Source organism: Pollicipes pollicipes, unplaced genomic scaffold (genome assembly GCF_011947565.3).
Source record: "Pollicipes pollicipes isolate AB1234 unplaced genomic scaffold, Ppol_2.1 Scaffold_4740;HRSCAF=5597_pilon_pilon_pilon, whole genome shotgun sequence".
Taxonomy (NCBI): Eukaryota; Metazoa; Arthropoda; class Thecostraca; order Pollicipedomorpha; family Pollicipedidae; genus Pollicipes; species Pollicipes pollicipes.
In genome coordinates this window covers 13,708,537-13,778,460 of record NW_023596545.1, presented here as the reverse complement: position 1 = coordinate 13,778,460, position 69,924 = coordinate 13,708,537, and the positions used below count along the sequence as shown (strand labels likewise).

The 69,924-nt window shown below is 54.2% G+C and overlaps 3 protein-coding genes and 3 long non-coding RNA genes across 6 annotated transcripts; all 6 read left to right on the top strand.

Annotated features, from left to right (window-relative positions):
- The first annotated feature begins 11,873 nt into the window (after positions 1-11,873).
- LOC119098501 (uncharacterized) lies at positions 11,874-14,661 on the top strand. Its single transcript, XR_005094247.1, has 4 exons — positions 11,874-11,979; positions 13,590-13,656; positions 14,218-14,286; positions 14,638-14,661. It is a non-coding gene; the product is annotated as an uncharacterized LOC119098501 (long non-coding RNA).
- A 5,718-nt stretch (positions 14,662-20,379) lies between these two features.
- On the top strand, positions 20,380-23,594 carry LOC119098546 (uncharacterized). The gene is made up of 3 exons (XR_005094258.1): positions 20,380-20,462; positions 22,849-22,971; positions 23,537-23,594. It is a non-coding gene; the product is annotated as an uncharacterized LOC119098546 (long non-coding RNA).
- A 3,755-nt stretch (positions 23,595-27,349) lies between these two features.
- LOC119097951 (uncharacterized) lies at positions 27,350-41,950 on the top strand. The gene is made up of 8 exons (XM_037220891.1): positions 27,350-27,355; positions 28,376-28,531; positions 31,674-31,893; positions 33,582-33,760; positions 35,220-35,431; positions 37,623-37,715; positions 38,546-38,652; positions 41,826-41,950. Exons 1-8 carry the CDS (start codon positions 27,350-27,352, stop codon positions 41,948-41,950), a joined length of 1,098 nt encoding a protein of 365 aa, XP_037076786.1.
- Positions 41,951-44,746: 2,796 nt separating this feature from the next.
- On the top strand, positions 44,747-45,612 carry LOC119098599 (uncharacterized). Its single transcript, XR_005094269.1, has 3 exons — positions 44,747-44,809; positions 45,049-45,163; positions 45,535-45,612. It is a non-coding gene; the product is annotated as an uncharacterized LOC119098599 (long non-coding RNA).
- Positions 45,613-45,699: 87 nt separating this feature from the next.
- Positions 45,700-53,907, top strand: LOC119097950 (cilia- and flagella-associated protein 43-like). The gene is made up of 6 exons (XM_037220890.1): positions 45,700-45,734; positions 49,883-50,105; positions 50,426-50,632; positions 50,950-51,144; positions 51,845-51,991; positions 53,749-53,907. Exons 2-6 carry the CDS (start codon positions 50,097-50,099, stop codon positions 53,905-53,907), a joined length of 717 nt encoding a protein of 238 aa, XP_037076785.1. The 5' UTR covers positions 45,700-45,734; positions 49,883-50,096.
- Positions 53,908-56,729: 2,822 nt separating this feature from the next.
- Positions 56,730-61,882, top strand: LOC119097949 (cilia- and flagella-associated protein 43). The gene is made up of 7 exons (XM_037220889.1): positions 56,730-56,779; positions 57,084-57,147; positions 57,775-57,894; positions 58,241-58,384; positions 60,249-60,344; positions 60,870-60,973; positions 61,361-61,882. The coding sequence occupies exons 1-7, from the start codon at positions 56,730-56,732 to the stop codon at positions 61,491-61,493; spliced, it is 711 nt and encodes a 236-aa protein (XP_037076784.1). The 3' UTR covers positions 61,494-61,882.
- The last annotated feature ends 8,042 nt before the right edge of the window (positions 61,883-69,924 follow it).

Genomic DNA, 69,924 nt, shown 5'->3' with positions numbered 1-69,924 from the left:
CATAATCAGGAATTCCAGCAGTATGTATACACAAGGGACATTCTTAGTGGAACGCTCGTATAATAACATTCAAAGTGTCATCTACCAGCCGGCAGCATACATTTCTATGAGGCGATCCTTTCTTCGCCATGGTAGTCCGCTTCACGGTCTCGATTACACGGACCTATTCTTGTCCCATCGAGACATTTGCAGAGGAACCATTAGCGCGGACCATTAGCTCCTAACATGAGCGCATTTATGAGGGAAGAATCGATACGACTGCATTGGCTCCTTCCACAGCTCGAGATCGTTACAAAACATTACAGGATTTGAACAATTAACGGACACCACCACATTTGGAATGTGCAAAGAGAACATCCCATCACTGGCAAAAAGTACACTTCCAACAGTACAATGCCATCGATTTCGGTTTTTGCTTTTCCAAGGGTCATTGTTTAGACAATGATATTTGAATGGCTGACCTAGCGACTAAATATAACCTATGGAGCAGGTAGAGTGAAAGTGGACTAAGCCCCCATCTGCATCGCCACCCTTGTTTTGCTAGAAAGTGGGATATTTTATGTTCATAGTAGTTACAATGATGATCGGACAAAGGCTGAACATCATTTTTACCTCCGAATCTAAATTTCCTAGTAAGTCGTGAGCAATTACTGTGAGCATAATGGAGACTAGGTAAGCTTATTGCAGGTTACGCCTGTTGCACTGAAACGAACCTTATGCAGGTGTTCCATTTGCTAAGAAACTGACTTATTTGGGGCATCCATGGATGTAGCCGCTGGCGAGAGTCATTTCTCTCCTCCAATTTTCCTGGAATGGGATTATTCTCCCTAAGGTAAGTCCCTGATTTTTTGGAGAACATGTTTTTCACCTCACATATGGTTTTCCTGCTTCAAATATAATTTTCAGTTCAGGACTAGAAGGCCGTCGTTGTGTGACGCGCAAGCTGAAATTATCCTTTGGTATTAATGTATTTTATGGCCAGAGCCTTCAGTCGTCTCATCGTTCGATTATTGCAGGAACTTTCATGTTAACGTTATGCAACCAGCATGTACTCCTTTCTCTGGAATGTGCCCCAGCGATATTTTTTTCAGCCGCCATGATCGGAATCGTAAAAGTACCTTACGGTACGCTCTACAACGCCTAAGGCGGTTACCGGCTTATTGGGCTGTCTTTTGCACGCACCGACGTCCGCTCGGCGGATCTGGTGCCATATTTAATACAGCTCTACGCGACGGCGGTCTTGGGCAAAAAATAATCCAGGCGATGCGGGCCAAATACTGTTTTAGGCTACACATCCGATTCCGATTCACGTCTACAGCAGTGTTGGTCAAAGGCGTTTTCAAGGATCCCGTGGGCTCGCCTCCTTAATCCTGTGGGTCTGTGGACTACGTTCCGTCCAGAACTGGCAACACTGAAAAAAGCTAATCTCTTCTCTGCTTGCTCAAATCGTATTAGACGCTGGCGAGAGACATGACGTCTTTTTCTGACGCTTTCTTTTATCGTTCACATATCCATTTTAAAATTTTTGATCAAGCAAGTACAAAACTGGTGTTGAAATGTGCAGGTGCACTTAACACTGGGGCTGGGCTGTTTGTGCGTGGTGACAATGGCTTCATTAGGTACAGGGAACATGTCGTCTATACAGACGGAAAATCGTTACGTTGATTTGGATGCGCCAGAGAACAAGGTTGGCCAATAATCTTAAACCCCTTTAACTTTACCGTGATGTCACTTAGAGCTATCAGCTTGACATTCAAACACAAAGGGAAATCACGTACGGAGGCTGTACTAATGGTACCTTTTTCAAAAATGAGATAAAGCGACACTTACTGAAACAATTGAGACAAACCTACCATTATTTCATGCTTTAAAATGGAAATGGGGCTCACCTGAAAAGTGAAGTAGACCAAATCCAGATAGTAACTTGAATGTGAGACAAATAGTTGATACACTATCCACTACAACCCCATCCGAAAGTCCTGACTGACTATCCCAAAACCGACGGGCAACTCTAAAATTGGCCATGATAGTATCTACCGAAGAGTTTCTAGAGACTTGACAGCCGCTCATCAAAGGCCAAATCTGCAGATTCTGATTAATAAATTTGAGAAATAACACAAGATATGACGAAATTAGCAGCTTTGTGTGCAGTGCCTGACAGCGCACGGTCATGCACCGATACACGAAAGTATACCATGAAAGGAGAACTTCAAAATGGTGGACCTTTCCAAAGACGACAGCTAATAAAACGACGAGAGGGTCCCGCCATCATTTGAAGCTTTTGAATGGAAGTGGGACTCGGCTGAAATATGAAGTGACCAATGCTAGTGAGAAATATTGCGTTGGGGGGGGAGGGGGGGGGAGCACTGGCACAGAGTGTCTTGAAAACGCGCACCCTCTAAGCCTCCCCCGCCCCTACAAAAGTCCTAGCTGTCTCCACTGAGTTTGGCAAGTCTAAATATGTTATAACGTTATTTGCTGAGGAATTTCCGGGGGCTTCCGATATCAGCTACCGCATGCTTAACCTGAGGGTTCAGCCCCAGACTGCCTTTCACAAATAGCCCATGTGATTCAACTAGCCGGTTCATGCACTGCGATCAACAGCACATGGCCAGCCGAACGCGCCGACCATGCGCCGTCAAGACTGCTGCAGAACAGCAATATGTGCACACGCGCCCTTGTATTTCATTTGCGCTGCTTTTGTTCCGCATCGCTATTGTCCGAGCCTTTGAATGACTCTCACAGTCTTAATATTCGCCACGCTCGTAGCATATACGATATGTGACTTAGATTATACAACTATGCCATTCGAAGACGTAAATCAAGCTGCACACAGAGACGGATGCTACCGCTTGTTGTCATCTCAGTGATGCGCCTTTGCCTTATCTGGCTACGATAGCGGCTACCGCATGCCCATGCATGGACCAGCCTATCTCCTACGTAGCGGACCTGCCAGCAGAAACTCGCTCTTCAATGCCAGTGCAGTCATTGACATACCGACAAATGAACACGGCAGTTTACATCGACAAGACGGCGGCTGGTGCTGGAGAAGATGTTTTGGATGACTGCGATTAGACTGTGTAAACTACGCAGCTTTTTTGGCTGGACGTTGGCCATTGTGAAGCGGGCTTTATGCCTGCATCACTTCTTTGGCCCAGGCTCGCTCGGTTTAGACGGCAGCATGTTGAAGTGCTGCATTCGGCACTATTTGCAAAGACACGCGACACGGTTCGCTTCCCGGGCACTATGGGTCTGGTGTGTTGGGCTACCTTGGTAATTTGCAGGCGATACACGGGCCTTCACGTTCCAGTCGGTTTCACGTCGCCTGGTCGGGTTGCCGATATCCGTTATCAATCGTAATAAACGCCGGAAAACTGTCGAATCTGCAGTTTACGTACGAGCGCCTCAACGCACGTCGATTCGCACTTTTGCCTGTGCCATTGCGCGTTCTTTCCTGAGTCTAAATGTGATCTCGCTTTGCAGGCTCCCCCTCCCCCCCCTCCCGCCCCCTTGCCGAGCCGCGAGACGGGTTCCCACACAAATTTTGACGTTTTTTCCGACTTGCCAAGTTCGCACTCCCGTGTAGAACCGATGGGGCAGGCCCGGTTTGTACTTTTCTGTTCAGTTGGGGGTGTAGGGGGCGGGGATGGGAAGCTAAAGCCCAGCTTTGGGAAGGAAATAGGCAAAATCTGGGGAGAAACCCTGTTTGTTGGCATATGTGGGGGCAGCTTCGATCATTTTTACTGTTCAGCCCCCCCCCCAATTATTTTGAGAAACTTCGCACTAGGCAGGTCTGCATGCACTGACAACGCTCCGCCACGGCAGGTCGCCATTCGACCGGTGTGCCGGTCGGATCTCCTCCAAAATTTGATGCAATGATGCTACCCTTTTGGGCGTCAAATTTAATTTACAGCCCTAAAACATACCCCCTGCCCTTCTCAAGATCTAAACTCCTCTAGTTTTTAAGCCACACGCCCGCGAATACGTGCAGACTATTTCGGGAAAATGTTTCAAGGTCACCCAGACACTCGAGACGCAATAGTAGCATCATTCAAATTCTGCCAGTGCATAAGCTATGTGACAAGCAAGACCAAAAGGAATTGTCAAGCCTTTCTTAACTGGCGTTCGTCAGCACGATATCTAGACATAACGGCCGTAAATTGGCTCTCAATTAGTGTTGTGTAAGGGACGATGACGTAAACAAACGAAGACGCAATCAGCAGCATATTAACTAAACATATATTTTGTGCTATCTAGAGCAGTCTTTTCCGCTGAAAAGTGTACCAATGGCTTAAGGGAGCTTTGTTCATCATATCTAATGCATGCTGCAGTATCTTTGAATGTGGAACATTCCTTAAATGCACTTAAGCATGACAGACGGTCAGCATCACATAACTTGTAATATAGGTAGAGATAGTGGAACCGACCGCCGCCAATGCTAATCTGCAGAGCGGTTTTACTCGCGCCGCATCGCGCACAGTGGCCCGGTCTGGTTCGAAGTGTTGCATACCTATTCGTCTCGCCACGCTGATTCACGCGGGCGCTATCGGGCCGATGTTGAGGTGTCGGGGAGAGGCAGGGAGCCTGCTCTACAGCGTTCTCCTCGGTAAAACTCCGCCGAGATATGGTCACATGCGGGCGGATGGAGCCTGTTCTCGGGCCAATGTTGGGGCGCCAGGGATAGGCAGGGAGCCCGCTCTCCAGCGGACTCGTCGGTAATGGAGCGGACCCATTACCGGCCGCGCGGCAGAGGACTGCCGCTGACGCCGCGCTCACTTGGCATGCCGTCCGCGAGGCCAATTGGCGCGCGGCCCCTGGTCAAGTGACTAGCAGTCGAGACGCACCTCATCAACACCAAATGGGTACGCGGTGCCGGGACAGCCACCAGCGCATCTAGTCCACTTCCACTTGAATCCGAAGTTCACATCCGTTAAAAACGCAAAGAAGCGGCCGTTTAGCTCGGATGGCGCTTTGGCTGCGGTGCTTCGGATAATCTGGGTCCGACGTGAGACCCGCGGTGGCGAGGCGAGCGGCGCAGCCTGGGTTCGGGCCAGGGCGGGCACCGACCCTGACAGCCGCGACCCGCTCCGGCTGACGTGAAGCCAGCACATCTGTCCACGCACGGTCGACGTCGGCGAGACGTCGACGCCCCACCGTCAATTAATTGTCACCGGCAGTGGCGACCCTGCTGGTACGCGGACGGGGAATGTTGGGCGGCTCCCCAGGGAACCAGGGCCAAATATCCCTTCATGCCGCAGATAGGCACTGGGAAACGACAGATGGCGGGGAGATATCCGGCGGCGAAATTGGTTGTTTACTTGACTGTAGCAATGTGGGCACACACGGGTCCAGTGGATTGTGGGGAAATGGTGAAACAAAACACCATATGTCTACTTCGAGGTTTGCATACCAAAGAACACATACGAGACTCCAAATGAGCACGTGTTTAACCGTTCACTACCACCTAAACTGAATTCATCACATCAGGGCTCAATCAGTTCGCCTCACACTACTTTCTCAGTTTTCCATTTATGTGCTCGTTGGATGACTGTATGCTATGCCCCTATCTGCTCACAGATACGGTACCCACACAAGTCACGTTGTAAGTAGTGCAAAATGGGCTGGAAGCTGAACTGAAAATTTGCAGGAGACGGCTGGCAGCACGAGAGCCGATGCGAGCTCCAAGCTGAAGAAGCTTATCGGGAAAACGGAGGAGCTGCCACACGCGAAGTTCCCCGCCTAAAGAAGCCTCATCCAGCATGCGCTTAAGCTAAAGGTGCTGGGTTTCAGGAGCTTGAATAGTTCACCCCTCATGGCGTTGGCAAGGAGGGTGGGGAGGATGGCGAGAGAAGGCTTGGTGAAGATCGAACACAGCGTAGAGAGTGAGCGGCAGTAACGGACAAGGAATGTGATGAACGTGATAAATGAATGAACGGACAAGGAACGGGGTGTCCCCGGCATCACTGAGGCCCAACGCCCCCAGTTTAAGCACCTGCTGGAAGATGTTCGCTTGGTGGCGAGACTCGTGATGGACAGCTGCCTCTACCTCTAATAAGCTTGGCAAGGTGGTACGGTGAGCGCTCCCGGCCGGCTTACCGGCACAGCCTACCCGCCGACCGGTGAGCTGTGGTCACGAGATCGGAGCGGGACCCAATGTCGCGGCGTGCGCCGGCCGCCGTCTACCACCGCTGGTGCTTCGGTCCTTCAGTGAACAGCAACGGCCCTGCCATACAATTGGCTGTTGCCCATCGGGTTCTAGCGCAACAGCTGATTCCCGATTGGTCGCCACGCTTCCATTAATGTTGCGTCGCATGTTTGACTCAGCGAGGGGCAGCAGCGTGCTCTTTATGCTCAATGTGAACAAACCCAAGCACGTGACACCGCCTCAACATCGACCTGCTGGATCACGACACAGCATGGCGCAGCCGTCCCTGCGTGGCCCACAAATTGGCTTTCAGAAATGCATGTATCACAACCCAAATTCTCTCCTTGGAATGCTGAGATTCAAGCAATGGACTTCTTGATTGCGAATAGTGTTTCATCAGCCCAGCCAAACGGAGTGCACGGGAAGGACGAAGGACAATAACACCTGAAAACAGCCAGAAAGTCAACTAGGGCTGAAACGTCGTGTCGGTACTAACACACCAGGCAAGGACGATAGCCAGAACACTTGCTTGATCTGTGTTAATAATCCGTCGTCTTTACCTTTCCGCCAAATTGTCCGTTGTCCTTTCCTATTAACTCAGTTCGCAGAGCACTGGCCTCGCAATTTCACCAGTCTGTTGTCAGGGGAATTTCGGCTAGACCTAAATCTAGCATTCTTTGGAATTTGCTGAATTTTTGTCCATCTTCGTGTTTGTAGTGTTCCATATCACATCACTGCCAGATTTTTTTTAGATCGACAACGCCAAATCAAATATATTCTGTGACTGTCGACTTCAGAAATACATAAAAATTGGCCGTTTAGGTGTTGGCGCCACAGCTGTAAGACCACAACCATCCTTACAAAAGCGACCAATGAGGGCCGTAACACACCCCTCACCCACCGCGCAGCGCTCGAAACAGCCGATAAGGCAGCTGGTCCAGCGCCAAATCGGACGGTGCCACTACGGCTTGTCAGCGTCCCGCCGCCCGGTCATCTCAGCGATCAGCTTGTTGAGTTCGTCACGCGCCTGCTGCACCTCGGCCTCGTGGCTGGCTACCTGGCCGATGACGTCGAACAGCGCCTCCACCTGGCGGCGCACCGCCTCGCTGTTGGCTTGCATCTGGCCGTACCAGGCGGCCTCCAGCCGCTTCACGGCCCGCTCGTGCAGCACCTGTAGCCCGTCTCTGAGCTCCTGCAGCTGCTGCTGGTCACGCATGCGCTTGGCGTTGACGCTCTCGACCAGCGTCTTGGCGCGCTGCTCCAGCTCCGTGGCCGTCAGCAGTGGATCGCCGCTCCAGCCAAGCTCGTCTGAAGACGACCCGGCCGACGCAAAGGAGGCCATCACTGCTGCTGCTGCTGCGGTCCAGGTCCGTTCGGCACTCAGATTCGCTGCCAACCAGCCAACCTGCGTGACAAATAAAACATCTATCATCCTCAAAACTGGGGAGCAAAACGGTCAACGAAGCTTGTCAAGTTGCAAAAACTCTCAGCAATAACGCCAGTGATTGTCAACAATACCTTTCCAGCTTTCATGAGTCGATTGGTGGTTTCGATGGTGATCGGTAACATATTCTAGGAGCATTGTGCGGCGAAGTTCTAACTCCTTACGTGATAGTTCTGCTATTGACAACCTCGCTCGTGGCAGTCCTTTTGCGAGTCAAGCAAACATACATCTTTCTCGGGAGCGTAGAGGGAGCTTCTATTTACCAGCATCTGACAATCACCAAAAATGATTCTTAACCACAAGATCTACAAGTACAGCCAACAGCAGTCTTGTACTTCAGTGAGTTCTCTCGTCCAATTGTCATACACGTTAACGAGCGGCTTGGCTTACATGATGCTTTTAAACGAAGACAGCTACGACGACGCGACACGGAAATGATCTGACAGTATTTCATGATTAACCAATGAGTAATGTGTACTACACCGACGATGGGCGAGGCTACGAGCATAAACCAATCACAAAGAGCGGGATCGCCTCGCGGTCTACGGAGCTATCTGACGCGGCAGCTGGCTGTGTAAGCCGCTGATAATGACATTTAAAAGGAAATATTTGATCACATTACGGATGGTACGCATTATTTCACTTTCCAGCGAAACCAATGGCACGGTCTAAGCTGGCCTATTTCGGAGACGTCTGGGCTTGAAGGGAAGTGATTCTGACAGATGCACCTAACCCGCCCGACCAGGACGGCGCAACGCGCACAGCTGGAATGAGAGTGACGACATCCGGCCGGCCGGCCGGTGTGGCCATGATGTGCTGTACGGCTTAGAGAAAATATTCCACATCTAAAGATATTGAAGCAAGCACCAGATGTGATAAAATAACTCACATCAGTTGCTACACTTTGAAGTGAAGAAGACTGCTCTACACAAGATTTCACCATCAAGTGGATATGCTCAATGCGTCATTGTTTGATTCCGTCATGGAACACGTTGCGTTGCGTTGTGTTGCGCGACTGCGTATGACGTCAAGGTACTGCCAGACTGGCCGTGTTAGAATTGCCATTGTTCCCTGCGGGCTGATTCACTGCTTTTAAGGCAAGTCTTTTAACATGCCTTAAGGCCTATTTTAAAACCTTAAAACCTCGTGTCGTTGGCTTCCTCCATGCCAACCAGCTAACCCGTCTTTATTTCGCATTTTTCACTTAATAAGGGGCCAAACGTACTTCATATTTGATGTATTCCTACCCGGCTGGCCTGGGGGAACGCGCTGCCAGCCGCCCGGTCGCCGCCCGACGCCGTACAGCCCGTTGCCTGAGGCGCCGGTCGACCGACCGCGCCAGGGGTGCCATGGCCACGTCGAGCTATGCTTTTGGCTAGCGAACGGTGATCGAGGACGCGTTGCGTGTGAAAGGGTGACCGAGATACTCTCCCCGTGATACCTTCCCCATTTCTAACGGCGTTTAGCTCAGAAACTGGAGGAGCTAAGTCTTAAGAACGTCGGGATTGTGAACAGCAGCGAAAAGTAATTAACATGGCTAGTTGCAGTTCAAAACCCATATTAATGTGGAACACTCCCTTAAACAAAACGTTTTCAGGAGGAGTTTCATCCAGCGCAACCGATGCGTAACCAGATGGTAGGAGTGAAAATTATCACAAACACTGAACATGATTGATGGATATGACTGACTTATCCCTCTTATACCTCTTGACCTATGGCACAACTACATATTGACCTCCACATTTCACCCTTTGATACGTGTCCCGTCTTTTTCCTGGCACCTGCCCTAACAGCGGAACAGACTGCGCTCGGTTCAACATTTGTGTATTGCTGCGCTAAACGGTGGCTTTTAAGAATCAATGGGCCGGGGCCTTAATGATCGTCTTATTGCATTGAGTAAGAATCAATTCTGAATTGAAAATGAAATGAAATGGCCCAGATCACCGCATATGGGCAAAATTTAGTTGTAACATATATTTCAAGGATTTCGGGAAAAGGGAGTGGGGCCAAGGACGCCAAGGTCAACCAATTTTCAAGGTGGGTGGGCCAGCAATTTAAATGTCCTCACCCAACTTTTTCAGCATCGATCTGTGCTTACCTAACTTCTGTAGTACCCAAACCATGCTTGCCGCTTTACAAAGTCCACAAGCATTTTCTTCAACACCCTAAACGACATTGCTTCAGGTTGTAAATGGCAGCATCATTTGCTACCACGTACCGCAGGCGAATGTAAATGTCTTTGAGTAAAATCCAGAACACTCTAGGTCACAAAGCTACGTTGTCTGTTTTTGGCCTCGAGTTTCCTGGCCGTCCGCTCACGGTGCCTTCAGGAAAGCTTCGTGAAGTTTCCGATGGATACGTCAGCGGCATTTAGTGTAGCCCGGCCTTTCAGGAGTAAGGTTATGCGTATCCTACAATGCTAGTGTTTTATGCAACCTTAGTCAAATTAGCATTGTTACGCCACCTGGCTGAACACGTTAGGCGTTACATGACCTACGCACGAGAACGCGGGCGATTATTAGTCACCAATACCACGGTCTTTTTTCCTGACGGATGCATTCAAAAATATTTCACAATTTAGAAAGGATACGTCAGAGGCACTTGCAATCCAACGTTTCAGACAAAAGTTAGGTGTTTCATAAAGCGCCAACGTTCCAGTCTCATAATTACTTAGATTGTGTTCGGGCTGCTGTACCTACTGTAACGCCACTTTTATCATTTGTTCATCACATCATCATGTTTTCTGTAATTTGCACTGACGTCATTCATACCAGTCAGGCGCTTCCTTTAGGCCTGCAGACCCGCATTATGCGGATTAAAACGATGCAAAATTCGTAGCTCTAGCCCGTAACAGCTAACGACAGCCCTCAGTACAATTTGCCGTCGTCCGTTGACGCAGACTAGGACTTCACTCTCGGGCTACAATAAAAGGAAGAAGTGTAGTGCTGTAATAAAGCGACGGCGTAATTTAGACTTCGAAATGAAATTAAGCCCATTATATCTATCTGCTGTAGGGCACTACCCAGTGCTATTCTTACACGTCACTGGTGCTGAGGTTTCACCAGAGCATCTTTCGCAATCTGCCATAAAGGTGGGACACTGCCTCGAATGGATGCAGGACATGTTGCGCGTTTGCATTTAGTGGCCTCTATCAGTATGGACTGACAGCATATTGCCAGCTCTCTAGTGAGTCCCAGCTGGTTGGAAATCCAACATTCATCTAAACGTATTATGTTTAGAAACATCGCGAGCCACTGAGAAGGAAATATACTCAGCTGGCAATGCGCCGCTCAGGTACAAACAGCGCCAACGTGGGAGCGCTGCGAGGCGCTCGCCGGTGAGCGCTGGCATTACTTAATTTTGAAGTGAAAGATGATGTATCCCGCCGCTTTCTGATGATCGCTGGTGCTGTGTGGTCCCAACCAATGGTTTTATATCTTAATTTTGTGCAGTTTTATACATTGTCCATAAGCGCCAAAATGTTGATCAGGATAATGGAAACACAAGGCTACAAAGATGAAAAATGAAAATTATTAGTCTAAGCGATCACAGTGGTACTCACATTGAAGAACACGGCGTCGGGACCGGCGCCTATCTAAACATATATTTGGGTATTTTTTTGTAACCCCGAGATATTGTCTCAAACATACACAGCTGATATTTTCTGGAAATCTTGACCTTTGACCTGCCATAATGGTGCAAAATTTCGACGTGTCAGCGTAAAACTATTACCAATCGCGGTCTTGTTGAAGCCAAGCAACTGGTGTCTCCCGCTAAAGTAACGTCCTTTTTCACTTGGAGACGGTACGGTGGGGTTTGTCGCATCGCCTAAATCACTCTGTTATGAAAAAGCTACGAATTCGGGCGTGGGTCAACGCATGCCCTGTTTGCGAACAAAATTCATGACGCATTTTTGAAGACAATGACATGAGACGACGTTTTCCTTGAGAATACACTAGGACTTACTGGTACGTTCCGAACACAAATCCACGCACCCTAGCTCGCCAGCCGCCTACCTACAACACGGCATGCATTGAGCGGGGCGCGCAAAGTGAAGGCACGCAACGCGGTTATTTAAACAACAGCTACCACAGTCCTGTAAATCGTAAACAAAGCAAACAACCCTTTTTCGTGACGAACAGCGCAAACAGGGAAGCCGAGTATGTAAACACAGACCACGTGACACGACCTGCATATCACGCATGCGTGAACAGGCGATTGGAGCGTACCAGCTGACGTTGCCTAGCAACCAGCTAGACGCTCGTCGGCTTTAAGGCAGTGCGAGGGCGTATGGAATCGTATTAGCGGTCGGAGCACCTCCGCCGTTGGTTCGCGTGAATAATGGAACTGCGCTGCAATTGAGGAGGATCCTCCACCGTCCTCAAATTCGGTGAGTAGGATCGGGATAATGGTTGCCTTCCTGTGCGATGAACCCACCTGCCACGCAAACCCCCAGGGGATTCGTCCCAGTACGATAAAAACAATTCCGCGTCAGCTGATGATTGGTCTTTCACTACGAAGATATTCAAGCCATAGCCGCGGAACAAAGCAAGACTGCTAAACCAAAAACTGCCGTTTGGCACGAAGATATCTTGCTCTTTTTCATGCCTGCACAAGGAAATAACGACAAGGCTGCTGTCTTTGCGTCCACAAAACAACAAAAATGCTGCTCATTTCTATACTAGTGTGTTATGTTGGCCCAGGTCTTTAAATGAGCTGTCATCGCGACGATAGCCTTACATCTTCCTTCAGGTAACCTATTTATGTATATTTGCGTGACATTTGACACGGGGTTCAAGAAACTTATCAGCTTATCAAGAAAGCCTATCAGCGTTCATGAAGCTCACCCGCAGTTTGATTTTAGAGACGGTGCCTGACGTGCATCTCCAAAGGTTTCGTGAGTGTACTTAAGGTTTCCCACAATGACAGTACGGCTGTAGCCAATGGCCTTGTGTGTATTTTGAATGTGTTGCAGAAGATGCTCCCTAAATCGGTCAAATTCTTTCAAATGGCTAGAGTACGAATTTGCCTTCCGAATGTTTGGTTGCCCATAACTCTCCCGGGTTACCTTAGCTTGTCCAGTTTTCCTTAGTCTATACCATTGTACAGCTGATGCCCCTCTTTCGATTGCACAAGTGCCAGCAATTTAACATAGGTATTACCGACTAATTAGTTTGAGATATTCATGACCTGGTAGATATGTAGGGCGTTGTCATAAATCAGCAATTGGTTGAAAAGGAAATAGGGCCCTTAAAGTGTGAAGTCTTGATTAAACGCTGGTGCTCGAGCGCGCGTTCAAAGCATGTTTTCCGTTATTGGTTTCCGTCTTGTTTTCCGTCATTGCCGTCAACAGTCAAAACACAATCGACTTCGCGTTTTTTTTTTTTTGTTCTACGCCTTAAAGGGACGTCATCACAGGCATGTAGCAACTGTTTAATGTATGTCTTACTCGATTACCCGTGGTAACATCATCATTAGCAGGTCTGTGATCATCGTGGTGTTATGAGGAGTAGGGAAAACGCTCCCAGGTTTTTTGTTATTTTTATATTGCTCCCAGAGGCGTTATCTGAACCACGCATGACTAGCGTTATTTGAATGAATTATTCGGTCAGACAGTGACGTCAACGTCAGCTGCTTGTCGGTTCTTAATGCAGACCTTATTGACCGCGTGCACCACATTCACCGACATTTTTTTGCTTTCGCAAATAATCGTTGGCAGGGAGGTAAATATCAGCGAAACGATCGGCGGGCACAATTCAGACACCTTTACACTCATTCGAAACTTTCGTTCAAAAACTTCCAACATGTTTAGTTACGCGTGTACCAGTATATTGAACCAACTGATGAGGGGGGGGGGAGTTCGCATTCGCAAGGGGAAGGGCGCGTTCGCGAAGTGGTCCCCGCGGAGACCACTTCACGAATGCGCCCCTGGTGATCGTCCGCCTGTTCTGACCACCCCTGTACACTCCTGACGCGCTGTTTCTCGTGTGCTATCCGCAGGAGACTCGGATTGAGTCATGGCGGCCTTAATGTCCGACCCGTTCGGTCACGGAGCACCTGGAGGGAAGTAAGCCGTACTTTTCAATAACGCCTCAATTGTGCAGTCATGTTTGCGGGTTGCACGCGTACGTAGAACGCTGCATGAACGATGTATACAGCTCAGCCTAATCGCTTCTCAGAGCTTATCCTCCACGAATAGCCTGGTTTCTGCTTCTATGCTGTCAACCCAATGCGCGGGAGTTTGCGTTCATTGCAATGGCCACTCAGGACTACGCTCAGCGTTACAAGCTTGGCATTAAAGACGTTATGAGCGCCGCCCGTGTGCAGTGAAATGCCACGCGAATGTTTTGTTTGTTTTGTTAAGGAACGGGATGCATGCCGCCACGTCCCTTTTTTGGACCGCCAGCGATTACACTGGTTGCATCAGCGCCCAGAGGCCAAGGCGCTACCGGGATTCGAAGCCGGGCTCGCCCACGTAAGAGTTCGGTGCGCTAACTAGTCGGTCATTACGCCCCCCCCCCCCCCCCCCTCTCGCGAATTTTGTGACGCATCGTGCCTGCAGGCCCAAATATAATGCTGCCTATTCCCAAGAAGTCGTAACATTTGTTAATTCCGTTGCCGTTTACAGGGTCTCCGCGCTCTTCTCCAAGGACACCAAGTCTATGGAAGCGCTTCATGGTAACATGATCGGAATCCAGTGAGCATTTGCTGGAACTGTGCGTGCTGGGTGGCGAGGCCGCGGCACTGCTGCTGCCTGTGTAGTTCGTGACGCGTCGCCGGTGCACATCTATTCGGTTTACACTCGGCTTCAACACACTTTCAGATTTATATGAAACACTGGTATGGAGCCTACTACATACGATGCAAGTGAAAGGCTATGTTTGTTGCGTCAACTTCAGAGTTTGAATTGGCTCCAGAACCTTTCAAAATGTTTCGCATTGCCATTACAGCGCTGTCACACGTAGCATCCATGCTACGCCATACATATATAGTCGCTCCAGTTTTCGGTGCCAGGCTCCTACTCACTGGGCCAGGCCAATGTGCGCAGGTGGATGGGCGGCCCACTCTCGTCGGCCGCGCAATACATGGACGAGGCGACTGTGGCCGTGTTGTGCGGCTCTCACGTCCGCTTCACGTGCGCCGGCTTCTCGCACTCGGAGGTGTTCTCACCGCCGGCTCGAGGCGTGTCGACGCTAGCCACCAACGGCGAGGACCTGTTCGCCGTGTCGGAGGTGTGCTTGCGTCCGGCCATCATCGTGTTCGAGTACCCGGAGCTTTCCCAGTACAGCAGGCTCGAAGGTGAGCTGTACTAGAGGATGTGCCGCTGCCCGGAGCTCTCCCAGTACAGCAGGCTCGAAGGTGAGCTGTACCAGAACGTGCTCGAGTACCCGGAGCTCTCGCAGTACAATAGGCCCTAAGGTGAACTGTACCATAACGTGTACCAGTACCCGGAGCTCTCCCAGTACAGAAGTCTCGAAGGTGAGCTGTACCAGAAGGTGTACCAGTACCCGGAGCTCGCACAGTACAATAGGCTCTAAGGTGAAGTTAACCAAAACGTGTAGCGGTACCCGGAGCTCTCCCAGTACAGCAAGCTCGAAGTTGAGCTGTACCAGAAGGTGTACCACGACCTGGAGTTCTCACAGTACGGCAGACGCGGAGGCGAACTGTACCAGAAGGTATACCACCACCTAGAGCTCCCACAGAGCAACAGGCTCAAAGGTGAGCTTTACCGAGGGCGTACCAGTTCCAGGAGCTCTCACACTACAACGGGCTCCAAGGTGAGCTGTACCGAAGGTATACCAGTACCAGGAGCTCTCGCAGTGCAACAGGCTCCAAGGTGAGCTGTACTAGAAGGAAGCCACTACATAGAGCTCTTGCAGCGCAACAGGGTCGAATGTGAGCTGTACCAAAGGTGTACCAGTACCAGGAGCTCTCACAGTACAGCAGGCTCGGAGGTGAGCTGCACCAGGTGTACCAGTACCCGGAGCTCTCCCAGTACAGCAAGCTCTAAGGCGAGCTGTACCAGAAGGTGTACCACTACCCGGAGCTCTTACATTACAGCAGGCTCGAAGATGAGCCGATACGAAGCAGTCCGGTGTGCACGATTTAGCTCTACTGCTAGTGGGGTTACATCTACGAATACCTATATTTAACATGATAGTCACGTGCATTCAATGGGTTATGTGGTGTCCACGTGAATGCATGGCAGTTAAAACGTTAAATTTACAGTTAAAACGCGTGCGAGGAAAGTATGTCCCATTATTTACACCCAATACGAAGCAAGGATTGCGCGGAAAAGCATGCAAAGTAGGGCCGCATCACCCGGACGCTCGCATAATGAACAGGGCAGAGCAAGCCAGCGGTCTTAACTTCTATTACTGTGGTTTAGCACTGGGTTAGCTCTGTTTGCGGCGAATAAGATATCAGACATCGTTTTACCTGATGGCTTCCGGAACAGTTATTTTTGTCCTGCACGTCCCAGTTCAGTACGATATGCATAGATGTATTTAACCCCGCTGGTGTTACCATACATGGCTTATAGCTTGCTTTGTAGCTTACCTTGACGACCCCGGTAACCCGTCAGTTTCGTTTAGTTGGTCTCTTTCCTTGCTGACAGGGGGCCATACACTCAGGTCTGAGCCGGTGTCCACCAAGGCGCCCTTCGTGTTGCTTGGTGGGATAATGCCGTTCTATGTTGCGCTGGGGGCAGTGCTGTGGCTCTCTGCTCATGTGCGTATGTACCACCTTGTCCCATGCTCAGACGGTGCCGAGTTGGAGTACCTGTGCGTCGCCTTCTCACCCTCTTCCGAGCGGCTGGCGGCCTTCTCCGGTGTGCCCGACCACACCATCTTCCTGTGGGACGTCAGCTCACAAGTCATGATCGCCAAACTGCCGATGGGGTTCGCCCACTCACCACAGCTTTCATTCTGGTAAGGGTCGCTCAAGGGACGATGAGAACAGGCGTTGCGCTTAAAATGAGTGCTCCGCGTTTGTATGAGACTTCGAACTGAACTGGCCATCCCGAAGGTCATGCGGCGCGGCTCACAGCTTCCCCAGACCCAAATTCCTCCAATTGCGGAGCAACATGCACTCTTCAGGGCTTCCAAGGTGACCTGAGTACCATGACGGGATAATGACACCGCTCAAGTCCTGACACTCAGCTGGACATGCGGCGTACGAAGTAAACAGATGCCTGTCGCGTAACGACGACTCAAGAATAATGGGATAGATGCGTAATGTAATAGTTTGCTTAAAGGTGTTGCGCCTCGCAGCTCATGTCACGTTCTGTGCTACATAATAATCAGAAGTGACACATGCTTCCTAATTATTGCGAAAGTAACACGTGTAATCGAATATATCAAGAATATGGCCATCCGAGCATGTGAATATAAGTAGACATAAAAAATCATGGATGGATATTCAAGAACATCATGAGAAACGGCCAAAACATGGACGCATAACGATATTTAGCTCAGCAAACACCTCCAGGCCACGCTGCCATCTCTCGGGAGAATGAAGAGCTACAAAGTGAGTGTTGTCATGCAAAGGCTCCATGACGCAATCAAGCAATGGCGTGCTGAGGAGCATATTTAGCAAAAAGAGGAATTTTGTTGTCTAGAGCAATGTTTTCGACTTAAATGTATACCAGTAGTTGCAAGTGAGCTAATGCCATCGTATCTGATCCTTATCACAATATCTTCAAACTTGGAACAGTTCGCTTAAAGGGAGTGCTCGACATTTGTATTGAGTTCTTAACTGAGATAGTAGTTTGGAGAATAACAAAGTGTAGTTCATAGCCCTGCCTTCTAAAGGGCAGGGTTATGAGGGCTGCTAGGTTTCTGACCCAGACACCCGCAGATTTGTGCAGACTATGTCGTGTTGACTATTTCAAGGTCGCCCAGGCGTGCACGATACTATAGAAACATCACTCAAATACTGCCACCCCATTGGTTTTGCGGCTTTCAATGACAAGACAAAGATGCTCGTCGAGTTATACGGCTCTGGCGTACGTTATCACAATTTCTGGGACTGGCGGACTTCAATTGGCTCTCAAACATTTTTATGCATTAAGTGCATGTTTCAAACACGGATCGCGGTGTGTTTGCTAGGCTGTATAGGAATTTGGACCGCGGCGCGAGGTATTACGGAAGTACGATTTGTAATCGGCAAACTTAAGAAAAGCAACATAACCGAACATGTGAATGCGAATTAAACATGATAAAATCGCGGACTAATTTGCAAGAAAACCACGAGAAAGGGCTAACACACGCCTATACAGTGAAATTTGAGTTCTGGAAATGCCGCACCCACTACCAGGACCCCTCTCAAGAAGTTGAAATACTTCAAGTGAGTGAGCCCATCCGCTGGGGTGATAATTTCACACGGCCAGTGTGGCAGCCCTCTGGCGTCATACAAATGTTTCATGATGCAATCAAACGATGAGATATTGAAAAGCATGTTTAATAACTAATGGAATCGTCTTTCCTCAATATCTATAACTGTTGGAGGCTCCTTTAGATGACGCCACTGCACTAAATCATGGTGTCTCTTGTCTCAACACGACTGTCACACGCGTTCTGGAATCGTTTCCTGGCTGGAATATGCTATTGTAGTGCATTCATGAGACGATACTTGCACATCGGCATCGTGTGGGTTTTGTTGTATTAATAACGTAGACTAACGATACAGATGGCTTCGGGTCCTCGCTTCCGAAACAGCCCGTTCCGGGTCTCAAGATCCAGGGGTTGTTCGCTGTCCGCCGATAACGGCCTGCACAGCACACTCTCAGCTTAGGCCTTGAGGCTGGCCGCGCTCCGTGTGGGCAGTACCTTTTGAGACAGTCTGTGTCTGCAGCGGCACCGTGCGGCACCAGTGCGGCTGATTGGTAGCCTCTCGCTATATTGATCACGCGGGCGGGCCGGCGGACCAGTGTCGCCCAGATGGCGCGCTGCTGGCCGACCGACGGACGTCCGGTGCAGGCAGCCGGCCGACCGGCGGACATCCGGTGCGCGCTGCCGGCCGACCAGCGTACATCCGATGTACGCTGCCGGCCGACCGACGGGCGTCCGGTGCACGCTGCCGGGCGACCGACGGACATCCGGTGCACGCCGCCGGCCGTCCGGCCGCCCGATGCTGATGTCGGACATTGCCGGCCCCAAGAGCGGCGGCCGGCAGGGGCGCTCGTATTGTGTGACTGATGAGAGCAAAGGTCGAGCGGTCAGCAAATTCCTTTGGCTCCAGCTTAAAACGAAACAATGGTTCAGTTGGAAGTTTGAGCGGTAAGGCATCAGTGCACGGTGACGATTTGTGCATTCGTCGGTGTGATGCAAATCTGTTAGCATAACATGCACGACCGTTGGCTGTGGGATATTGTTGGCTGTCATACAACCGTTGGCTGTCTGAACGAATGCTTGTAAAATATGTTTGTTGGTTTAAGAAAATGTTATAGGGCACAATCTCAAATCACGTTGAATCTCTGTTCATGCGGCGTGCCGTCAGCTGGCAATGGTATTAACGAGCGCGGTAAACAATGGTCCTCCTTTACTTTTGTATTTCATGCATGCTCTCATGATAGCTTGCATTGGTGGCGTTGAGTTCATATCATTTGCTAAATCGCTGGTTGCCTTTGCGCGGAATCTGTCATCCAAGTTGGATCGATCCAGATTATCGGATATTCTTTTTTGACCAGCCCTTCACGACACGGGGCCGAGTTGACCCCCTGATCAGTTGGCAACAAAGCCTTATGTGTCGGTCGGGCCGAAGGTTCGCCCGCCCTCAGAGACGTTACATGCGCTGCTGGGTGACAGGCTCAGCGCCTAGTTTCCAGGAAACAACTGAGACGGTTTGACTTTTTTCGATGCTGTGCGCTGCGGTCACTCTACACGGACTGCATGAAACAACCACGCTCTGCAAAAGCAACTGTTGTTTGTACAACGGTATGTTTTATCTGCAGCAGGTGTTGTGGCCAGACGCGCGCTGTCTCCTATGCGGTATTGCATTGTATTGAAGGACGGCCTTGTTTCTCACTGTATCAATGCACGGAACGCTGAATCCTGCAAGGTTCTAGCTTCGGAGCCTGCCCTCTGCGTAGTCCTCCTAGCTTCGAAGCCTGCCCCCTGCGTGGTCCTCCTAGCTTCGGAACTTGCCCTCTGCGGGACCCTCCTTACTTTGGAACCTGCCTCCGCGTGGTCCTCCTAGCTTTGGAGCCTGTCCTGTGCGCGACCCTCCTAGCTTCGAAACTGACCTCTGCGTGGCCCTCCTAACCTCGGAGCCTGTCCCCTGCGTGGTACTAGCTCTGAAGCTTGCCCTCCGCGTGGCCCTCGTGACTTCGGGGCCTGCCTTCTTTGTGACCCTCCTGACTGTAGGGTTTGCCCTCTGCGTGGCCCTCCTCGCGTTGGGACCGCATTCGAATGTTCCAGGACCTCGTCACAACCATAACATTCACCGACGATCATATGTTAAGAAACAGACAGCTGCCGTGCAACTCAAGGACAGTCTTTATGTGTGCTCATTTCGTATTCCTGCCACGAAGATGCTGATATGTGGGGACCAGGACACAGCGGCAGGGGATCTGATGGCGTGCGTCGATGCCTGGTGCATGACCAATGCTTCCCAGCTCTGCGGCTGGGCCTGTCAGCCGGCGTGTGACTCTGCCAGCGGGTCAGGGTGACGCGGCGCTGGCCGGCTGACAGTGACCTGGACACGCCCCACCTGGCGCTCACCTCGGAGGCGGGCGTGACCGTCATCCAGATGGAGCACTTCGGCGCCGAGTGGCGACTGACGCCGCGCACCGCCCACCTGGACCGCGTCAGGTCACACTGCTGGTCCGTCGACGGCGACCTGTTCTGCTCACGGCGCGAGACGGTGCACCAGGTCAGTGGCGGCACACAGGCGTGGTCAGCCACGCGGCAGGTGTGGTGCCGTCCGCCGCGCGCCGGACGGCTACGGCGGTACGGGACGGACACATACGGCAGCACGAGACGGACGGACGGATAAGGCGGCACGAGACGGACGGACGGATACGGCGGTACGGGACGGACGAATACGGCGGCACGAGACGGACGGACGGATACGGTGGCACGAGACGAACGGATGGATGCGACGTCACGGCACGGACAGATACGGTGTTGCGGGATGGACGAATACGGCAGTACGGAACGGACGGAAGCGTTGTTGCGGGATAGATGGACGCGGTGGGGTTAGCTTATGGCTACTTTTTTCATTTTTCGCCGGTAATGTCGTCCGTTTGTTCCTTCCGTTTCTTTGGTTTGGGGACCGTTGGGATGCTGTGCTTATAGCGATATAAATAAGGCCATGGGTGTAACTTTGCTGTAAATTGAGGGTGCGGCTGCATTTCCGGCGTTTCCCCCCTCCCCCCCCCAAAAAAAAATACAATAGCGCCGGTTCTATGACGTTTCCAAGCAAGAATGAACCCCAAAGAGCGATTTGCACTCCCGACACTCACCAGATACTACTTCTGAACAAGGTGTTAGGTGATCAATTTCCACGCTGCTTTTGCATCTACTGAAATTTCTGGCTTGTGATGCCATGTGTTATGTTGAGACACTCTGCCCCATTTTGTTAGGTGATACGAGCCAACTTTGGGAACGTTGCCTCCGAACATCTTGACTAGTTAATACCTTGCTGCAATTTCGGATGTTTCCAATGCAAGAAACTTTGTCAGTACTCAAACGCGTTACTTTCGGTGCAACAGCTGACACGGTGCTCAGCCGGGCCAATAAGCCGTGCGATAAATCATCACTCCCAGATGCCGAGGGCCGCCGCCGCCTGCTAAATAGCGAAGGATGTTATAACGTAGAACCATGCGACTTTGCTCAAGAAGACGTCCGCCGCTTTTCGCTGACTGCCGAGTATAAATCACCTCAGTCGCGACTCGCAGCAGACGTTTCTGATGACGACCATTTGTTATATGAGAAACAAGGTCAAACGCGCGGCGGATATGCTTGAGTAGACGTCTGCCGCTTTTCGCTGAGTCTCGGGTATAAATCACGTCCGCCGCGTCAGTGGCGTCAGTCATGCCGTGCTGTCCGCCTGTGGCTAGGCGGTAACACGCCACCATGGCGGTGGGGAGTTCCATGCCCTCCTGGAGCTCTTTCTATGGCATGCGCGCATGATTTTCAAAATCATCGTTAACGTCAGCATGCGGATTGTAGCATGTCAGCTGATGCTAGAAGGCGTAGCAGCCTGTGCAGTGGTGACAGCTTGTGTGCGGAAGTGGCTATAGACCCATCGCTGTTTCTTCTGGACGGTATGCTGCAGGATTTGATCATTCTGGCGTGAAATCTTTGTATTCACTCCTCAACATTTCTTATAGTAGACGCTAAGATGAGCAATTTAATTATTATAAGGCGTGGTGCTCCAAAGTATGTTGTATGCCACAGACGCTTATCGCGCGCGGTTTTGGGCCTCGGGCCAGTGTGTGTGATTGATTTCTATCGGACAGAGCATTGCGCCAGGCTCGGTGGTTTACGGATCTAGCTGGGGCAATCCCTGACCCGGTATATTACCAGCAATCGGCTGCAACGTCAGGATTATGGGCTGGAGGCAGCTGATTTGGTGCTCATAAACCATGATTATGGCGCGGATATCAAAAGCTTTGTAGAATGTGTAGAGCCGCAGCCAATTGTAGAGCTTGTTCTGTTGATATACGATTTAAGAGTGTCACGTTCGTCTTCTGCCAACTGACCGATGGCCAGTCTGTTTTAATTGGTGGCATTCGATCGCAACTAATTTGAGGGCAGTGCTCTACTTTGTCATTTATCATCAATCTTGCCAGTATATTTACGTGTCTCAGTCCCTTTCTTCACGATGTAGTGGTGTAGGCATCAGTAAATGACAACCTTGTGCCGAATTTTGTCTGATGTGACGGGATGATAACACTCACAGCATATAAAGTAAGCAGTTATAACGTCAAAAACCGGGTACAGCAACCGTAGAGAAATCAATGTTTTGTAGAAAGAAAAAACAATGCGAGAAAACGATGGGCCACGTTCTTAGGGTTCCACATGTGAGCTGTGTTATAATTGCAAGCTCAGCACACTCTGGCACGATTGCTGCGCTTTGGCAGAGGCAGAGCTTCAATTCATTTGCGTCCGCGTCCACAAGCCTCGCTTTCTCGTCTGAAGCCGTGGCGCTCTACCGGTGCCGTTATCGAGAGCCCTTAGAACAGCGTCCATGCCACCAGCATCCGGTTTGGACAATGCGTCAGCTCTCGTCTGGACCTCTGGCCGACTTACAGGTGAATATTGACACCATGGAGGCCTCGGAGCTCACTGTGAATGAATGGATCGCCGGGACCATCGTCAGCATCGTACTGAACGACAGCGGCATCTTCGCCGCTATGGACGACGGACGGATACTGGTCGGTGGCGAGGAAACTAACGAGCTACATGCGGATGCGTGCGTAATGTGTTTTTGGTGACGGCTGAAACTGGAAAACTTGTGGTACGAGTTGTCTGTATTAAAACTAGTTGCAATAGACTCACGACGTGCAGAAAACATGACCAAGACGTCTGCTAATTTGTGGTCAAATCCGAGCGTTTTTCTGCAACACTATAGGTAGTCATGTGTTTCGCTGGTGGATAGGATTGGTCACTGTTGTGGCAGCATGTTCCCATCGCATCTGGTCATTTGCTGTGACAAGAGCGAACTTTCCGAGTGAGCTGCATGTTATCGCGCCTGAGTGGGATGGCAGTGTCCCGGAGCGGTCCAGTTCTAGCCCCAATTTGCGAGAGCGCTGTGCGGCGGGAGCAGCGATTACGGCTGGGATGAGGCGCCCCCAGCTGCTGCCAACTGCTGGAGCCGGACGGCGACGGCTGGACGGTGCAGTTGGGGATGACGCGGCCCCGGCTGCTGCCAGCTGCTGGAGCCGGACGGCGACGGCTGGACGGTGCGGGTGGGGGTGACGTGTCCTCGACTGCTGCCAGCTGCTGGAGCCGGACGGCGACAACTGGACGGTGCGGGTGGTGGCCGAACTGGAGCTCTCCGTGCTGACGATGCGGCCATCCCCCAGCTACAACTTCCTGGCGATCACGTGCAAAACGGTAAGAGCCACCGCGCTGCACGGGGACCGAGGCAGGGCTGTCGACGGGCCCCGAGAGCGTGGTGTACTGGTGCGCCCTTAGTCAGGGCTGTCAGCAGCGTCGTACGTGTTGTAAAGCTCCTGTCATTTCATTCATGCTGATAATCTGACATTTGAAGCGGCCAACTGAGCGGCCGGTTGGACGCTCGTGCCGCCTGCGATGCTCACTGTTTTAACCACCGTTAGCGTTCCGTCCTGTGATGCTCGTTGGTAACACGTGAAGTAAGAGTTCAGGAAGTCGACTGTCATATGTTGTGAGACGTATTATGCTCCAAAGCTGGTTGCTCTTAGATGGGTGCGGTCAGCTGTTAAAGCGTTGAATGGTTTCAGCGCTTGATCGCTTTTGATGCAAGTCATGACGCTCCAAGAATACACACTTATCTTCGCCTGGCTTGGTTTCGCCCAGCTTCTCGCGACAGAAAGCGACACACGATCCTTGGAGGAGAGCCTCGAGTGCTCCTGCTCCAGGTCAAAGTGCATCATGAATTGAAGTTTGCTCTGATCACTATGACTTCATCTCCTCTTGAAGCCCATGCACAAGGAGATCGCTGATCCAGAAGACGAGCCGAAACACTTAGAGGCCGCCGCCTCTGTCACCAGCGGCGAAGTGAAGGAACTGTCGTCGAAGCCACTAATGATGACACGGGCCTACTCCGAGTCCGTGTCCTGTTTTGTCGGCTGTGGCGTCCAAGCTGGCTCCGACGGCTCGACCCGAGTCCTCCCAGTCTCTTAGCCGATGCGAGACAGCATCGGCCATCGCTGCACCAATGCTGGTGGCGAACTTCGGAACGCCTTCAACCCCTGGTGACACCTACCGGACACGTGGCAATGACTCGGGTTCGATCCGCCGACTCCTTACCACCGTTGTGCAGCAGCTTGCCGTCCCGGTGGACGGCAAATTGTTGACCGACGCTGGGGGAGGGGAGGGGAGGAGGAGAAGAGGTGGGAGGAGCGGATAAATAATGTCCGATCTACCCCGCAATGGCTTTCTTCTGCCATCTGTGCGACCGCGTGGTCGGGCTGCCCTGAATAGCCAGATTAGAGCAGCTTTGACCGGAAGCTGAGGCTGTCGCCAATAGCAGGTGGATCACGACGTGTTTATTGACATTTGTCTGAACGAAGGTTACTGCCACTCCAGGAGAGACGATGTTTTTGGTTTTTCTGTCTGTCCGCGCCGCCTCGTTAGTTAGTTTTTTGGTTGTTCAGGAGACACAAATGCAATGGCTATTTCGCTTCGAAGGAGAGGCATGACGAGGGTTATGGGTCGTCCTTATGTAAGTTGTGTACTGTTGGTAGACGATTATTCTAGTTGGGCAGCTACCTCCTGCCCGGCTTGCTCTGCTGTCCGATAGCGAGCCTTGTCGGCATCCTCCAGCTGTCGTCTTTGGAAAGCTCGCCCCTCCTGTAGCTATCGTCTTTGGAAAGCCCGCCCCTCCTGTAGCTGTCGTCTTTGGAAAGTCCGCCCCTCCTGTAGCTGCCGTCTTTGGAAAGCCCGCCCCTCCTGTAGCTGTCGTCTTTGGAAAGCCCGCCCCTCCTGTAGCTATTGTCTTTGGAAAGCCCGCCCCTCCTGTAGCTGTCGTCTTTGGAAAGCCCGCCCCTCGTGCAGCTGTTGTCTTTGGATAGCTGGCCTTTCCTGCAGCTGTTGTCTGGGTAGCCCGCGCCTCGTTTCCGGCAACGGCTTATGATGAAGCCTAACAGGCTGGCTCACATTGGACTAGGAGGAAGTCTTTGATGCCTTGGGTTTTGATGGCCCTCACGGCGTCGATATGACCACTGTCAAGGAGTTACTGCAGAGCGCTCCTAACCCGTTATCCTTCTCCATTCGCGGGTGAACCTCCTGTATGCCTGTGATAACAGCTCGTTAGTAGGTAAGCTTCCATCGAGCTTCGGTATCACGCTCCGCTCCGAAGCAGCGGGAATGCGGACCTTGCTCCACAATCTGCACCCCATCACCTGGTGAATGGTGAATGTTTCGGACTCCTTCTGGGCACGGTTTTGCACGGTGAAGCTGGACGTGCCACTACGTCGCTTCAGACAGATCTTCATCAACTAAATGACAATCAACCAAATCTGGGCTTTCTGTCTCTTGACGCCCACCATAGTGTCACAGACTTTCGCTACAGCAGGTGCTTTTCGCAATGAACCAAGTCTCCGCGGTCGGTCCTCAGATATTCGTCCGTCTAAGAATGCGCGAGAGGCTAGCAGACCGGCACTTCCATGTCGCGCGCGCGGTACGCAGCGGCCGGGCAAGAAGCGCGTGGTGACGATGCTCCCATCCCCCTCACCCCTACCTTCTTGCGCGTTCTGTGTGTCGTCGGGCTTGATCAGGCACTCATCTGCTGAGGCGATATAGTGTCGCCTGTCTCTCAACCTGACAGGAAGGGCGAGAAACCGAACCCCGCGTCTGTGCCTGCCAGACGTGCAGTGTTTGCTATTGCCTTCAACTGGGATAGGCTGTGGTGGGTGGCAGCGATCTCGCTAACGATCAGATGACGTCAGAGGGCAGGTGGACCGTGCCGGCCGTTGCCGCGGACAGCATGCTTTCTCAACTGGGGACAAAAGTGAACGCTTAAGTGTTCAAACCCACCCCGCCACGGGTGGGTGAACCAGAAAATGTGCCGTGTCTAAATGAAACTACCCTTTACACAGTGTGGCCAAAATAAAAGTATGCCACGCTTTACTAAGCAGTGGCAAGCGCATTTCTCGAGAACCGAGAATAGTGGCATTCGAAAAGCCATCTTAAAAAAGCACCCGAAAAATCAGATGCCGCTTCAATCAATTTTCAATGCCATTTGCACTGGTTTTATGATAAATGGTTGGATATACTGTACAGTTTATATACAATTGATACACAATTGCGCTGCGCTAACAACCTAACCGAAAATACGCACAAATCGACTTGTGTAGCATAAAAAAACCAGTAGTACGTTCGAGGCTTCATAAAATCCCCTGAGCGCGACCCTTTTTCATGTGCAGCAACATGGTTGCTCCACCTCCTTTATCATATGTACACATATGTACATGAATTCCAAGTACGCATGCTCAAAGCATCTGAGTGGTGCTGATGACGTACTGACACGGTTCAAAGTACGGTGAGACACCAAATGGCACTGCACTGTTGCTTGAGACTGTAGGGCCCGAAAGCTCCCGAGCGCAGTTACGGAACGGCGGGACGGTGCAGTATGTAACCTGTCCATCATAGCGATATTGTCAGTCAGTGGGACGACAGTCGTGAGCCTAGGGTAAGTGATACGGACTCCATGACAATACAGTTGTTATTAGCGCCCGGCCCGTCTATGATGGCTGCGGCTCGCCTGGGCTGACGCCGATGCTGACAGGGGGTCCGCGCATTCGTGCGCAGGGCGAGGTGCGGCTGCTGTACACGCCGTCACACGACTTCAAGCCGCTGGAAGGGTACGAGGGGGCGGGCTCTCCCGCCGTCGACGTCTGCCTCGTGGCGCCCCAGTTCGACTACGTAGCCTCCATCCACGAGCCACACGGACTGCACGTGTGGAGAGCGCCCCGCGGCCACCATGTGAGTAGCGCCGCTGCCGTGCCAGGACGCGGGACGCAGCGCTGTAGATGTAGCGTCCATGTAGCGCCACGCGGCACTGTGCTGTAGACGTAGCTTCAATGCAGCGCCGCGCGACGCAGCGCTATGGATGTAGCGTCAATGCAGCGCCACGCCGCGCAGTGCGTTCATGCTGTTCATATTTTGACTGAACAGCTGACCTTACGACTTTGATTTGGTGACAGCAATACAACGTTGACAGCAGCGTAGGGGTATGGTGATAGTCGGGGGGCTGGGCAGGTCGTCTGGTAAGGGTGGGGATTGGCCCGTCGTGGCCCATGTCGTCGGCGTCCGTCCGCTTCGCCTGTCTGGTTTGATCAGTTGGCTGCCGCCTCCGCTGCCATTGGCACAGCTCCGTGCCGGGGTGCACGCGGTCGAGTGGCGTGTGCTGCGGCAGCTGTCTGCGCTGTCTGTGGCGTGTCTGTCGAGTGGCGTGTGCTGCGGCAGCTGTCTGCGCTGCGAGCAGCCCCGCCCCTCCGGCCGGCGCCGCCGCCGCCGCCGCCGCCGCCGCCTTCAGCCGGCTGACACCCGATCGTCCGTCGGCGCTTATCTCGGCGTTCGTCGGCTTTGTTCGGCGCGCTGATGCCGCACGCAGAGGCCGACTAAAACTCCGCGGGCGATCGTCGCCGCCGCCGACTGAGCCACGACTCAGGCCGGGACTGTGCGACGTGATACTGCGTGGGGAGGCGGCGGGGCGGAGCACAGCACGAACGCGCCGAGCGACGCTCCCCGGTGAATGATGAGCATCACCGCCGTCCCGACAGCGGCGGACGGAGCGGCCGCCGAACCGCACTCGGAATGTGACCCGCACCCATTACTGCCCTGGGCCTCGGACGAGGAGTGAATGGTCTGCCTCAGTGAGCCCCGAGGGCAAGGAAGAAATATTGTACCATGTTATCGAGACGCGACGTCCTGGATCAGGTCCCGAGGGGGAGCTCGCCGCGGTTCGGCCGCAGAACACGGGACGTGCCGTGGAGTAGAAAGCTTGTCATTACGTTAAGCTTTAATAGCGTTATTCCCAGTCCAGCGCTGACCGCCTGACCTGCATCGCTGACCGCCGTGCGCGAGTGCCACGTCGGCGCCGCCCACTGACGGCCGGCTCTCTGCTGACAGGAGTCCTCAGTGGAGCTGGTGGGCCGGCTCACCTGCGTGGCCAGCTGCATAGACGTACCGTGCGTGCTGGTGGGCAACGAGGACAGCTGCCTGGTGGCCGTGGACCTGGTGCTGCCGCTGAACCCGCGCATCGTCTGGACGGCCCGCGTCTGTGAGGTGCGCGGCCACGGCCGGCCCCCCTCGACGGTGCAGCCGGGACACACACGGCTCTGGTGCCAAGCATGCATCATGCAACACAACGCTGCAGTTGGGGTTATACGCTTTAGCATCTTTCCGTACGTTGTGAAGAAACGTTTGGCACCAGCCACATGACGTCGCCAGGTGGACATCGAATCCAAATGCGCTTTGGGTCTCCCCGACACTCGTTGAGTCGCCGTTTTCGTACCTGAAACACAGTGGGGTCGGACACTTCTTGGCACTGACAGGCCATAAGTGACACGTCTGGGGCGGGGGTGATTTACCTCTGGCTAAAGGCCAGGCTAACAGCTACGTTGGCCTGTCTGTCGGCGCCGGAACGTCAGAGCTGGTCGCGGTCGCGCCTCTGGTTGCGCCTCCGAGCGCATGTCGCAGACAGACCTGGTCGCGCGGCGCGAGAAGGCCGCTGGTGGTCACAAGCGACCGCGCTCGCCGACATGGCCGCTCTTCAATTGACACAGTCCCCAATGCCTTCCTAACGACCCTGTTTAGAGCTTACTAAAAGCTGCCTCGTTTTCGACCGCTGACGTGTGGCCCACCGTTGCTGACAAATGCGGCTGTGTTTCCCCGCCATCGTCAGGAATCCATCAGCTCGTCACGGATGGGTGTCACGAGCGACGCTGTTCTTATAGGCGGGGCAGATGAGACGCCAGGGTTTTCCCCAGCGTCGCATCGATTCCACAGCCAAACGGGCGTCAGACGCCGACATGGGCCCAGCCGCACCGCAGACAGGCGCCACGCACGCGCCTGCGCTCCTGACCGACGCGTCGTCGAGCTGAGCTGGCGCGCCGACGGGCCGTCTGCGGCTGGCGGCTCGTTACCGGGGCCGCGTGCACGAGCGATGACAGGCGGCCGCGGTCCTCCGTCTCGGGCCTGCCCGCCCCGTGGCCGGCCGGCGATCGATCTCGGGCCGTGTCGGTGCCGGCCGGCCACAAGTGGACACTTGATCTGCGCGCGGCTGCGCCGGCGGAGCCCGCACGGCAACTGGCGTGCTCTCTCGCTGGATGGGTGTGGGTCGCCCTTCGCTGGCTCGCTGGCTCGCCCCGTGAGGTGGTTTGCCGTCACCCGGTCTGAAGGGTGAGCTGGTCTGCTCGTGGAGATTCTCGTCATGACCGTTGGAGATGGACAACGGGGGCCGGGACCGCTCGTGCGGTGCGATTAAGGACATCTTGGATGGAGGAAAGAACTGCGTGATGATCAGTGCCAAAAACGCTGGACGAAGGACGTTGATTTGCATGGAAAACCTGTATTTTAGATCGGACACCGTGCGCTACCACGACGAAGGTCGTTGGAGCGTAGTCCAACTTTGGAGGTGTCATCGGGAATGTTTGCTCGTAGTTACGACGGAGTCAGCCTGCTTAAACGGATCTCCCCGATCACCTCTGCTGTTACGACACTCTCGGCCCATCGCGGATCACAGCTACTGCTGCGACGCGCCCGGCCCATCGCAGCTCACAGCTGCTGCTGTGACGCACTTGGCCCATCGCAGCTCACGACTACTGCTGTGACGCACTCTGTCCATCGCAGCTCACGGGCGGCCCTGCCACCTATCTCGCAGCTCTCGGGTCGCCTCGTCACCTACTGTGCGATATAGCTGGCTTCGTCAGTAAAAACGCAATGTGCTGCTGCCTGCTGAGCGGTCCATCGCTTTTCACGTTCAGTCAGGGCAGGGCCGGGACTGACCCGTTTTGAGACGGTACACTGCAGAAGTCGCCCGCTAGTTGTGCCTTTCTTCACATGTCCTCCCATGATGTGGTGCTTACTGATCAGCTATGGTATCGTCAAATGTTGAATGCCTTTTGCTGTGACCATTGAATTATGTTCAGCGGTTAACACGCGCCCGGATGGCCAGCTGAATGCCGCTTGCTCGGGTGGGGGTCAATTTGACCCCCCCCTGAAATCTCAGAAACTAAGAGAGCTCGATGCATCAAATTCACAGGGCGTGTTGCCCTCTACATGAGCTCACTGTTGTCAACTTTTGAGGTTCTTAGGCCGTGATATTCTGGTCAAGTAAAGTCAAACAAGGTCACATCCAGAATTGGTGTCCGAAATGCTTTCAGACCTTCTCGTGCAACCACCCTGAACCTAGACACCTGTACAACACAAAATGTCGCTGCTGCTCATTTAAGCACATTGACCTCGTGTAACCTTTCGAAGGTCATAGTGACCAAAAGCAGACGAGACTGCCTTGATTTTTGCCTTTGAGTAAGCGTCAATAATAACGCCATGCAGTACGTTCCTAAAAACAAGATGTTGACTTGGCTGATTTTAGGTCAGTAACCTATTCTGACCTTTAACCCTTCGATGGAGGATGTATAGTGTGTTTCCCATTACGAATAAATTCAAAATGAGGACCAGAATTTATCGCATACAGCAACCCCTAGAATAATAAAAAGTCCGGTTTTGACCTTGGTCTGACCTCCATACCCGAGGAGTGACTCAGTCATTGGGATGCCTTTCACACCACTGACCCTGGGTCAGTTGAGCTTGTCAGTTCAATTATTGTGTTGCTTAGGAAACTATAACAAAGATGAGCGGTTTCGTCCAACACTTGCACGCCGAACACTAGCCCCGTTGTTGCATCAGATTGAACGATTCTCCGAAAAAAAAATAGTGGTATTCGCTGAATCCATGGCCTGACTTTGACCTGCTATAGGTCAGCAACCTTACAAGGTACATCTAATTGTTTTATGCCAAGCGCTTTGCTTTTCAATTGTCTTCAACCATGCAAAATTTGGAGCGGCTACGCCGCACCGTTGTGAAATCACCGCAAAGAAACCTTTGGGGGTCATATTGACCCTGACTCAAGCGCGTGTTAACATTGTTAATTATCCTCATAAGCTTGATGAGCTTCAAAACTCAGTACTTTAAAATCGTTTGTCAAGCACAAAACATGCGACATTTTTGACGTCGCACAAAGTTTCATACGACTTATCATCTAGTTCTTCTGAGCCCGCCGTTCGGTTTCTGGTGGCCGCAGTCGCCAGACGGCTGCGGCAGCGCGACAGCGGTGTCGGCGTGCGCTAGCTGTGTGACGGTGTCCCGGTGCAGCCGTGTCGGCAGTAGCCAGTGCCGTGACGTCGGTGCGCGGCCGTTCGGACAGGCGGCCGTGACCAGCATCACCGTGAGCCCGAGCGGCCGCGTGGCCGTGGTGCTCACCGCAGACGGCGGCGCCTACCTGCTGTCGGCGCAGCCGTCGGCCGGGTTCAGCGTGCGCGCCCAGCTCCAGACGGACGGCACGCCCACCGCCGTCGACACCTTCCAGCGGATGAGCGAAAATGGACCCGAGGACATGCTGGCCCTGCTGGTCACCTCAGCCGCAGGTCAGTCGCACGCGGCAGCTGCCCCTGCAGCGACTCGAGACGGGCGCCGAGGACGGGGCGCTGGTGCTGGAAGGCGCCTGGGTTCTTGCCTTGGTGTTGTACCTCGGGAGCGGAGGGATCGCGCGATCGTCGCTGTGTCTATTCATTATTGTGGGGAGACTAGGGAGGTTCCTGGACAAACGGTCCGAACGGAAAAGTCAAGAGTCAAGAGAAAGGAGTCTGAGCGCATAAAGCCCAAGGGACTGGAGTCGAACCTGAAAAAGTCGATGGACAAGAATCAAGATCTGAAAGTGGAAGCAATAAAAGAGGATCGGAGAAAGTCGAACGGAATAAGTCGGCGGGGATAAACACTGGAAATCACCTAAGATGACAAAAAGCGGCCAAGAATGAAACTCGAATCGGAAGGAAATCCTAAAGGGATCAAAGCGATCAGGGACAAAAGCCAGCTTGGTAAAATAATTTAAACGCACAATAATTGGATCTTTTAACTTTGATTTTGATTTCGGTAGGATCAAACAAACAAGTAGTCTAGAGAAACCAAGATAGGAGAGTTTTAAGAATTCCAGGGAGATGAGAGTTTTAAGGATTCCAGGCCTAACATTAATGAGCGTTTTGCCGATTGTACTCGGATGCCTCCATGGATTCGGTAGGTTTGGCTACCTCGCATCCCTGGAACCTGTAATTTGCGCTCGCCCTCGCTCAGCTGGCGAACGCTCCTGGCAGGAAGCCAGCCTTGGAACCTTCACCACCGAACCATGAACGATGCTCCGTAAGGCCGTCAGGTGGCCGAAGCTGTACGGGTACCCAGCTATCCTCTGCCTATGCCCATGAAATTCACTCCAGCCATTTCCTGGGACGTTTGCGAGCAACGCGAGCGCCCACGGCATGAGACGGCGCATGGTGGCGGCGCCCGTCGTAGACCCCGTTAGTCCTGGTGCCTGACAGACACGCGTCTGGTTCCCAATGTTGATTTTGGGTTTCTGCCTCCCGTCCAGAAAACGAGATTTTGGATCAGTGGTTCAGGCAGAGTCTTTCATATACCCCAACCTCCGGTTCCCGGATCCTACCGGCTGTTTTGCAGTCGCCGCACCCTGGTTCCTGGTCTCCACTGGCTCTTTCGCAACTAAAAATGTGGTTTCGGGGTTCCCACTACTTCTGTTACACTACCGGGCCCTGATATATAGTTATTGGTGATGTTTTGTTTTTTACGGACGTCCCCCGGTTAAGATATTTTCCAGCAGTTTTGGTGGTTTGGATTAGAGCCCTTTCCACCAGAAATGATCATTGCATGGCTAAACCAATAAATTGAATCCTGTCTACTTATATCCTTCTCAGCTTGCTCCTGTTTTAATTTTTCCGGTCGACTTTTTACCCTGTTGACCTTCTGCACACCCGACTTTTTCCCGTTTCGACGTTTGTCCTTGTTGGCTTTCATCCATGTTGACTTTTCTTCCTTTGGCTTTTTCGATCCGAGTTTTATACATGTCGACTTTCATTTATATCGTCTCCTCGTCGTTCGACTTTTTACATTGGAACCTTTCCTTTCACCTATTTCACTCGGGCTGTTTGCCCGGACACCGACTAGGAACGGCCGAGCTATCAGGCCATCCACAGACGCTGATTTCCATCTGTGCAGCTGTGACACCGGAGATGACGGGATGACCAGGTATACGATGCTGTGTCGCCAGAGCTGCTCAGTTTCGTGCGCTTGGTGATCGTGCGCGACCTGGAGGTGGTCGGCTCGGTCACCTACGGCCTGAACACGGTGTGCGCCGGCCTCGCGATGCACAGCGCCGCCTCTGTCGTCTACACCATGGCCGTCCAAGACCGCTCGCTCTGCTGCTTCACTCTCCGGGAGCCGGACCAGGTGGGCGCGCACGTGCGACCGCGCTGTTCGACAGAAGCGTCAGCCGTGGGTGCACTGCTCTTTAGTTCGACGGGAGCGTGAGCCGTGGGTGCACTGCTCTTTAGTTCGACGGGAGCGTGAGCCGTGGGTGCACTGCTCTTTAGTTCGACAGGAGCGTCAGCCGTGGGTGCACTGCTCTTTAGTTCGACAGGAGTGTCAGCCGTGGATGCACTGCTTTTTAGTTCGACAGGAGCGTCAGCCGTGGATGCACTGCTCTTTAGTTCGACAGGAGTCTCAGCCGTGGATGCACTGCTTTTTAGTTGGACAGGAGTGTCAGCCGTGGATGCACTGCTCTTTAGTTCGACAGGAGTGTCAGCCGTGGATGCACTGCTTTTTAGTTCGACAGGAGCGTCAGCCGTGGGTGCACTGCTTTTAGTTCCACAGGAGCGTCAGCCGTGGGTGCACTGCTCTTTAGTTGGACAGGAGCGTCAGCCGTGGGTGCACTGCACTTTAGTTCGACAGGAGCGTCAGCCGTGGGTGCACTGATTTTTAGTTCGACCGGAGCGTCAGCCGTGGGTGCACTGCTTTTAGTTCGGTACTGTCGTGGCAGGCTGGACGTCTCGAAGGAGGTAATTTTTTCCCGCTTTGAAGTATGCAGGTGGCTCATGGACTTACTCTACGATGTTCCAGTGCACACCTTCCTGTCTGGATGCGGCCTAAGGGGCTTTAGTACACACTGTCGTTAAGCAACGCACACACTTGAGCACATACGTTGGCTGAGCCCGTGCTTTAGAACATTTTTTAAGATTGCATATGACCGTTTTTGTGCGGTGGTTGTCATGAAACGTTGCCACGCTGCTTCCTTCCGACCTTAGAGAAATTCAGGGCTGTGTTTTCTGTGTTTCGCCTTCGAAAGTTACCGAGCTCACTGGAACGTAATGGTCTTCACGGATTAGGTGAAAACGCCGTGGGTACTCGTACATAATGGGTAATAGCTAAATGGGTAGATCTTTAGGGAAATCACAAATGTGCGGACGGCTGTGGGTAGAACGTTCGAGAGGTGCCAGATGTATATTTCGTGAAGCATGATGTAATATCACGGTTTGTCCCCGTTTAGCTGCATTTAACTCTATCAAAACTAAATTTGCAACTATTAACAAAAGGGTTGAATGAGGGTGTAACCTTTTATCTTCTAATCTCTTCCATGGGTAATGGTGAAGGCCTCCGACAGTACCAAGAAAGGACAATAAGGAAACTAATTACAAATGTGCAGCGGATGGGTGCAACCAACAGGTGTAGAGTTTGGATTGAGTGAATGAAATCGTGCCCATGAAGGCTTCTTGCAGAACAATATAAATTCAATTGACTGATATCTCAGTAAAAGGAGGTCCCTCAGCTGACTTTGCCGCTGTGTGTGTGGACAGCTGATGGCGGAGCAGGAGGCCGCTTAGCTGACTGGCCATTGTGCGTGTGTGGACAGCTGATGGAGGAGCAGGTGTCGGACCTGATCTGGAAGCCGGACGCGTCGGCGCCCAGCGAGCACGAGCTGCGCCGGGTGCTGGTGCGCACCGTTGGCCGCTTCGTGCTGACGGCGGCCGACGACGGCATGGTGCGCGGCCGACCCGACGACCTCAACAACAAGGAAAAGGGCCCGCTGGGCGACCGACACTCGCGGCAGACCCATCAGGCCAGGTGCGCTCTGGTGCACGTGCACGCGCACCACGCTGGGTAGACCATGATCGGATGCCGCCCGCCAGACCAGGTGCGCGCTGGTGCACGCACCAGTCCAGACGCATGGCCAGAATGGCAGCAGTCCACAAGGTCAGGGCTCACCACTGAGAGGAAACACACCAGGCTGGGCGGTCCAGGGTGGCAGGGTTACTGACCAGATGCACCACTGGCAGCCGCGCTAGGTACAGGCTTCACCGGCGATATTTTGTTACGAAATCCTGCCGCCACCCATTCATGCTCAGTTTCGCGCATCCGGTGCCCCGCCCGCTTGTATTTATGAGAAAACTTCGGGAAATTTTACACCGACACTGATTGTTTACGTTGATAATCGGCCGATTGTGCAACCGGACTTTGTCTTAGATGTAACCATAAATTGTCAGATCTGCTCTAATCTGCTTTTTTTGGCTGTACAAATCTGCTTTTGCTATCTTAACCTACCCCAAGCCGAATTTACACATGTGGGTTTAAAATATTATTGTATACGCCCAGCTCATGCTGCTAAGGAGGAGGACCAGAGGTGGTGTGAGTTGCTTCAGGGTAATTTGTCCAATCAGAAATTAATGGATTCATGTGGGGTTGAGTTGATTTAAAGCGGGTGGAAGTAAGCAGTTCTCAACAACAAGCTAATGCAAATACTTAATGCTCCATCAGGGACGGAAACCAGACACCGAAAACATCGCTTCACTATCAGTGCCACGGTCCCACGGGCCTTGTCATGCATTGGTGTGGCCAATGTTTACGGGACGCCTTCTTGTTGATGTCATTAATAAGGTAGTATATAAATCAGTACCTGTGCAGCGACTTGGCGGGGCGAGACTTGTGCTATACGAGACATGCCATGCTCTATATGTTATACCCGTCAGCTCTTCTACGTATAGGTTAAGCCTCACCCCAAAAAAACAGACTGAGCGAACGTAAGTGAGCACTTGGGCAGATGAAATCAGGCCGAAGGTGTCCACTGAATGGTGTCGCTACATCAGTGCTTCTACAAACATTCTAATCAACCAGCCCACAACGGCAATAATACCAAGCAACATTTATTCTACTGAAAACGTTGAATGCGGCGTCGTATTGTTGCAAGCCAAGTTTTGGCTGGAGCTGGAAGTAACGGCTAAACCTGCTCCAAGGTACATATAATAGAGGCTTGTCCCAATGTTACCCAGGGTAGATTAGATGGGGAGTGGATAGGGTCCTCGACTACAAACCTGGTCTGAAAAACTACAACTAAAAAAGCTTAAAAAAGTCTGGTGGTCACTGAAACGCGATATAACTTCTGCAATATCTTTTGTAAGGTTAAGTGGTACAGGGTAAAACTAATGCTTCCAAAAGTTATACCCTTCACTGAAATTCTACTAGCAAAACTATCATCTTTGCTCATTGGCCAAGTACAACAACTCTACGAAGTAACACAACTTAGCGAATCAATATTTTATTTTTTTTGCATCGGCTTTCCCAGTTGGGGCTTCCTTCCAGCTTGAAAGCTGTTTTAATACCATTGATGGATGTTTGACACTCCACAGCTAAGCATTGCATTTGAAGAAATGTCGTGTGAACGCATAACTATAAGTTTTGGCAGTAAAATTGGATGCCAGGGGCATTTTCTGAAGCATAAGTTTTGTCGTGAAACACATGTCACATGCAGAAGCAGTTTCGTGGAAAAGTAATTGCTTCAGCAGTTTTGCCAGTAGAAGTAATGTAGAGCTTAATTTTTTGGAGCATAGACTTCGTCGCGTAGCGCTTGTTTATATGTATTGGCAATAGAAGCTGTGTGGCAGCAGTCTTGTGGTTGGAGTGTTTGCTATTGCACTGATGTAGAACCCTGGCATAGTGCCGGTGACAGACTACCGTGTATTTCCCCTCCCCACCCCACCCCAAAAACGTCCTTGATCATGGGAGAACGTCAAGCGTCAACGCACTAGAGCTTGCGGTGCCCCGCTCAACCGTCGAATGCTGTTTTCGGACGAGTGTTCAAAAGCTGCAACTCTTTGAATTTCGTTCACAAAAGTCACTCCAAAAGTAAGATAATGTCCACTGTCTTGGACGAATATGGCGCATACTGCCGAGGCTGGCGCTAACTGGAGCCATCTGCGAGTCGGCTGGCGTTCGCAGGCCGCAGCAACTGACGTGCTCTGGTCGGCTGCCGATGCCGCAGCTCTGGCGGCGTCCGCTCGTTTGAGGTGCAGCCGAGTGGCAAGGAGGCGGCGCTCGTGGGCTTCGACGGCACCCTGATGCGCATCTCCCTGCCGTGAGTGTCGCCTGATGGCCGGCTCCGTGCCGTCTCACGTGAGGCCCAGTGTCACACCATGCTAGTGATTGGTGGGCACCCTGATGCACATCTCCCTGCCGTGAGTGTCGCCTGATGGCCGGCTCCGTGCCGTCTCACGTGAGGCCTAGTGCTGCACCATGCTGGTGATTGGTCAGATCACAGCTGCGATTGCGTATCTTTGGTGGCACGCATTCATTCCTGTAGATTGGTGCTCCCTTCCTACATTTGCAGCGTTGGTGTAGACAGCAGGTGCACGCATAGAGTCGGCGCATGAGAGTGGGCGCCATGTGTTGACTGTGCGTTGTTGCTTGCCTGTTGGTGAGTGACGTCGGCACGCCACAGTATGGCCTGTACGTCCCATGAGCCTGTGGTTGGGTGCAGTCAGCCCGTCGCAGCGCAGCCTGTGCGTCCCATGACCCTGTGGTTGGGTGCGGTCAGCTCGCCGCAGTGCGGGCTGTGCGTCCCGTGAACCTGTGGTTGGGTACAGTCAGCCCGTCGCAGCGCAGCCTGTGCGTCCCATGAGCCTGTGTTTGGGTGCAGTCAGCTCGCCGCAGCGCGGGCTGTGCGTCCCATGAGCCTGTGTTTGGGTGCAGTCAGCCCCCCACAGCGCAGCCTGTGCGTCCCATGAGCCTGTGGTTGGGTGCAGTCAGCTCACCGCAGCGCGGGCTGTGCGTCCCATGAGCCCGTGGTTGGGTACAGTCAGCCCCCCACAGCGCAGCCTGTGCGTCCCATGAGCCCGTGGTTGGGTACAGTCAGCCCCCCGCTGCTCAGGCCGCGCGTCCCCTGAGCGGCGCCGGCGCGTGTTTCAGGTACAACCAGTCGGGCTCGGGCCGGCGGCGCCGCTCCACCTACTTCGAGAATCCGGTGGTGCCCGAGGCGCGCTACGTGGCCGCCATGCGCCCGCTGACGCAGATCGGTGCGGCCGCTGACCGGGGCTGCCTGCCTGCCGGCCCATGCCCATCCTTCAGATGATGTCGACAAACGCCCCAAATGAAGCCAGTCTGATATCGTTTTGCCGATAGCATTTAGCCCATTAAGATTGTCGGCGTGCCGTTTGCTCCGTGTCGACAAATCCACCTCCTAAAAGTCGAATGGCAATGCGTTGACTGGATTTTTTGTCCATGGGAAAAGTGCTGAAATACCAACGAGCCGAAATATGTATTTTTGTGTGTAGCGTAAATGTGCATTTGCCGAATGCCAATATGCCTTAATGTTGTTCAGTCGAATACGTTTTCTGTTTTATGTGCTTAAATCTGACGCCAATAAGACCAATGTCCATCGTTCTAATGCTGACGGGCTGAAATGTTAATAAGCTGGTGGTAGAGGCGCCTTAAACGTGAAAGTGTTACTTGTCACAGACTGCTTAGATTTTCCTGGCATTGCCGTGCGCGGTGCCTGATCTGGTCAGAATCAGATGCCCTCAATATGGCATACCATGGTTCTGACTAACCTCCCACTATGGGCAGCTGATGGGCAGCTGGAAAACAAGCCCGCTGACTGGCCCGCGGTGAGGGAACCAGCGTCAATACTTCCAAGGCTTGTAACGCTCTGAAAGTCAGTTACATTTTCATTATTAAACGTAATTTATACCCAAAACGAGCTGTCTATCACATAAACTTTCCCGTATGCTTGCAAGTGCTGGAAATGATAAAGGTAACGGTTATAGACCTACTCGCCTACCGGGCTCCAAAAATGTCGTTTTCACTCCTCAAGAATGGACCTGTTTCCGGGCATACCCGAATACTGATCGCAACTGAGATGTGACTGGTCGACCTGACGGGGTCAAACGTGATGCCGCTGTGTCCGTTGGGTTCACGGCTATCCGTGGTTTTGCTGAGCTTGATCACCATCCTTACTGGGGGCCAGATAGCAAGGGGCCATTACATCCCCTCCGTGTAAGCGTTGATAATGATCGTGGCGCGTATGTGGTAGATTTCCAACCCCTCCATTTGCCTTCATTGTTTTACCGATTCCGATGGTTACTCCATACCCTTGATGAGAATGGTTTCTACCAAACCGCTCTTCATCAGTGTGGAGCGCCCCTTATAGCCCGCCGTGGTTGGTACTTTCATAGACCTCTCCGTCGTCCAATTTATGTCGTTGCAAAGTAAATTTTATTAGTTGGCTATTACCCGAATTTACATTCATCGAGCTGCCGCTTGTCAAACCCTGCGTTGCGAGAGCTGTATCTAAAAGGTTAATTGGCCATTCAGTAATTTTCCGTCCATCCAATTGCCGGTCACCCAAATTCCATTTCAAAATATTGACGTTCCGCCAATCAACATTTCGACTTTTTAGACGAAGTTTTCGTCTAAGTAATATGTCGACATATTTAAGGGTTGGCACTTTGCGCGTCGGCGTATCGTCCATTGGCAATTCGCCTTTAAGCCGTTCGCGCTTTTGACATGGCGGCAAAACATATCCAGGTGTACATTTGGCAAAAAAGGATTCGGTTAAACGCCGTTCGGCAATTTGCCCTAAAGCCATCTTTGCTAACCTCCTGGTGCCATCCCTGCTGCTTTCTCCGCCACGTTTATTTCCGTTTCCTTAGTGGCAAAGCATTCACCTAACTGTTGCGCTAAGTCCCCTGGTAATGCGCAGCTCAGTGCGCGAATTCCTGCGTTGGTAGACATCGGATATGCGGGCTCAGCTGATCGCGCCAGATTCCTTCATGCCTGTCAAGTAGCATGCGCATTGTCCGCTTGGCTGCGGTGTGACATGGACATTGGTGGCATCCTGATATTCTGCAATATTGATCAATGCTGCCGTTCTCGGCCAGCCTTCCAATTAGCGTTGTTGGTCCTCGGCCTGCACGCACACTGATGTCACAGACAGCGGCCGGGGCCGCGGATTTCCCCCAATATCAGCCTGTGCAGATAGACAGTGTTTGTCATGTTGCGTTATAGGGACGGACTGAAATAGCGTGAACCGTGCTGATATTAAAAATATCTGGTGCATCGCCGAACAAGCTGAAGAGGAAGTCACGTGGCCACCGCCACGTGACTTCACCACGTGACCATATGGCTTTAAACGCTGTAGCCCAACTTTTGCGCTGGGACAGGTACTAGTCAGGGCAGAAGAACACTGGTTTGAGTATACCGCACCACTTTGTTTGCTCCTCCTGCAACCTCAGTGAGGCCAATGGCTCACATGGTGGGCCGGTGATCGGGTGGTGAGAGGTGCGACGTGGTGGGCGGTCCTGTGGGGTGAGAGGTGCGACAGGTGTGAGAGGCCGGTCGTGTGCGGTGAGATGGTGTGCGGCGAGTGGCCGCCAATGGTGGGGTGTGATGCGTCACGGGCGGGCCATCTGGTAAGATGGGATGTTTTAGGGGTGGCCGCCAATGGTGAGAATCGAAGTGACGGCCGGCTATCAATGATGAGGTGAGGTGTGAAGTGAGGGGGTGAGATGGTGAGATGTGAGGTGACGGGTGGCCATCAATGGTGAGGTGTGGGGTGACGGGTGGCCATCAGTGGTGAGGTGTGAGGTGACGGGTGACTATCAGTGGTGAGGTGTGAGGTGACGGGTGGCCTTCAGTGGTGAGGTGTGAGGTGACGGGTGACTATCAGTGGTAAGGTGTGAGGTGACGGGTGGCCATCAGTGGTGAGGTGTGAGGTGACGGGTGGCCATCAGTGGTGAGGTGTGAGGTGGCGGGTGGCTATCAGTGGTGAGGTGACGGGTGACCGTCAGTGGTGAGGTGTGAGTTGACGGGTGGCCATCAGTGGTGAGGTGTGAGGTGACGGGTGGCCGTCAGTAGCGAGGTGTGAGGTGACGGGTGGCCATCAGTGGTGAGGTGACGGGTGACGATCAGTGGTGAGGTGTGAGGTGACGGGTGGCCGTCAGTAGTGAGGTGACGGGTGACGATCAGTGGTGAGGTGTGAGGTGACGGGTGGCCGTCAGTAGTGAGGTGACGGGTGACGATCAGTGGTGAGGTGTGAGGTGACGGGTGGCCGTCAGTAGTGAGGTGACGGGTGACGATCAGTGGTGAGGTGTGAGGTGACGGGTGGCCGTCAGTAGTGAGGTGTGACGTGACGTGAAGACTGTCCGCCTCTGCTGAATCGTGATGTGACGGTGTGCCTGATCGCCGCCAGATCTGATGACTATGCCGCCCACCTGGCGAGAGCTGACGGCTGAGCAGGCCTGGCGTCGACGGGAGTCGGAGCTGGTGGCCATCCGCGAGCGTATCAGAGAGGGTGTGCAGACGCTCCCGCACTAAGGTAAGCCTGGTGGGTGCTCGGGTGGCAGCCGGCAGCTCGGCTACTCGGTTGGGGCTGTGGCTGCGCTGCCAGGCGCCGGAGACTAGAGTGTGTCGGAGTGTCACCGGCGGCGGCCGCTGTCAGTCCTCTGCGCCGGCCGAGTGTCACCGACGGCGGCCGCTCAGTCCCCTGCACCGGCCGAGTGTCACCGACGGCGGCCGCTGTCGGTTCTCCGCGCCGGCCGAGTGTCACCGGCGGCGGTCGCTCAGTCCCCTGCACCGGCCGAGTGTCACCGACGGCGGCCGTTGTCGGCCCTCTGCGCCTGCCGAGTGTCACCGGCGGCGGTCGCTCAGTCCCCTGCACCGGCCGAGTGTCACCGGCGGCGGCGCTGCTGCCGCCTAATTGGCCGGGCCGCCGCCACCGGGTGATGGAGAGCCGGCCGCCGTCCGCCCACTCGTAATTGGCCGGATTGGGGGTCACGGGCGCGTGTTATCCCCGTCGTCGGCCGGCGGGCGGAGACGTCGGGCCGCCTCAGCCACCACCGGACCGCGCTAAGTGATGTAGCACGCTCGCCCCGCTGCCGACATAACGTCGGCATGTTACTGACGCGCTGGCGACGACGCGGGGCGAGTACAGCTGGTAGGTCAGACCAACTTACACGGGGGCCTCCGCCACCGCCGCTGTATTCTGAGACCGGCGCCATGAACGACACGGAATTCTTGCGTTGGTTCGCGCTGCCCCGGTGTTCTCATGAGCCCCCCCCCCCCCCCCGCCACGCCGGGAGAGTTGAGCACCCATCCACCGGCAAGGTACGGCCGAGAGCCGCGCCGCAACCATGTGCCGCCTGAGGTCGCAGACATGGCAATAGCAGGCTGTCATGGCCCGCACTGCTGGCGATCTTACCAACACTGTGAGACTCGGGGTCCAGCTTACTGCTTCGAGGTGTGTGACCCACCAGCTGGGAAGGCGTGGTACAGACATGTTTGAAATGGGCTCATCAGCTGCTAAAAACGGCAGCCGACGGGACTTCTGGCGCTGCTGAGTCTGCGCCGGGTGGAAGTCGCTGAGTCTGGGTTGGGTGGACGCCGCTGAGTCTGGGCGGGGTGGACACCGCTGAGTCTGGGTCGGGCGGACGCCGCTGAGTCTGGGCCGGGTGGACGCCCCAGTACCAAACGGATCAGTTTTTTGGGTTCTATCCAACTCGTGTTGGGTTAAGCCCGATCCAGAACTAATCGGTATCCATCAGTCTTTCAAGTTTGATCCAATCCTAGTCCAAACTATCTAAAACATGCCAAAGTTTGATGGAGCCAGGGTTGGAAAACCCATGTGTAGTATAATGCTGTGTTGCATGTTGCAAGTTTCGCGCAGAAACTTCCAATTTGGGCACTAGTGACAAGGACAAGTACAAATGATTCCCATCAATGAGGATTGGTCCATATCCGGCTTTTCGTCATATTTTTCTCCCCTCGCTATCATTTGATGAAAGAACACAAGCTCGCCGCCCAGTCAAAGGGCTTGGAAGCTTTGGGATTCATCTCTGAACATAACTATCAGTCCCCAAAACGTAGAAACCCGGAAAGTTGAGAGGGGTAGAGGTGGCACACACCCATATGAGTGACGATTAGGGGACGTCACCAAAAATCTGATGGTATTTTTCGAAGGCACTGGATCTCTGTGCAGACTTAAACCCACAAAAATATGGATTCCCTGCCATTGTAGCATTCCATGAAGGAACACAAATATTTCATTCTCTTAAATGGTTGCGAGTTTTGAATTTGATAATCCAGTTTGACCTATAAAGACACTGGCATTTTGGGAGGAGTTGATGTGGCAAGGGCACACATAGTTTCAAACGCAGATAATGTTTTTTTTCATTCAACGGCCAGGAGAGATTCGCTCAATAGGTACTGAGAACAATTACGATAATTTGTATGTCAAATGTTTACTTTGGACCGAAACGCTGACTTGTTTTAGCTTACACTAAGACACTTGCCTATCTGCTAATTATAAAAGGCCAGTAGCAAACTTTTTATCCAAATCCGATCACATTCCGTACAAGCCGTACACAATACAATGGGTTTTGCACCCGCACAGTGTAAGATGAATGGCAGTCCGTTTTGATACCGGTCGTCCCGCTGGCGGTCTTGTTGATCCCGCCTGGGACTCTGCAGTCAGACAGGGGTTGCCGGCTGGCGGGTCTCGAGTCACAATCGGCCTGCGCAGCGGTGGCCGGCCGGCGGCGATAGTGCGCCCGTTTGCCGCTGATCTGTCGGCCGGCGGTGCGCGGTCCCGCGGCTCCCGGCGTCGGCCGGCGGTCGGCGGCTCGAGCCCATAGCCCCGGCCCCCAGCGACACCCAGGAACGCCCGGCTGGTGAGCGGCAAGTGGCGGGCCCCGCTGCTGGGGACGCCTGGCTGGTGAGCGGCAGTGGCGGGCCCCGCTGCTGGGACGCCCTGGCTGGTGAGCGGCAGTGGCGGGCCCCGCTGCTGAGGCGCCTGGCTGGCGAGCGGCAGTGGCCGGGCCCCGCTGCTGGACGCCTGGCTGGTGAGCGGCAGTGGCGGGCCCCGCTGCTGGGACGCCTGGCTGGTGAGCGTCCGTAGCGGCCCCGCTGCTGGGACGCCTGGCTGGTGAGCGGCCGTAGCGGCCCGCTGCTGGGACGCCTGGCTGGTGAGCGGCCTGGGCGCGGCTCCACTGCCGGGACCCCACTGGCGTGCCATCTGCGCCGGCCTGTGCTGAGGTGCGGCCGTCTGGTGGTCCCGGCAGGTGAAGCACATGCTGGACGCCAACGCCGAGATGGAGGAGATGGACCGGCTGCCGGAGAGAACGAGTTCGAGCTGGACCTGGACGAGCAGACGCGCCTGACAGAGGCCAGCCAGGCCAGGTCAGGCCAGCTGGGCCAGTCGGTTCGTTAGCTCATGCTGTGTAAAGGATTCGTACCGATTTCAGCTGTTGTAGCACAGCAATGCCGTGTGGCCGGTGTAGTGGCATGCTCATTAGGTCTGGTTCTATTACGTGATGAATGGGTCTCAGGTCTTCGTGGTACTTCATGTGGTACATCCGGGAGAATGCAAAGGTTCTCTTTGGCATGATTGTAACGAAGTTGCTGCGACGACTTTTCAGGGTGGAGGAGGCCCGATCTTCGATAATAGACCAGAATGCTCGCAACATGTACGTCAGGGACCAGATCAAGAAGCAGTGCTGGGACGCCATGGACGTCAAGGGCAAATCCGTGCAGGTGGGTGTAATCACCATGAACTATATGTGGTTGTTACATTTGTTAGTTTCGTCGTTTCAGCTCACGAAAACATGAGCCGTCCTATGACACAGCGAATGCATTGCACACATGCGAAAAGTGTGGGAATTGCGAACAGCGTGCGAATGTGTAGAATATAAATTGTTGGAATCTAAAACGGAAAAACTTCAGCATTACCACGCGAACCGTGCACTACTTTATCGAAAGTAGCCATACTAATTGACCTTTGTCATTATCCTACGCATATTGATGCCAGCAGCAGACCGTTCAGTTGGTAAGCTTAATCAGACGGCAGATTGATGGACGAGTGCGCACTACAGCAGCCTGTTCGTGTTGACATGCTCTGCGCTCAGGGCCTGATGCTGAACCTGGATGTGTCAAACTACCCGCTGCTGGCGCGCTCGGACCAGCTGCGCGCCGTACTGGACGCGCTGCAGGAGCGCCGCCAGCTGGAGGTGGCTGAGCGGCAGCTGCAGCAGGAGCTGCTGGAGCCGGCGCCGCCGCCGCCGCCGCCGCCGGCCGCGCCCGTCTCGGCGCCGTCCTCCCTGCACAGGTCAGCACGGCGGGTCGGGCCGCGCCGCCGGCCGGCCGCCGCCGTCAGCAGGTGGCGGACCGGTGCGGCCGCCATCGGTCACGCCCAGGCTGATTGCTGTGTGGGCCCAGACGAGGAGGCCTGACCGATGGCGGTATCTGCCACGGACGCGGCCGCACCCCGGCTGGCTCTGTTCGCCGGAGTAGTCGGCACCGCTTGCCTCCCATTGGTCAGCTCGTTACGGGCCTCAGTCTTGGCCGGCGTGTGCCGCGGTCGTAGATGCGATTGACGCGGCGTCGTTCCAGCCCCGCGCGCGTGCTTCTTCCGGGGTTGGAATGGAGATGGCGTCGTTACGTGGTCCGCAGGGATGATCGCGAGGCCTGGAGACAATCTTGACTGCCGCATCCCAGCTACGTAGAGCTTAATCTACGTCTGTTCGAGTGGCGTGAGCTGATCGTCTGACATGGGAACAAACATGTGTTGTGCATTTCTTTGCGAGACTGAAGAATGCGCTTCATTTGGACAGTAGATATGTCCAGACCTGGACTTTTTGTTTTATCGCAAAGTGATCTTCCAAGTCGAACTGTATCTTCTTCGCTGACATTTGTTGGCTCCACAAGTCAAGTCTGCGTGTGAACACGGTTTCTGACGTCTTGAGATGCGTGGTCGAAGCCGAGAGGCGATTATTCGTTATGCCTCGCGACTCCACTGGTCTTTGTTGGTGCTGGTATCTACCACGAGAGGGCAACATGCGCATTTCTCCCATTCGGAGTTAAAGTACAGATTGCATGTCACGCTTAGCCTCAAATGTAATGATCGAGAACGGATTTTCGACTCCTTGCGATAGCCAGCAACATAGACTCGAGATTGATACGCATTGATGTCTCGAGAATCTACTGAGCCTAGCACACGGAATGCCACCATTTCCGACAAAAACAGAGCGTTCAGTCTTTTTCTAATTCAAGGAATTTTATTGACAAGCTGGAACTAGCCTCCTCTTATTGAGCTGCGGGCAAATGCGTCATCGCGTCAGTCATAGCCAAACACGTTCAGGTTTTCAACCCAGGACTTTCCTCAGCCGAGAGCCTCCAGCTGAAAGATTTGTGTTGATGGTAAATGGCATGGTTTTTTCACCAGCAAAATGTTCAAGTTTAAATGTTCTCACGTATCAAAATGCAGTTTGTTAGTAGTTCATGAGAATCGATGCGTTCTGTGGAAATATTAGTGCCAGACGGATGCTTTTTGCCTCGCAAAGCCATTAGAACTAGAGACGCAACTTCCTAACGGCCAGCCTGCCACATGTGACACGGCAATAAGCCACAGAACCTTGCAGGCCAGACTTGGCGGGCCTTTGCGTGTAACATGTCCAGAACTGGGACAGTGCATTTTGGGCTTGTGTTCACATTTTGAAACCTTGCAATAGTCAAAGATGAAATCTATGCACAATGAAATGCTCTAAGTGATATTTGTCGCGCCACGTCTAACGGTGTTTGTAATCGTGGGCTCTATATCACGGAAAACCCATGTCATACGCCGCGCCAGACAAACAGATAGAAAATGCAACTTTCGTGCAAACATCTGGCGGAAAGGTTAGCACACATAATTACCAAAACGATCACATTTTAAAAGTCAGAGCTCTTATGCTGAGGTATCGACCTTCCATATCATGGGTACCGGTTAAACGACGTTATAGAGCTGACATTTGCAATATTTGTATTATCGATACTCAGTCGAGTGTTCTGAGTCTGTTTCGCACGGGCTGTTATGTAGTGGAGGTAGTGGGGTGTGTCGCAGGCGCGATAATTGCTAAAATTTACTGGTGACATCAGAAAGTACATTGGAGTTTAAATGAGAATCGCATTGACTCGCATTACAAGTAAGTTAGTGTATTTGTTAGACTCCAATCTCGAAAATGGTTCCTTCGATCAAAATGGCCTCGTTGCAATGAGACGTGCCCCTGATTGCCAAACTCCGGTGTGATGTGCTCTGGTTTGTGACCATTTTAAAACAGGTATATCGTGCTCTGTCAGTTTACGGAATTCTGCATTCTAATGTAGATCTCATTTCGTGGCGTGGCAGGCTTCCAATTGCATTGCAGCGTGACAATCGTGTTTTACTGTATCGCGCCAAGGTCATTTCCTCGCCATCCTCAAGACCCGATGCGCTTAGCAGAATTTTCCTACAGGTAATGGTTCCTTGCACGACTGTCTTGCTACTCATTGTGCCTAATGCAAAGGACATGACGAAAATGAGCCTTACTTTGTCGGTGAATCGTGATCTTTGTGAGTAATGATCAAAGTCGCGCAGACAGTAATGGCGTTTTCTAATTCAAGGTTTAAGCTCAGACGCGACTGGGTTTCAATGTTGACGATTTCACACAGGCTGAGATCACGCGACTGGACTTCAATGTTACCTGGCCGCTGGTGACCATGGCCGCTGGCGATGTTACTACTGACAGCGTGCCGGCTGCGTGGTTCCAGTGGCTGCTGGCGGAAGCCGCGACTTGCCACACGGTGATGCCATCGCTTGACAGCCGACCACACCTGCAAAAGATCTACAATCACCTTATAACACTTCGGAAATCGCTGGATCACGCTATGACTGTTTCCTAACGTCCTCAAGTCGAAAGATGACGTCAGTCTGCATTCGGCAATTCGGGGCTTGCCGCATCGCGATGTGACGGTTTTGAAACGACCGGTGACTGCTTCGGGATTGAAGCCCAGCATGTCTGTCTGCATTTTGTCGTGCCTACAATGCAGTGCATTATACACTCGATAACAGAAACTCCGAAGTCGTATTTTTGTTACCGTTACTGTTACTTCTGTCACCAATTTTCAACGCGCAGGGAACAAATTAATGTAAACTGATGATATAAATGAACATTGCTCGAAAATTGTCGCAGTTTGATTTATAATTGTTGGAGAGCGATGGAAAATTAATTAGGATTAATCGAAGCACAATACGGACCCAAGTCCGAAGAATGCTCCGTGGTTGTTTTTTCCATCACATTTAAGAACGTGCTACTGACAAAAGCAAAATGTGCGGGACTTTTAACGCCTTACTAGAAACTTATTATGTTAAATTGAATACTTTACGTTTAACTAACCTTAAAGCCTTAACTCGTACCCTTCTCGGACATGAGACTCCTTGGGGACAATACTAGGGTGTCCGTTACTTTCCTCGGTTGCGGTTATTTCAAGTTATTCACTGACAACCTATCGCTCGTTGTCGGAGATGGTCTCTTTGGAGTATTTATCGCGAGCCTACGCGTCGCTAACGAACTTGATGATCTGGAAGGACTCTACGTGCGACGTCTGAGCCATTTCCGTCCACTTGCTGTTGTAATCGACCATACATATGGCGAAACGGTGCCAATTTTTGCCACTTTTCAGTCGTGAAACGCCACAAAACGCCACTTTTCAGTCGTAGTCACCACCACAGGTGGAGCTTTGTTTACCTGGAGAGGTCCTGGCCGTCTTAATGTTTGTCACCTCCCCTCCCCCATGTTTGACCCAAATAAACGGAAGTAATACCGAAGGATGTCCTCATGAACTGGTGCTTCTCGTTATCACGTGGCCGGGATATTGCTGTGAGCTTTCACGCTTCCACGAACGGTGGTTATCAGAGCGTACACTTGACCGGTGCAGGTGGCCGCGTTTTGTTAGCATGAGCCCCGTGTACGTACGGTGAGCGTGCCTCTGCGGGAACGAGCCGGTGCCTTCAGCTGGGTGGCCCGGCAGCAGCGGTCGCCGCCGAGGGGCCGCTCGCGCTCAGGTCTGGCTGGAGCTGGACAGGCCGGTGCACCGAGAGATTCGCCGCGCTCTGAAGGAGCCGGCTGATCACATCAGGCGTGCGTGTCGCCGACGTCTTCTGCGCTGACGAATTGCTCTGTGCTCACAGTGCGCCACTGGAGGAATTAGCTAATGTCTCGGCCAGTGTATCTCCCTCGTCGACTCTGCCGCATCGAATGTCCGCTGTCAGTGGGGGCTGTTTATCTCTGTCCGTGTCCCAACCGCAGCGGCCGTTCGGCCGGCGCCCAGCACGGCGTTGGATGAGCGGCGCTGTCGCTGTGCGCGCGCGGGATGAGCCGCCCCCGTGCCGGTCGTGTTCGCTGACGGTGGGCGTAAGAGTGACCTGTCCGTGACGTCAGTGCCCCCGCCCTCTGGCAGGCAGTCGACCGCGTCGGTGGATGTCGACCAGGTGACGCCGGTCGCCGAGGACGAGCCGGAGAACGAGGACGAGGACGAGAACGAGGACGAAGATGAGGAGCAGCAGGAGACGACCCACACGGGTAGCCTCAGTCACCAGCTGGGCGTCACCAACCCCTGGCTGCTCTCGCAGTTCGACATCACCACTCGCAAGCAACGCGTGGAGCAGATCTACATGCTGCGGGTGACACTGGCGTTCCGTCGGTTCTCATAACGACTGTGGACTTCTTACAGCATGAGTTTTCAATCTGTCACTCTCAGTCAGCGAGGAGGAAATATGTGCCTCACTACAATCTCACGCAACATGTTTGGTGTTTTACGGTTTGTCTGATACTTAAGTCATGGCCTAGCCCATTTAGTAATTTCTGTGGTGTCCTGGGCGTGTCCACGAGTTTCACCTGTTCTTCTGACGATTTGATTGCTTCGGTTACCGTATCCATCGCCGCCTTCCGTTGTACGTTCGCTATGCATTCTGCGACATAGTACCGACTTTCCCCCGGTCAGGAGGTAATTTACCAGCTCAAAGAGAAGTTCAACGAGCGGTTCGAGGCGCTGTACAAGTCCAAGTGTGGCGAGGTACACCGCATCACCGAGTGGGCGCAGCGGCTGCAGCACATCTACTCGGAGCTGGACATGAGCGAGCAGCCCTGGCTGCCGCAGTGGTCGGACGCCGAACAGCCCGAGACCCTGCTCACCGTGCGGAATGACGAGGTCAGACATGTGGCGTGCTGCAGACGTGGCGTGCGGCGGCCGCGGCAGTCGTGCGCGCGTCAGACGTGCCGTGTGGCAGACGTGGTGTCAGACGTGGCCTGTGGCGGACTTGACGTGTGGCAGAGGCTGGGCGGGCAGCCACCAGTGCGTTAACGTCAGCTGACGACCGGGAGGTGCGCGCCACCTGCCAGCTGACTACCGATGCCAGCTGCCGCCGCGCATGCAGGTCTAACCTGCGTGGCATGATCACGCGCAGAACGACGACGGAGTCGTGCCTGTCGCGTGTGTTTGTGTGACTGTTGCCGTGTGTGCGTCAGGTGACGGTGGAGCGGTACCTGACGCCGGCCGAGTGGGCGCGGCTAGAGGCCCAGGCCGCCGAGGAGGAGCGACGCCGCCGCGAGCGCGAGGCTAACGACTTCCGGGAGCGCGCCATCATGCAGATGATGAACGGCGTGCTGGAGGTCCGCTGGGAGGACACCCTCAAGGTGGACGTGCCCCGGCCGGCGTTCATGGTGAGTCATCATCGAGGCGCGCGGTCACCGCACGAATCATAATCAGCGATTATCGGCCTGCTCAGTATTTGAGGAAGTGGCGATTAATTGCGAAGCATAGAACCGCTTCGGCTAGTTCAGGTTTCGACGGCGCCGGCGACGGTGTGCTCCTCTTCGCTGCCGGAACGTATTGTGACACAAGTCCCAGAAAGGTGTGTTTGCTTGTGAAAGTTTGTCATGCCTTGTGATGGGTGCACCTCAAGGAGAGTGACGTCGGCTGGTGGCTTTGGTTTATGCACGAACCCAGGTAAGCTTCAGTGCAGACAGATCAGGCTTATGGCAAGGTATGATACAGGAATTTGATTAACCGATGATGACCAACTAACGCCTCTGCATGACTTATCACGCTTAGCGAGCACCTATTCAGCACGTTTACTGAGCCATGTGGTGGGGCCCACGCATTTCCACAGCGTCCATCTGTGCGTTCAGATGGCGCCGCGTCTGTCGAGTGGGTTGGGGTGGGCCCACACAGCGTCCATCTGTGTGTCCAGATGGCGCCGCGTTTCTTGAGTATGGTTGGGCCCACACAGTGTCCATCAATGTGTTCAGAGGCCGCCGCGTCTGTCGAGTGAGATGGGGACCGTGCCAGCGGCTAGCCTGGTCCCCGTGCGCTGGCGGCGCGGAGCCCGGCTGTGACCCGGCGGCGTCGCGGCCGCCGCAGGACGAAAAGGAGCCGGACGACTGGACCGAAGACGAGGTCAAGGAGGCCGCCGAGTACGAGCGCAGGGCGGCCGAGTTGGAGGTGGAGCGGGACAAGTACCGCAAACTGCTGGAGCAGGAGCTCAAAAAGATGCTGGTCACCCTGCAGGTAGGCCGCTGGGCATGGCTCGCGGTCAGGGGGCGACAGATGCGAGTCCCAGCTGGCATCGGCGCGAGATGTCACGCAGAGTAGCAGCCTCTCGGCACTACTGGGCTGTGTATCAGCTGCGAAGCTGATACACGGCTCGCAGCGCTCCTTCGAAGCAGAAGGAGAGCCTTTTTGTTTTAATGAGTGTCCTTGTCCTATCATTTACCCCGCCCGCCCTCCCCCCTCCCCTTCAGGGAGTTTGCATTCACAAGTGTTTTACTAGAACTACGGGCGTCACAGCGTAGACATTTACTCCGGCCGTCTATTAAGCATTGCGTAACCATGAAAAAGTCGAGCCTTGTGTGTTTTGCCAGAAGTATCGGTGTCATGACGTTCAAAAGTAGTGGAACTGGGATTTTAAGCATATCGTGCGCGCGGAAATTTTATGAGCAGTAAGTACGCAGCACACTAGATGTTTTAGAAGCTGAGCTGAGGGTTTCGCCACCGCCGGTAGACGACTTCATTTATATCTATTGCATGTTGATAACGTGGAAATGGGTGAATATTTTCACGCCACCCCGCGCCATATCGTCATCTTGCTGGTTTCCCTGTCTTGTTCGTGATATTTATGCGTCATTATTTCCCGGGGCCCTTCCGCCGTGTATGATGTATGTCACGCTGGGTGCTGCGCTGGGCCGGTCGTCGGCCAGGCGCGGCCCAGTGCGTCGGCCGGCGGTCGCAGCGGCGGGGCCAACGCCGCCGCCTGACGAGGCGGTCGCCGGGTGGCGTCATTAGCCGACCCGCCGTGTCCGGGGGGCGGGTCCCGGCGGCCCGGCATCCGGCCTCGGCGCTGGCAACGGCCCTGCTCACGGCCCGCAGCTCACCGGCGCTGCACGGCCGGGCCGGGCCGCGCTGCCGAGAACACGGGCAGACGTGGGCCGGCTGGGGAGCTGAGACAGGCATCACACAGTGCTGTTGGCTGGAGGTGGGATCGACGTGGTATATCAGGGTGGAGGTGGGACTGACTCGGATATGGGGGAGGACGTTGAGGTCAGACCGGCCTAGTTTGTCAGCGTAGGGACTGGGATTGATCCAGCTGTCGGTCGCACAGAAGACGGTGGACCAGTAGGGACCGGGACTGATCTAGCTGTCGGTCGCACAGAAGACGGTGGACCAGTAGGGACCGGGACTGATCCAGCTGTCGGTCGCACAGAAGACGGTGGACCAGTAGGGACTGGGACTGATCCAGCTGTCGGTCGCACAGAAGACAGTGGACCAGTAGGGGACTGGGATTGATTCTAGCTGTCGGTCGCACAGGAGACGGTGGACCAGAAGGGACTGGGACTGATCTAGCTGTCAGGTGCTCAGGAGACGGTGGACCAGTAGGGACTGGGACTGATCGAGCTGTCGGTCGCACAGAAGACGGTGGACCAGTAGGGACTGGGACTGATCTAGTTGTCGGTCGCTCAGGAGACGGTGGACCAGTAGGGACTGGGACTGATCTAGCTGTCGGTCGCACAGGAGACTGTGGACCAGTAGGGACTGGGACTGATCTAGCTGTCGGTCGCACAGAAGACGGTGGACCAGTAGGGACTGGGACTGATCTAGCTGTCAGGTGCTCAGGAAACGGTGGACCAGTAGGGACTGGGACTGATCTAGCTGTCGGTCGCACCGGGAGACGGTGGACAGTAGGGACTGGGACTGATCTAGTTGTCGGTTCGCGCCCGGAGACTGTGGACCAGTAGGGACTGGGACTGATCTAGCTGTCGGTCGCGCAGGAGACGGTGGACCGGTTTGACGACAGTCTGAATCAGCTGTTCACGCTTAAGGTACAGACGGAACACGCTATCTACCAGGAGGAGCTGAAGGTCAGCAGACTGATCCGGGATGTGGCCAGCGAAGATGACCGCCAGAAAAGGGAGACCGAGCTCTGGTGAGCGCCCGGCAGCGACAGTCATGCAGCACCTGGTTGGATGCTGGCTGTGTGCGTGGGCGACTTGATTGAACGAGATGCCTGCATGGGATGGCTTTCCGCAGCTCGTTCAATAGGGTTTTGTATTTTCTTTGGTGAAATATTTTTTGAACCGGTCGCCAACTTGATTTTAGGGCCATGGTACTGGGAGATGAACTCGGAGCGTATGAAAAGTACAATGCTCAGCAGGACCTAGGTATTCAAATGTACTGCAGTGGCGCAAGCAGGGGGAGGGGCACAGGGAACGTCCCCTCTTAGGTTCCGAAGGGTCCTTCGGTCCTTGGGACCTACGATTAAGGGCCCGAAAGGCGCATGTCAGAATTAGTTTTCACGTCCGTAAAGCACGGTCTCTAAGGGCTTGGTCATGTTAATGCAAATTTTTAACCCATTTCGAGCTACAATATTCTACTGTAAAATGAAAATCGTCGGCCATTTTGTCATGCAGTCGCTTAACACATGATCTATTTAGTTCAAATTGCTTAGAATTCTGGCAGAACTTATTTTTGCGATAGCGTCTGGCGTCTATTCCAGCCGTTAACAGGTAAAAAGTAATGATAAGAAATGCCCTCACTAAGCATGGACCCATATCTGTCGATCTTATTTCGTTTTGGGGACCTTCCATCATCAGGGGGACCTTTATCAACCCTGTGCCCCTCCCCCCAAGGCTCTGCCCGCGCGCCTGATGTACTCCACGGAGTCTCGTGGGGGCAGTGCTCTTTGGCGGTTCGGACGAGTTAGCGTGCAGTGGACGTTCCGGCTCCCACTCTGTCCTTACTGACTGTCTTTAGCTTTGTCGCGTGGCAACCAGTGATGTGGTGTGACACGGAAGCAGAGATCAGTGAGCAGGATGGACAATTGTGTTACACTTTGAGTCAAGTAACAGAATATATTTTTCCGCTTCTTGTCTCAGGTAAATGGCTGCCAAGTTACTTGACACCGCACGGCGCGCCAATTAGCGTTATTTACTGTATGACGCCTGTCTCGCCGTCATCCAAACGTTCGGTTTGACCATAAGAGATACGCTGGCTCATCGTGACCCGTCGGCTGCCTACCGAGTAACGTCCTAAACTACAGCTTGTGTCGGCAGCCGCCAGATGGATTGTGACGCAGCAGCGCAAGATCGGCCTGCAGGCGGCCAACGCCGACCTGCGCCGGGCGCTGGAGGCGGCGCGCGCCGCCCAGGAGCCGCTGAATGCAGCAGGACCGGCTGATGGAGCGCGGCTTCCGACGCGAGTTTGCCGACGTGCCGTCCAACGTGGTGGACGCCCTGTTCCGTTACTTCAGGTGACGTGCGCCCGGCGCGGCGCGGGGCACTGGTGGTGGGGGTTAGGTGGCCGGCCCCGCCGCGGGCGGGGTGGTGCGCAGGCTGTGTTTCGACTCCAGCTCCAGTATCACTGGCTGACCTTAGCTTAGCCGCGTGGTAGCCAGCGGCGTATCGTGGCACGGAAACGGAAATTGGTGCAAGCGGGATGGAGAACTGTGACGACTAAGTCGACTATGCTCGTCAAACACACCGGCTGCATTTTCACGTAGCGGGCGCGATCCGGGCCTTAAGGAGGGATGTGTCGCACACACATCTGGCGGTGTGTCTGACTAGCCCCCCCCCCCCCCCCACCACCCCTCGGCGGCGCTGGCCGTAAGCCCGGCCGCACCGAAGCTGCCTGCTCGCCGAAGCACGTGTGTATGTGTGTGTGTGTGGGCCCGGCAGGCGGCGTCCGCCGTGTCTGCGCCGCCACATGGGGCCGGGCGGCCGCCGCTTCACGCTGGCGGAGGACGGCGTGATCGAGGTGGACAAGCGGCACCACGGCCGGCGCCGCTCCCGCAGCCGCAACCGCAGCCGTCACGGAAGCCGCTCGCCCCGTACGTGCAGAGTGCTCCTGTCCTCCGGTCAGCCAGCGGGGCGGGCGACGTCACTCGTTATATGGAATGACTTGGTGTCACTCGGCGTGGGCAGCTGGCATGTGATACAAACTTGTTTGTTTTGTTTATGTGACGGCCAGTTCGTGTCACCCGGCGCATGACACAAACTGGCCGTCACGTATATCATTCTGCAATGTTCTGTGGGTTCGTCCCCACTCCTTCACTGCTGTTCCTCCGTTGCTGTTTTCTTGCATGAGGTGCTCCGTCTGTCCGCGCGTCCGGCATCCGCCCTGTCTGCGCGCCGGGCTTGCAGTCAGCGTGCACGCGTGCGTCAGGCGGCGGGCTCCAACCGGGAGAGCGTGTCGCGCGAGCCGACCGATCCGGAGCATGCCCGCCGCACCACCCTGGCCGTGCCTGGCGCCTACCGCGGCTACGTCTCCTCCATGCATGGCGGCGCGCCCTACCAGGCCAACGTGAAAACCGTGCCCGGCAAGGTAACCCGTCCTCGTCCTTTGCCACCCGCCCCGCTTCCGCCACTGCGACCGGCTGGCCACGAGTCAGACCCAATACTCTCAGAACTCTGTGCGGCTGAGCCAACTGGCCGTGATGGCGTTTATGGTCGCGCCTCAGCCAGGCAAGGCTGAGCGGCCACCGAGCGCTCGTCCGTACTTATTTAGCGTGTGGATGTTGCGCGCGATGACGCCGTCGTTCCCTGTTGAACGTTTGCAGCCGCGGACTGTAGCGCCTGAACCCGTGTGTCTGTTGGCCTCTGCCATATCAGAGGTGTCAGGTATGCTGTTTGTCATGACTAACGCCGCGTCTGCTTTATAATACGCGTTGCAACAGCGGGCGATTCTGGAGGCGATGAAGGAGCTGGACGACGACGCGCAGCGCTCGGAGGATATCGAAGTGCCGCTCTGGCTCAAGATGTGCCAGCTGCGGCTGGCTAAGGTGTTGATGGAGTTCAAGGTACGGCCGTCGGCGACCGGCTGGGGGGAACACGTGTGCACGTGTGCGGCCGCGGCCGGGCGCCCGGTGGATGACCCTGCGGTGTGGGAGCCCAAGAGATCCGTGGGAAGGGAGGGGGGGGGGTGCGGGTGAGCCCCTTCGGCCTGCCGGCGCACGCGTCCGCTGTCACCTGGCTGTGTAGGCTAGAGAGCAGGGCTGGCGCCAACCACACACCCCGCGCAGGTGCTGCGCTGCAATGCCGAGGTGGCCGCCCTGGTGGACTCGATCGAGAAGCGGTGTCATCTCGAGGAAGCGCTCACCATCCGCTCGCAGGCGCTCATCTCGGAGCTGGCCGAACTGCGGCGAACGGCGGCTGCGGCAGCTGCACGACCACGAGGTACCTGCCCCTGTGTCTGTCTCGTGTCATGTCGTGTTTTGTCGTAGGGCAGTAATGGCAGGTGTAAGTCTGCGGTAGGAGGGATGCGTGTAAGTGATGACAATAGGTTTGTGCAACAGAAGTGAATATGACGTGTAAGGGTTTTGTAGCATAAGTTTTGTCACGTAGCAGGTATGCTGTGGGAGTATTTACAGTAAAAGCAATGTCGTAGCTTATCCGTAGGGATGAATTTTTGTTGTAGCACTGATGTTGAACCTTGAAAAATAATACTTTGGAATTCTCAACAAGATGTAAGATTGGTCGTTTGGTTGATCCTTGCCAGGCTTCAGATCAGACCGATGGCGACCTGGGACGTTTGTGGTCTAGGCCGTGCCAGGCTTGGTGGCTTTTACGGTATGTGCCGTGCCTCAGAGTCAGTGGATAATCTGATGGGGCCGACGCGGCGTGATGACTTGGTGACGTCCGTTGTCGGTGCCGTGCCTCAGCGTCAGCTGATAATCTGTAGCCGACGCGGCGTGGTGACTTGGTGACTTCCGTGGTCGGTGTCGTGCCTCAGAGTCAGTTGATAATCTGTAGCCGACGCGGCGTGATGACTTGGTGACGTCCGTGGTCGGCGCTGCGCTTCAGATCCAGCTGGTGGTGAAGCAGGGCCAGGTTGAGATAGACCTGGGTGACTTCTGTCCCGACTTCACGGGCTCGGCACTGATCCACCGCTCGCGGGTGGAGCTGCTCAACAAACAGATCCTGGTACGGCTCGCTGACCGCCGCCGGGTGTAAATGACTGGTGCCGCGTCACGGCTAACACGGGCACCGTTGGTCCCCACTGGAGACGTGGTGAGGGAGCCAACGTCTCTTGAAATGCGTGGAACGCTGAATGGCTCTCGCACTTTCTGGGACTCGACCTGCCCAGTGTCGTATTATGTAATCATTACGCTTCACATGTTTTGCGAACTTGGACATAATTCTAGACGCGTTCATTCTGCATAGAAATTCAGTATTCTTGGAATTGAAATGAATTGTCGAACGGCCGTATGACTTTGGGTCCATTCGAGAGTGCATCAGACGTGTCGACTGGTGTGGCGTGCTGCGGCAGGGCATCGGCGGCAAGAAGCTGGAGGTGATGCGGGACGCGCTGCGGTTCCGGCGCGGCATCGTCATGCAGCGCTGGGAGTACGAGCGCTGCCGCATGACGCTGGAGGACCTGGTGCAGACACTGCGCGACATCGACTTCATGAAGGTGCGCTGTTGGGGCCGCCGCCGATGGCGTCCGGCTGCCCCGCAGGGTGTCAGGACGTTGGCCGGTGATAGTCATGGCCGCCGGGGGCGTCCGGCTGCACCGCAGGATGTCAGAGTGTTGGCCAGGGATAGCCATGGCCGCCGGGGCGCTGTGGTGGCGTTTCGGCTGCACCACAGGATGTCAGCGTGTTGGCTAGGGATGGCCATGGTCGCCGGGGCGCTGTGATGGTGTCCGGCTGCCCCGCAGGGTGTCGGAGTGCTGGCCAGGGATAGCCATGGCCGCCGGGGCGCTGTGGTGGCGTTCGGCTGCCCCGCAGGATGTCAGCGTGTTGGCTAGGGATGGCCATGGTCGCCGGGGCGCTGTGATGGTGTCCGGCTGCCCCGCAGGGTGTCAGAGTGCCGGCCAGGGATAGCCATGGCCGCCGGGGCGCTGTGGTGGCGTTCGGCTGCACCACAGGATGTCAGCGTGTTGGCTAGGGATGGCCGTGGCCGCCGGGGCCGCTGTGTTGGCGTCCGGCTGCCCTGCAAGTGTCAGAGTGCTGGCCAGGGATAGCCATGGCCGGCGGTGGGGCTGCAGGCACCGAGCAGCGTCGGCTGGTGGTGAAACACTGGCGACACTCTGGTTTTTAACGCACGCCCCGCGCAAGCCCTGGGTCAAGCGGACTTACCATCATTTGTTGGTGATCGCTACTGTAGTGCCCACTCAGTGTTGCCCAATAGTAACTATTCACTTAAGCTGTTGGTTTGGTGCATTAAGAACCGATTTCGTTGTCATCTGTGACCACTGGCTGTTATTGAACCTCTCTTTCCTTTTCTTCTCTGCTCTGCTGGCTGTATTTGGACCATTGGACTCCATCGCGACAGTGTTGTGTCGGGGTCGTCAGTTGATTTCACACCTGATGACTGTTGGCTGTGCAAATCTTCATGGGAGTGGAGAGGTCGGCTGTGAGGTGCGCGGTTGTAACGGGAGTGGATAGGTTGGCTGTGAGGTGCGTGGCTGTAACGGGGGTGGAAAGGTTGGCTGGGAGGTGTGTGGTTGTAACGGGAGTGGATAGGTTGGCTGTGAGGTGTGTGGCTGTAACGGGAGCGAGGGGTCGGCTGTGAGGTGCGAGGCTGTAACGGGAGTGGAGAGGTCGACTGTGAGGTGCGTGGCTGTAGCGGGAGTGGAGGGGTCGGCTGTGAGGTGCGTGAATGTAACGGGAGTGAGGAGGTCGGCTGGGAGGTGCGTGGCTGTAACGGGAGTGGAGAGATCGGCTGGGAGGTGCGTGGCTGTAACGGGAGTGGAGAGGTCGACTGTGAGGTGCGTGTCTGTAACGGGAGTGGAGAGATCGGCTTTGAGGTGCGTGGCTGTAACGGGAGTGGAGAGGTCGACTGTGAGGTGCGTGGCTGTAACGGGAGTGGAGAGATCGGCTGTGAGGTGCGTGGCTGTAACGGAATTGGAGGGGTCGGCTGTGAGGTGCGTGGCTGTAACGGGAGTGGAGAGGTCGACTGTGAGGTGCGAGGCTGTAACGGGAGTGGAGAGGTCGACTGTGAGGTGCGTGGCTGTAACGGGAGTGGAGAGATCGGCTAGGAGGTGCGAGGCTGTAACGGGAGTGGAGAGGTCGACTGTGAGGTGCGTGGCTGTAACGGGAGTGGAGGGGTCGGCTGTGAGGTGCGTGGCTGTAACGGGAGTGGAGAGATCGGCTAGGAGGTGCGTGGCTGTAACGGGAGTGGAGAGATCGGCTGTGAGGTGCGAGGCTGTAACGGGAGTGGAGGGGTCGGCTGTGAGGTGCGTGGATGTAGCGGAGCGTAGTAGCCTCAGTCCCTAATCTGCACTGTCTGCCGGACGCTGCCTCACGCCTGGCGGGGTGTCTGCCGGCCAACAGGTGACTAGGGCCATCCAGCAGTATCTGTCGGAGGGCGGCGACACCACAGAGAAAAAGATCGCCCGTCTGGAGCGACGGCTGGACATCCTGTACCAGGTTCGGGTCCCGCTGCTGCTGGTCTCGTCCGCCGCCCTCACGTGCTCTTGACACCTCATGACGCGACACTTTCAATGTGTCATCGCAGGGGCCGTTTTTATATGAATTTGAATATGACTAGAGCGTAGAAACGCTTCTGTAAGGCGCGAGTTCGAGTGTGGTTGCTACATCGCTGACATTATCCGCTACACCGGTTACCGCCTCATCCACAACGGTCAGTTTTGCCCGCAACACTACCACCACGATCGCGGTGGTCGGCACCGCCCGGTACACTAATTACCACCACGGCCACGGAGGTCAGTATTACCCGCTACACCAGTTACCAACACACCCAGCGTGTGCGTACTGTGCACAGTGACTGTGCCAGATGGGGTACTGCCGATGAGCCGGAGCACGCCGCCGTGACCGTTCTGTGACGCGCCGGCTTTGCGGCGTGGCAGGAGGCGGGCGCGCCAGCGGGAGGAGGACGCCGACGTCACAGAGTACCTGGAGCGGCTGCTACGCATCAAGCGGGCCGACAACCAGCGGCTGGCGCTCGAGGCGCGCGAGCTCAACGTCGACGTGTCCGAGCGCGAGCTGCTCTATGACATCCGCTGTAACCATCAGCGGGCGTGGCAGGCGCGCCAGAGGTGGGTCCGGCTGCGGCCGCGGTGGTGTGGTCCGCCCGGGAAGTCGTCCCGCCCCGGCCCGGCCTGGCCGCCCGGCCCGCCATGGGCAGTCGTCCACCGGCGGCAGACAGCTGTCGCCGGGCGGCGTTGGAAGTCATCCGCCGGCTGAAACGCGCTGTGCTGACGGGCTTTCTGGACTCGGTGCGTACGAACTCAACAGTGGGAGATCGAACTTGAAAGCGTGATATCACGAGTCCACGACGCTGTAACTGCAGCTGCCCCGGTGCGTGCTGGGAGCCTGCGTGCAGTGATGTGATTGTGTGCTGCGATATGCGCCTGGTCGACAGTACGATTGTGACGGTGTCTGGTCTGTGCCGTACGTACGGTAAAGGGGCGACTCGTCCGCAGGCTGGACAACCTGCGCAAGATCCGGGACCTGTGCGACATCGCCGGCTTCCAGCAGCGCTACATGACCATGCTGCACAGTGAACTGCAGAGGATGTACAGCAAGACGTTCCCCATGCTGCACGCCATCAACTGAACTGGATCATCCTTCGTCTTGCAGACGTGTGTCACGTGTGCAGAACATTTAAAGTTGCATTATCTTTCTGTCTTTGTTTGCATTCTGCTTGATGTTATGTGGGCGTTTTTAATCATGATTCAATCAGTAACAGGCGTTGTACTTCCCGTGGCTTGTCGACAGGTCAGTGGCATGTGTGTTTGTAAAGTGTCCAAATTGTATAGCCTTAAAGGATGATATAGAGACAAAGATATCGACAGTCTGATATTGTTCGTAGATCATTCATGTAGCGAATGTGTAAGCATGTTTTTATTTGGATGTGTTAGATAATGACGCAACGCGCCATGCTGCTCCAAAATTACCGTCTTTAGTGGGGTGCATGTGCTGATCAAATAAATTACTGGAGACTTCCTGAGCGTTGACACGCAGCCGTGTGCGTCTGCGGGTACCCTGCGTCAGCTGGTGGATGAGTGGAAACAGATGGGATTGGACCCAGGACCGGGACACCGGGAAAATGGACCCAGGACCGGAACACCGGGCCGCCGATCCTCAAAGCTTGTGGTGTGCTGGTCTCATCCACTGACCCAGCAGTGCAGTGCTTGTGACAGGGCTGCCCTGCCTGCCAGTCTCAGCGGGATCTGATAGAGGTGGTCGGTAGCAGGGGACGCTCAAATCTCCGGCAACTGTTGGAGCTGGAGGGTGGGAACCGAGTGTTCACGAGGAGTGGTTGTTGAGTGTGAACCATTAATCACAGAGACTGGAGGTGGTCAGGCGCTGGTAGTCAGTGGGACAGACATTGTCAGTGGCCGCTCTCGCCTGGCGTGTGAAAGCGCACGCTGATAGGTGGATTCATCATATTTCAGTTACAGGGTGCGCGGCTCATGGCCACCACCCATCGGTTAGAACCGAAATAGCTGGGAAGAGACGACGGTATAAACACGATGCTCCCGTTGGAAACCGGCGGGCGGACGAATGCCACCGCTCTGCTTCACCGCACGCACCTATAGAGGGCAGCACAGGATCAGTGAAGGATTGGAGCACTGGTGGACTGTGTCCACAACCCCGATCAGGATGGCTAGACCACTTACAATATCGTTAGCCTAACTGCAGAGGGCTCTCATACCGGTGTTACAGGCTATCATGCATCATTTTACGATTGCTCACGCCTGCTTTCTGTAACTAATGCTCGCAGCCCGGGCGTCCAGTTGGTCGTCACTGTCGACTATAAGGCTTGCACTGCTCTGCATGACCCAGTCAGTGCTGGATCACTGTCATCAGCTGTTTACACCGCGTACTTAATGGCCGTGAGGTGAGGGGACAGTTAGGATGCGTGTGGTGTCAGTGGAAAGTCCTTGGCCGCTCAGTAAGCTCCTGTGCTCTGCAGTCGGTCAGGTCAGGTTGGCTGATGGTGGGCATGCCTTGACGTCCGTGTCTGTCCCATCTGTCGCTGCACACTGCCTTAACGTATGTGCCCGTCCCATCTGCCGCTACGCACTGCCCTGACGTTTGCATATCTTCCATCTGCCGCTGCACGCTGCCCTAACGTCTGTGCCGTCCGATCTGCCGCTGCACACTGACATTACGTCTGTGTCCGTCACATCTGCCGATGCACACTGCCCTTACGTCCGTATCCGTCCCCTCTGCCGCTGCACACTGCCCTGACGTCTGCATACCTTTCATCTGCCGCTGCACACCGCATTAACGTCTGTGTCTGTCCCATCTGCCGCTGCACACTGGTCTGACGTCCGTGTTTGTCCCATCAGCCGCTGCACACTGCCCTAACGTCTGTGCCCGTCACATCTGTCGCTGCACACTGCCCTAACATCTGTGCCCGTCCCATCTGCCACTGCACACTGCCCTGACGTCTGCATATCTTCCATTTGCCGCTGCACACTGCCCTAACGTCTGCATATCTTCCATCTGCCGCTGCACACTGCATTAACGTATGTGCCCATCCGATCTGCCGCTGCACACTGCCCTAACGCCTGTTCCCGTCCCATCTGCCGCTACACAATGCCGTGGGTTACCGCAGCTCGTACACGGTTTTGTTCAGCATCTGTTTTTATTGTTGGCCGACTTTCGCAGCGTGGAATAGTCATTAAAAGTAAGTTATGTGTTTGTTTACTTCTGTATTGGTTGAGCAAATAACGAGTGCCGAGGTCAAACAACCGCGCGAGGAACAATCACGCCGAGATACCTGCGCTGAGCCACAGTACACAATTGATAACTCTGAAATGCTACACCAGTAAATCCTCTCTAAAGCGACATTAAGACCAGAAGGAAGACGGGCTCTGGCAGCACCACGTCTCTGGTACGATTGCTATTCGACTAATCGACATACATATGACCTGAGAATCGCACTCGCACGCCACAGTTTGTGACGCCTAGCTTTACCAGCGGCGGCCTTGCCCCCCTCAATGTCCGCAGCCCGCACGTCACGGCCTCAAACTAAGCGCCAGGGTCTGCGAGTGGCTGAGACCCATCGGCGACGGCCGCTCTGCGCTCTCTTGCGCCTCTCTCTCTCTCTCTCCTCTCTCCTCTCACTCTCCTCTCTCTCTCTCTCTCTCTTCTCTCTCTCTCTCTCTCTCTCTCTCTCTCTCTCTCTATCTCTCTCTCTCTCTCTCCTCTCCTCTCTCTCTCTCTCTCTCTCTCTCTCCCTCTCTCTCTCTCTCTCTCTCTCTCTCTCTCTCTCCCTCTCTCTCTCTCTCTCTCTCTCTCCTCTCTCTCCTCTCTCTCTCTCTCTCTCTCTCTCTCTCTCTCTCTCTCGCTCTCTTCTTCTTACCTCTGCCTCTCACAACACACCCTCTCTCCCGATGTTGGTCGCTGTGCGTTGCCGCCCGGTCAGCAGGCGACCGGCGTCGGCCCGGCGCTAGCGCGAACAGCGGTGGGTAGGCCCGACAGTCGCCAGCCATTGCGCCCTCCGCCAACCGCCTTCAGCTTCGCCATTAGGTCCCCCTCGTCCTCCGAGCTGTCCGAGAACCAGGCCACGCCCGCGCTGGGGGCACAAGATTGGGTCAGATTCAGACCAGGGCTGACCCAGGCCACGTCCACGCTGGGGGTACGAGATGGGGCCAGACACAGACCAGGGCTGACCCAGATCAGCGTCACGTTGGGCACTACGCGGTGGCCATGCACACTAAAACCAGAGTAGTCCATGCCGACATACTATTTCAACATTATGCCGGAACGGACCGCCATTTTATACACCATTCATTCTTCACTGAGGACAGCTAGCCAGCATCAAGTAGCGTCGGCCTTCAGCGTGTCGTCGCGGAAGATGCGGTGGCGTGCGCTGCTGCCGGGGCCTTGTGTCCCTGCTCACCCCAACATTGACTGGAGCGGCTGCCAGCTGGACGACTGCCCCATACGACAGAGTTGCCAGCGGAGGCAGCCATCCTGCTGAGGATACAGGGCGGCCTCCACCCGTCCGGACGATTGTCCAGGATGCCACCGTCAGCCGGGTCTGCCGGATGGCCGGCCAGGCTGCGCCCAAGCAGCTCCTGCCAGCCGAACACCGTCCTGGTGCACGGTTAGGGGCACAGGTCAGGTCAACACCTTCTGTTACTGGCTCAGGACGGGCCCGTCACCCTCGGCCGTGGGAGCATAACGGGTCAGCCATCCTCTGCCAAGAGGCAGGACAAGGAGGCACTACGAAAGGGCCATACAGCAAGGTCATCTATGGCTACGTGGACGTGATCTATGGAAGACATGCATGTTTGTTAAATGCAGCGTCTGAAGCGGCTATAATGCCCGTCGATCCACACCCAGCCAGATTATTGCATGCCATCATAGAACGGCCCACTTGCAGAACTGCAAAGTACATATGATGTTAAGTTTTAGTAGTAAGTTTAGTACAAGTACATAAGTTTTAGTTGGAAATAGCGCGGAGTTTGTTAGGAGCTATTAGATATTTCCATGCACGCTCATCAGTCGAGTAAGTGTCAATGTCATCCAACAATGACCGCGACAAAGGTCAGTCAAAGGAAAGGGACTCTCATCTCCGCATGGCGCGCATGCTACTTACGCTTGATACGGCATTGAGGGTCGAAATGGCGATATAGCCAAAGAGGAGGGCCACGCCAATAAGGATGCCAATGAACTGTAGCACCGTGTCGAGGGACAGAAAGCGAGGTAGTGAGGGCTCAGGGCGGGGGCGTCTTCTAACGCCGCTTGTACTGGCCCGCCGCTGAGTTCTCTGGAACAATCTGCAGATGAGCCAGAGCCTGTTACAGACATTCCCTGCATGGACGTATGAGGAGACGGCAGACAGTAGCCACCTCACGAACTGGACACGGGGGGGAGGGGGGGGGGGGGCAGGGAGAAGGAGGGCGTAGGCTCGCTTCGAAAAGATCGCAGGTCACTTTTTAAAAGTTTGACAGGACAAAATAAATCAATTTAACTTGAATGAGCTTCCTTGGAATGTGAGTGGCCATGGTCTCTTTCCGCTTCCCTCCGGATTGGAGCTCAGATATTTTCATGGAGGGAAACCATAAACGTTACCCACCTTATTTTCCAGACACCCTTCCGTGAATTTCAGCCACTAGCCCGCTGACATATTCTGAATCACGTGATCATACCTGCGTTTGCACTTTGTCTGGATGCGTCTCACACAAGACACGCCCACCTTTGACTCTGGGCGGTGTTACTCGGAGTGCCCTTGAACTGTGTGCAATAGTTCGGAGGTGCGACAGCTTGCAAAACAGCGGATGGGCGTTTGTTTCTTAGTGACGTTTCTTCAGGGACGCATCGCAGCTTCCAAAAATATGGTCCATAACGATTTTGTCCTCTAGTTTTGGGTCAAAAACGTTTCATTTTTGGAGAAAAAGATGCTACTATTTGACTGCAGCACCTCAATGTCCTGGGCACTGCATGTGCCTACAAAAAGCCGCCCCAGGAAGCTGCGGAAGGGCAGCTACTTTGAGAAGCTGTTGGGTTCATCTAGAAGTGCCAGCCACTGGGGCTGAAGAAAGCACTTCACTGAGTGGTGTGATGGGAAATGCTCTAAGACTTCGAAATTTGGAATGGCTCGTCCTGCTTGATATCAAACAACGCTGGGCAGGACAGGGTGGATCCGGAGATAGGGACTGGTTGCGATGCATCTCTCCCTCCCTCCCCGCCTGGGCCACTCATGGGGTTTAGGTAAAATGTCCATGGTGAAGAGACACCATTAATGCATTCATTCCGGAACCATATAGCTTTCTATTTTTGATAGACACAAAATTAAAGGAGCGCCACAAAGGGTGCCAAATCTTATTTTTGAGGCAATGAATTATTTCAAGGGGCACCACAATATTCGCGGCCGTGCCGATTTGGCGAAGTCCTGGAACGTCCCATTTAGCAAAGAAGCATTGCAACCATCATTTCGGGACACCACGGCCCTTTATTTTCAGGAGGTACTCAACTCCAGAGATCCTCACCAGATAGGCCCAAACCATCAGTTTCAGGGGACATCAACTCCAGGGTCACAGCAATGCTGCGCCTCCCATTCTAAAGAGGTTTTGAATCAGCTCGTCCTTCACCGCTCGGCGAGTCATCAAAACCTTCGTTTTTCGGCACCATAACATCTGTTTTCCACCTCGTAATTCCAGACAACCAGTTCCAGTAGACGTCACAGAGGGTCCCAAACCTTCATTTTCAAGAGGCAGTATATTACAGGAGAACGTGCAATGTTGGAACCGCTCCACTGACGAATTCCCAGATCAAAGCGCTCGCCATAGAGGCACCAAAACCCTCATTTGGAGGCGATATGACGTTTATTTTCTAGGGACACCAAGAACGCGGGCCACTAAAACCTCCCTGAAACCTTCACTTTCAAGTTCACCACAACCGTGTGTTGTACCCTGATGAAATTATGCATTGCCACTACAGTGAAGAAATACAAACGCCATCAATTCAGAGCGTCGTAGCATTTGTTTTCAAGAATTACCCAATTCCAGAATGCACCATCAAGGGTTACAAAATGCTCATTATCAAAAGACAACAAATTCCAGGGGACGGGCACCGCAATACAGCCATTTTAAAGGAAATCACTGACGGAGAGAGAATCTGGACCAGCTGAATTCCACGTGACTTGGAACCAGTATCTACGTATTTCGGCGACCTTGTCTTTGTGCCGACAGTTTCTCGCATCTTTTCTTCTCCAGTGTCGTGTGTGCTTTTCTTTTTTAGCAGCAAATGACCTTTGTTATAGCCACGTTTAGACCCCGGACTGCAGAGCGAAGTAGTCACAATATGAAGGGAACAGCACCTCTATCCCAGCTCCTTGTCAAAACGAGACTCTTATATAACTTACCTTCCGCGAATATATACGTTTGCTGATGCGTCTGTCTGTCTGTCGAATTTGCTTGTAGAACCGTACGCGGGTTAAACAAAGGGCATTATGGGCCTGTAATTTGCACTGTATGCGCGTGCGAGCGTGAGGACTGCACCTGCGTGCTGACAGCTCAGTACGGAGATTGATGAGCGTCTTTTGCTGGCGGGAAGGTCCGTGTATTTACTACACAAAGTTACCATCAATTAGATACGTGGTGAATCAGGTTGAGAGGTATTTAACCCGTCGGACAGGCATTCATCCTGTTGCGCAAGTAACGATGAATCTTGGGATCCCTCAGTAGGACGCCGAATGTTGTGAACAGCACCACTGCACGAAATGTTGGATCGTAGATCGAGGACGATTGTGGAGGTTATTTGTATAGATAAGCTATCAAACGCTATCTGACACTATCGAAGGTGTCGGATCAGTGAGTATGCGACAAACAATTGTAAATAAGACTGGAGCTTTGGCGGCAACGAAGCATTGCGGCAGTGGCAAGATCGTCAGAAATACAATGACATAGAGGTAAAATGACTGGCTTTAAATGTCCGACATGCAAAAGACGGCGCGGTTGGATAAGCAATCGAGAACCAATCACAACCTGCTGTATGGGCTTTGCGCGGACCCAGTTGCACACCGTAGTACAAAAAGGTGAGCTCGTTTTATGATCTATGTATTCCAGTTTTGCCATTCCGCGCTACGTGTCTCTGAGTGTTCCAAATATTTTGTAAATACATCCTTCATTTGCTCTGGCCGTTCTGCAATTCATCAATCACAACTGAATCTGCAGCTGAATTGAGATGCGCCTTGCGATCGCATGACGTACATTTGGAGCCATCCGCAAAAAATCGGAATGACACGACTACGCTGGCCTATATCACCGATGGGAAGATGTGCAAGGGACGTCTACAGCGTCATCTGGGCAAATATGCGTGCCCAACAAGATCCAAACACCGACAAGTTGTCCGTGCTTAACATAGGTAGATAAATAAGGTAGATAAATAAATAGGTAGATAAATAAAGCCCGGCATGGGTGATGCATCGCATGGACCTGATGGACTGCACCAAAAACGACTGTCCGACATCGCATCACACGACTGTCAAAGGGAATCAGCACAGGCGGTGAAGGTGAAGGAGGAGAGACATGGGGGCTACCCCATTGTTTATTCCGCCCTCCCTCTTCTCCACCCTATCCACAAAAATCGCAGCAGCAAGTGTTGAGTGAGTACCGTAAGAGCGCTCAGTTACATCCCAGATCCACACAATCTACAAATATTGGCGGGGGGGGGGGGAGGGGCGGAGCTTAACATTGGGGAATGAACGACCCCAAAAGAGATGCAAAGTTCCATCTCTGCCCCACGTCCCTGTTGCTCCTATTCTTTTGCAGGGTCGTTGCCTGCAGTTGTGAGTGGTGGAGAAGAGAGTTGACCAATCTTTAAGGAAGGGCTTTTGGCTGGGGACGGCCAGCCGGCCGGTGTGAGGACAGCTGCCAGTTTGCGCGACTTTGGCTGGGGACGGCCAGCCGGCCGGTGTGAAGATAGCCGCCAATTGGGGCGACCTTTTGGCTGGGGACGGCCAGCCGGCCGGTGTGAGTACGATCGCCAGTTGGAGCCACTCGCGCCCCAATCCTGACCAGCAGATCAGCTCCACGACTTAAGAGTGGCGCTGATGGTGAAAAACCTCATCAGCTCATTGGGAGGATGCGTGGTGACGTGTGTTGGCGACGGAAGCCAGCACGGGGCACGCTCTGCAGGGCGTGCTCTGCAGTAGAGTCGGCCCGCGGCTGCTGCCGTCCGCCTGCCAGCGGCGGCGCCAGGCGGCCAGCCGTCGGAGCGGGCCGCGCGGTGGCGCTGTCGCTAGGCACGCTCTGCAGGGCACGCTCTGCAGTAGAGTCGGCCCCGCGGCTGCTGCCGGCTGCCTGCCAGCGGCGGGCGCCAGGCGGCCAGCCGCCGGAGCGAGCCGCGCAGTGGCGCCGTCCGCTCGGCGCCCGCGGCCCTGCTCGCGGCGGCCAGCCGGGCGGCAAACAGCGCAGGACAGTCGGTCGTAACGGTGTCGAGCACCGGCACGCGAGCAAACGGCGAGGTCAACGACCGCCACGCGACGGAAGCAAGGTCGTTACGTCATCGTTGGCCGTTCAAA

Bases quoted from the DNA above. Each gene is read 5' to 3' on its own strand.
- LOC119097949 (XM_037220889.1), top strand. From the start codon at position 56,730: ATGTGCCAGCTGCGGCTGGCTAAGGTGTTGATGGAGTTCAAGGTACGG. The intron at 58,385-60,248 runs GTGCGCTGTTGG...GCCGGCCAACAG, and splicing joins GCGACATCGACTTCATGAAG to GTGACTAGGGCCATCCAGCA. The intron at 60,974-61,360 runs GTGGGTCCGGCT...ACTCGTCCGCAG, and splicing joins GCGTGGCAGGCGCGCCAGAG to GCTGGACAACCTGCGCAAGA.
- LOC119097950 (XM_037220890.1), top strand. The intron at 51,145-51,844 runs GTGAGTCATCAT...CGGCCGCCGCAG, and splicing joins TGCCCCGGCCGGCGTTCATG to GACGAAAAGGAGCCGGACGA. The intron at 51,992-53,748 runs GTAGGCCGCTGG...TCGGTCGCGCAG, and splicing joins AGATGCTGGTCACCCTGCAG to GAGACGGTGGACCGGTTTGA.
- LOC119097951 (XM_037220891.1), top strand. The intron at 31,894-33,581 runs GTCAGTCGCACG...CTGTGTCGCCAG, and splicing joins GCTGGTCACCTCAGCCGCAG to AGCTGCTCAGTTTCGTGCGC. The intron at 33,761-35,219 runs GTGGGCGCGCAC...GTGTGTGGACAG, and splicing joins CTCTCCGGGAGCCGGACCAG to CTGATGGAGGAGCAGGTGTC.